At 29.2% G+C, this 72089-nt stretch overlaps 1 protein-coding gene across 2 annotated transcripts; it reads right to left on the bottom strand.

Annotated features, from left to right (window-relative positions):
* Positions 1–19037: 19037 nt before the first annotated feature.
* Positions 19038–41331, bottom strand: LOC119679246 (fatty acyl-CoA reductase wat-like). Of its 2 annotated transcripts, XM_038091488.1 has the most exons (10): positions 41268–41331; positions 38477–38649; positions 21195–21349; positions 21023–21138; positions 20566–20960; positions 20381–20490; positions 20118–20313; positions 19809–20060; positions 19495–19752; positions 19038–19434 (listed from the first exon to the last, which is right to left on the bottom strand). In XM_038091488.1, the coding sequence occupies exons 3-10, from the start codon at positions 21298–21300 to the stop codon at positions 19347–19349; spliced, it is 1521 nt and encodes a 506-aa protein (XP_037947416.1). In that variant the 5' UTR covers positions 21301–21349; positions 38477–38649; positions 41268–41331; the 3' UTR covers positions 19038–19346. The 2 variants fall into 2 exon arrangements, with proteins under 2 accessions (XP_037947416.1, XP_037947415.1); XM_038091487.1 differs by lacking the exon at positions 41268–41331 and having other exon boundaries at positions 38477–38714.
* Positions 41332–72089: the final 30758 nt, after the last annotated feature.

Below are 72089 nucleotides of genomic sequence, written 5' to 3'. Positions count from 1 at the left end.
GATAATTCTGTTTCTTAGTTAAGCATATATCAAAACTTCTACTCAGAGACAATCATTTCGAGCTATTATGCTTTCAAGTTGGCGTGGGATTGCAAGTTTTATTACAATTCCATTTGTTGTCCTTTTTACACACTTATCGAAAGTTCCACGCATACACATTTGTTTCAAACCCTGGTGTTTATGAGAATGCGAATTCGGATAACCGCTGTTTCTATTATTACTCCTTTCATTCTTCTAGAGTTTCGAAAAATAGTCCTTTGCTATCTATATCAGGCCAATGGGTCGAAGATCTTTTAGACAATTAATGGGTTCAAGATCTTCTAGACAATTAATTTATCTCAACAATATAAGGTGATCTTCGATATTTTTTCTAGACAATTAATTCAACACAGTTTTTCAAAATTATAAACCTGTATAAGTTTTTAAAACTTCTTCTCCTTCCATTTCGAAAGTAAATGACACTTCAACTAACATTCACTGTGATTGTTAAGCTTTAATTTTGATTTGAACAAAAATATTAAGGTGAAAAATCTTGTCCTCATATGATATTAACAATTTCCTAACTACAGTAATTTTGATGCTTATTCCAAAAAAAAGTATTTTTACAACGTTCTCCTAGACTGGGAACCGAAACCCTAACTGGGATATCTAACATATATTTACCATGGAGTTTGGATTCTAAATAGATTAGATAATCTATATTTTATATACATTTCATCTATCTAGAATTTGAAAAGGAATTAATAGAGTTCTGTAGTCTCAGAATATTTGCCATTATAGTAAATTTTTTCTGTTAAGAAGACCCCTAAAATATTCTATCTCTATTATTATCTATAATATATCTGTATGCTTTATAAACAAAGGTCTGTTATGATCGAGAATAGATTCTTTTTTCACAATCATCTTTTAAATTGAATTATCACACCTTAACCTACAAGTAGGTTTAAAAAGTAATTAAAGGAGATAATGATGTATGCATGTAAACTCAGTGACAACAAAAGAAAGTTTTGGAATATTTGGGCAGTTTCTATAGATATACAGCCTTTAGTTCATTGTTATGAATCAAATATTTAATCCGGATAGAGTTATTGATATATCTGCTGCGTTTGTATATTAAGCCGACTTTTAAAACTATCTAATTTTTGTAATTTATTCAACTCCTCTAAAACCCTTTATTGAATGCAATTACCTCAACAGTGCTTTTATGTATCTCGTATGATTTAATTTTATAAAATTAAATTAAATGAACCACATTTTTACCTCAAATCAAATAAGACTAATGATGCTTAAGGAAACTAAAGATGTTTTCCTTATCTTCCATTTCTTTAAGTGATTTCAATGGCTTTATTATTTGCTAATTGCAGTGAAATACCTCAAACGTCATTGCAATGCACATAACTTTTATTTCTGAGAATGGCGTTCCCTTTTCCCACTTTCGGTATGTCAATTATTAACATTTTTCAACCTAATGAATTGCGATTAATTCAGAAATTGACATTTTAATTGCACACTATACACTTCATAAGTGACAAACTCAAATCACCCAAGCCATGAATAAAACATGCCCTATATAGAAATTTATATAGAAATTCCTTTTTCTGAAACTTAAGACACACACGCACTTCTGCTAGATTTCCGCCATTCCCACCATTTAATTTTCTTCATTATTTCATCAGAGTGAGTTGTAATTATTGCACTTATATTTCCGGTGCGTAAAGTAACTTTTAAAATGGGTTTTCCTTGCTGCATGGCAGTGAAAGAATAGGCTGGATGAAGTTCCTTGAGAAACAAGTGTGTACACTTAAAAGTTAAATTGCATCCCAATTAGTGACGAGCTTATGTTTAAGTTTATTGATGTGGCAAGGAAAAAGGACAACATAGTGTGACTATAAGTAGTTGAAAAGTTGATATAATTATTTTAAAAGCTACGCCGGAAATTAAGTTGCATTAAAGAAGAGAAAATAAGATGAATGAAATGCATATCTGGATGTGTATGGAGGGTTTTTATATTATATGGACAAAAAATTTTAATTTGTAAAGAGAATTAAAACCATAGTAACTTAAAAGATAGTTATAGTTTAAAAATACAAAGGTGAGAAGAAATTACAGGAAGTATGAAAATTGCTACTTGATAAGAATAAGGAATCTGTATGGATACCAACCATATTTCGATTAAAAAAACTTTTTTTTTATCAAATTTCTGTGATTATCATATTCTTAACATCACTTTGCTATCACTTTGTTCATTATGTTAATTTTAAGAATGATTAAAGCTTTTACCTTTATAAAGAGTAAAACCTGCAGAATATTTTTGAATTTGTTAAATTTTAAATAATAATAGAGTACAATTTAATATAATGAAGTCAATTTTTTAAATTATTCAATTGATTTAGCTATAATATTGTTGAAAACTAATTTTTGGTATACGGTGGTCATGAAACTGTCTAAGTAGCCTAAAAGATTCTGGAGGACCAAATCTTTACAACTTCTTCAATCATTAGAAATTGTATATTACGAATAAAGTACTTCATGTCTGCTATCAGGGCGAAACTGGGCGTATCATTGGCTTGTCTATGCCCCAACTATTCCGGAAAAAATCCTATAGGTTCAATATTTCATATCATTTACCATACTTTGAGATTGCATATTACAAATAATGAACTTGTAGTAGGTTTAAACAGCAAATATTATTGTTTGGTCTAAATCCCAACTATTCTACAAAAGATACTAAAGGTCTGAAGATTCTCATAACCATTTTAATAGTATGATATTGTATATCACAAGTAATCACTTGAAGTAGCATTTCAAATCTGAACTGCTAACATTATTGGGTGATCCATGTCTCAACTATTTTAAGTCATATTACACAACCTTGGTGAACAAGCAGAGGGTCTTTTTCTAAAGATTAACAGATCATTACAAATTCAATTTTATCTTTTTGAGGATTTAAGTAGAGTTAATTATTTTGTTTTTTGTTAAATAATTTCATTGTAGTATTGATGAGAAGTGATATCATTCAAGTAAGCGCCGCGAATGCGTATTAGGAACAGAAAAGATTATGTGCTCACAACTTCTCGCAACTTTTTTAATCACTTAAGATTGTATAACAGGAATAATGCTCTTGAAGTAGGTATTCAATGCTAGCACCGATGACCGATTCAATGCTGGATAGTAGATCAACTGGTCTACGTTTCAACTATATAATGTATATCGGAAAATTGAGTATGTTTCTCAAGATTATATTGCCATTAAACTTTTTCTTCAGTAAGTTGATTATTATTCTAAATATATTAGGTTTGTGCCGTTCTGTTGTAACCAAGTAATGACTTTGTTGAACGGATTTATGAATCTAATTTTTTATTAATTTTGATAAGTAATGTTATCATTTATATTTATAAATATATATATACATTTTGTTGTATTATTATGTTGAAGCTATTTGAACTAGTGCACTTGAGCACTTTTACTCTCTATTAACTCGAGGTATTTTCAAAACCTTTCTTTACGCCTTGACAGGATTATTGTTTATCACTTCATCAGACTAAGCAATAATTGACCTCAGATCTGCATACCTCCCCGAAGAGCCTGTAACCATTCTGAGATATTTATATTATAAATTTATATAGTTATATATTTATATTTGGTTGTATTTACTCAATTTTGTTTACTGTGAAAGCTGATCAAAATTATGCTGTGAAAGCTTGGATCTATTTTCAATTGTTCAAGCGCTTATTCAGGTTGACAGGGCACAAACGATGATTATGTGTTTCTGCATAGTATCCTGCCAACAATAATGTCTGTAAATATGTTATCAGTTTTTCGATAAATGATATTTTTTTTTAATGTTGCCATATGAAAAATATTTACATCTTAAAAAAGTACACCTTATAAATTAATGTTTGTTTTTTTTCCAGTGTAAATAATTTGCGGAATTACTTTACTTTATATATTTCAGATTTTTCAGTTAAAATAATTTCTAAAATTATTTTTAATAAAAAGATACAAATTTTCCTGCAATTATTTGTATAAAATTTTTATTTTTTTTTTTATAAAATCCAGGATTTGTAAAGCCTTGAGTAACTTTTTAAAAATAATTTCAGTTGCGCACATATAAGCTGTCGAAATGCTTCATTTCCCTTTGGTATTCGGACAAGGTGAAAAATCATTGTATCTGCCATTTATGTATATCTTACTACATCCCAATGCCAGGAACTGTAGTGTGTTTGTTGTTGTTGTTGTTGTTTTGCGTGTTATAAAAGCTAACATATAACAACTTCACTTTGGCAGTCGAGGTAAGGTAAGGCATAGCGTATAATTTAACTTTTAACATTTTTCGCTCTAATATGACCCAGATGTGTTTTCTATTCCAATAAAAGGTGTATTTTCAAAATGCATTACGTATACGAATTCGTTATAGATTATACGTAATTTTGTATATTGAACATCTTATGCTACTCTTCCTGCTGTTCCTACAATTGCTGCTGTAGCTATGGAAGCTACTGAAGCTACTGTAGATACTGTATCTACTGTGGATGGTGTAGCTGCTGTAGCTACGGCTGCTGCTGCTTCTGCTCTATATATTCGTTATTTTGAAATTGTGCGAGCGCGTTAAAATCCTTTCAATATGGCCGCTTTTCGTAATGTCTTCTTATCTGTTTATATCCATTTTTTCATTCTGCATTCAAGCATAAACAGGCGGTACTACATTTTGATTTTCTTTTACTTAATTCTCTTACTCTTGTTCGTTTTTGGTGAATTTTAAAGGATATTTTTTTAGCTTAGCTTATACGGCGTATATATATGTACATTTAGTGGCAAATCTTTTTTATGGCCAATATCTTTCCTTGTGTTCAAATTTTTTTTTTCTTTGCTTTTATGGTTTTCTGTTAGGAATTTTTTCTCTAAAGATTTTTTTGGTTCTGCTCAAGGATCACTGCCAAGCATGTTGGTGCTGCTTCCTTTGCTGCTTTGGTTGGTGTTGGTGTCAGTACCGTTGCTGTTGCCGTTGCCGTTGCCGGTGTCGCTGACTGTATTCAAAAATAAACGAAGATTTATGAGAATCGAATGTGCTCAGTGTGGAAAATGTTTTTGTATCTGAGTTCTGCACAAAGGAATAAATGTATTTTTTTAGATTTTTCATAGAAATGCAATAAGGCTCACATTACCAATCCCAAGACGATCCTATACGCATTTTGCTCTCTGCTGCACAAACGTGTACATTTCCATATAATAAATGAATCAATAAATATTATTAAATGATATAAATTTAAATGGATGAATGTATATTGAAACAATGGAGACACAAAATGCATTCGACGTGATTCAATTCCTTCTCTACTTCATGCAAACTAAGAGCTTGAAATTTTTCTGAATTGTTGTTGGTCGGGGCATAATAATCACCTATTGTTGCTTCAAATTAGTATAAATTGATATTTTATTTGAATTGTTTGACTAAGTTTCAATTTTTTTTTATTTTACTTTAATTACTGCAATATATATGCGAATAGGATTTCATTATTGCGGTTGTATTGGCAATTAATTAAACATTAGTTTCGGACGTGTGTTGGCTTGTAATTTCTAATTGACATTCAGATACCTTCCAAAACAATAATGGCCGTAATTGTAGTTTTAGCTTTCAATTGATTTGAATAGTTCATATTCTGTTAACATTTTGTTCAAATAGCCAAAAACAATCAATTCCATTCAGTATTCTGCAGTAATTAAATTTTTAATTAACATTGCAGAAATGCATATTTTAATACACAAAATTTATTAAATTTTATTTATATTTTATATATTATTTAATAACATTTAAAAGTAAAAAATTTAACTATTTGCTGTATTATTAAATATTTCTCAGCTTGTATACATGCTCCTGCATATTCATGATTCAAGTACGTTTGTAAAGGAATTGGAACTGTAATTACAATCTTACTACTCCTTGCTTGCATTGCATATCCTTGCTTTCGCTGTCTATTGGACATACAAATGAAACTGTATACATTAATGTCAAGAAGATTAACTCTATCTGCAGTTCGTTTATTTATCTGTATTTCGTAATTGTGTTTCCAGCACTTAAATGACAGTTTCTTAATGTTCCCTTTGATAATTAATTAAATTTTAAGTAGCTTTAATTTCAGTAAATAGACAAATCCACTACACTTACTTAAATGAAATTGAAAAAAAATTATTTTTAAATGTTATTAGTGTATTATATATTGAAACACAAAAGCAACTTAATAATTATCTTTTTGAATAAGAAATGATTATATAAAAATTCATTGACATTTGCATAAAAGAAATTTTTGATCCCTAATAGTAAACAATGGAAATGTTTACTTAGTAAGTTACTTAAGTAACTTTAAGATTTTGTCGTTTCCATTGACATAAGTTACTTAAAGCATGTGAAAGAGCATTTAAATATCAAAAAGATCTTTGACAGTTTTACACTTGTATCGAAAAACTTGTATTGAAGTCTATCTAAACGGTAAAAAATTGGATGTTATGCGAGCTGAGATATATTTAAATCAACTAAATTGGTAAATTATTAACAATACACATTTTTTGTGGTTTCAAAAAAAATTATTTTATTACACCAATATTTCGACTATATTTTATAAGCTCCTTCAGGGTACTATTATATTAATAATGTATTAATTATAATATGAGATCTTATAATGTTCTTTTAATAAAAAAAATGTGGTTTTTTAATTACCCAATATAATAGCAATGTCATTTGAATGACAACCTTTTATTTTAGATCGTATATAATATGTTGAGTTCCAATGCGTTGGAAGATAAAGGAATTAAGAAGAAGAAGAAGAATATATGTTTCTTTTGAAATAATTTCTTTTGAAAAGTGGCAATGTAATTATAAATTTTTTTCTGAATTAAGAATTTTTCTGTATTATATATAAATAAATTAAGTTTTATAACTTAACAACATTCTAGTAATAACCCGTCATTAAACAATCAAAAATATTTAATTTAGAAGTTGTTTCTGAGAAAAGTGCTTTAAAAAGTCTTCAAAATGCTTCATAAAATCATATTTTTTTTCTGTTTTCTAAGTCCATATAAGGAGAGAGCATAATTACGAAGAAGCTTGCATTATATGTGCTCCTATTAGTTTTAATATAATATATTGCTTGATATAATTTGCAACGCCAAAACACCAGAAGTCGAGTTGCAATGGATAAACTAAGTGTAATAAGCTTTATGTAGTAAAATACTTCTGAACTCTGAAAGAAGACTGCTTTGGTGAGATGTGATGACGTATGAGATTTTCTGAATTTAAAGAAAGACAGTATATAATATATTTTTGTTTAGTAAGAGACTAACAGCTTTGAAACAAGAGACGAACTTAAAAAGCTTATCTTATCAATTGTATTTATAACTAGAATTTGCTTTCCACAAATATTTAGTTTGGTTTAGTGACTCAAATTATTTGTGGAACAAAACAGAAAACCTATATTTAGAGTTTAGATAAATTACGTAGGTATGACTGCTTCAAGCAGACAAAATTAAATTTTGTTAAGTAATATATTTTGAAAGATAATATTTGAAACTTATTATATATAAGTTGTATAAAATATTAAATGTGAATTAATCGTTTTATTAATCCAACTATTTCACACTTTTCAAGTTTTAAGATTTCTCTTCACCCACATACAAGATTGACAGATAATTGGAAATACCATTAAATTTATTTTAGAGATGACTTAACTCATTGGTACCATTGAGTTATAGGTATAGTCTCTTAATTGCTTAATAAGTTAATAATTAGTCTCTTGCATAGAAGACTAGTATTGTTATATCACGTAAGGTTCTGCAGAGTTAGGGCAGAAATTCTCTGTACTGTTGCACTGTCTTTATCAAATAGTTACAACTATGACTCCACCAGTTGTCTTTATCCATTTATGAAAGTATATCATAGTTGTATCGAAGTGACCAACATATTGTTGTGATTATTGTATGTAAGTAATCTTTGAAATAGTTTTTAAGAATGTTAGTTTGAAGATAAGTTTTGATATATAATTATTATTAGAAAAAATTGTGTTTTTGCGTTTGACAAAATTCAGAGCACTAAAAACGGTTATCTAAAACTTGAGTCGACTATTTAATTACTTATCGGGTTCCAGCGATCGCGAACGACCACGTCAACGTAGAAACGTATGCAACAATATAAACAAAACCATGAGTGACGATGTTAGTCATATGATTAACTATGCTCCGATGAGGTTCAAAAATTATTCCTTGAATGACATCAGCCGAGAAGTATGCAATAGAGTTTGATACAAAAGGATAGTGGATAGTGCTCTACTGGGAGAAAAGGATAATAGAGAAGACGTTCATAAAAATCTTCTAAGGTGTATAACTATTAAGCATAGTCAAAATAAAAATTGGACTAAAAACGTTTAGTCGACAAGGCTATGCAACGTTAAATTCAAAAATATTTGTTTACAAAAACGAACACAAACTCTTTGTTGTATATAGAATACCTCAACATATATACTCTAATACATACACACACGCATGGTTCCATAAGTACTATTATGTGAGTCCGGAAAATATTGTATTTCAAAAGTTTAACAATAACTTTTCATGTGTTAAAATTTAACTTGTTTTGCGAAATATGCGCCATTTTATGCCATTTCATGCCATTTTGTGTGCATACAAATGCAACACTGTATGTGTAGCTGTGTGTGTGAGAGAGAAAATGGAGATGTGTGTGTTTGTATAAATTATTTGAATTCTTTGTTTTCAATTTGAGTTAATGTTTTTGTTGTTTTAAAAATGTTTATATGCACATGCATTTTATTGCAAAAGTTTTTCCTCTTTTCTATAAAAATTTGCACACATATATCTTCCGCCATTTTGTACCAACTTTACGCCGATAAATGTTGCCATCTTTTTTTGTTTCGATATACTTATTTTTTTTTTTTGTTTTTTATTTTTTTTTTTATGAACTTATTTTGAACTTTTTTAGTTTAAATTTTTTGTGCCTTTATAGAATTCTGCACTATCATTTACACAAAGTTTGCACTATAATTTCAATAATTGGTTACCCTTTTGCATGCACACTTATCCGTGTATTTCCTCGTAAATATATTTATTTACTGTGTATTTCTTACCTTGTTTTTTATTTTCCTTTTTTTTTCATATTTGGTATTTTGTTGTTTTGGTTATTTGATTATTCAATGAATTTTAGGAATTATGTTTGCAATTCCAAAAAAGTATAACCACAAATTTCCAACAAATATTTCTGTTGTATTTGGCTTGACTTGGTAGTTTCAGGTTCAGTTTCAGTATGAGTTGTTGTTTTTGTTGTTTTTGGTTTATCGGTGGCAGTTGGCATAAATTCATTTTATATGCGAAAAGTTGGCAATTTACTCGTAGCAAAATTGGCAGCGATAATAATAATTGCTCTGCTTATTTGGTTAATAGCCGAAACTGCGAAACAAGTACAAAATAATCTGAAAGATATTCGCGAATAAACGAATTTCGCTGCCGTTTTGGGAAGAATAAAACTTTATAGAATTGTTACACTTTAGTTAAGCTCTTTTCTGTTTTTTCTGATTTTTCCGTTTATTTTGTTATTTTTTATTATTATGATTTTTACACTATTTTACTATCAGAATTGTCCGCAATTTGGCTGCGGATAATTGTGCTATTGACGCATACAATATATATATATGTATTTTTTCGAAATCAATTATTACTTAATATTCAATAAAATTGCATTAAAAGTGCAATGACTATCATACGATATTTTTGTAAATTAATAAATAAGAAAAAAAAAGATATACATACAAATTCATATGAATAACATATATACATACAAATGGCTGCATATTAAATGTACATATTTTTTATAATATTTTATTTACCATTCATTAAAAAAATTGCATCAATATAATAATTTAACAATGAATATATTTCATTGATATATATAGGGAGAAAAAAATTCTTCGTAAAATCTATGATCTTCTACGATTTAAAGACGACTACCGCATAAGAATGAACCACGAGCTGTACGAGCTTTAACACGATCATTGATATAATTCATCGAATTAATATCCAGTAGTTTCGCTAGCTTAGTCATGTTGTGAGAATGGATAACGAGGCTTCAACGAAAAAGTTGTTTGGATCGAAAAAAGGTATTTGATAGTTATAGAAAGAAGACGTATAGGTAGACTGTGTCTTCCGTGTAGTGATCAAATTAAGAAAACATAAACCGCACTTGATGTATGTGTATGAGAAGATATGCACGCAGCATAGGCACCTGATAAGACATGCTGCGTCTTAGAAAAATCTATTAACGAGTTATTATGGCCATTTAAGTAAAAAAGTAGTAAAAATTCTCTTACTAAAATGTAAGGTGAAATTATAAACAATTTTTAAAATCATTATTTATTATTTTAAGTCTCTTTGATCGCTTTTGAGGCACTTGCAGATGCATGATACTTCTTATTGAAATCTATTAACGGTTGTTATGGCCATTTAAATAAGTATGTAGTAAAAATTCTATTATTAAAATGTAATGTGAAATTAGAAACAACTTTTAAAGTCAATATTTAATATTTGAAGTCTGTTTGATCGCTTTCAAGGAACTTTGTCCTGTTCGGACACTCAGAAAGCATTGTTTAGATATATCAGCCTTACACTTACACGTAAAATATTACAATCCACAAGTAATTAAAATAGCGGAGAGAAGAAAGAGTAATGACTTAAGTGTAATATACGTAGAATTATCTAAACTCCGAAATGCATCGGAAGGTTGGCTTTAAGACATTATTATGGTTTTAGTCCATGCTAAATGATATGTACGCTTTAAAGAGATAAAATATTTTATAAAGGGGTGATGTTTTATAAAGGTAATAACATTCGATCGAATTATATTTTAAAATTTAAAATTAAAATTTACAATTAAAACAATATTTTCAATTAAAATTAAATTTTGAAAAAAATTAAAAATTTTAATATATTAAAAAAAAATTATATCTATATTTCTATATTATACTTTTGAATATATTAAATTTGTTTTTTATACATTTAGGCAACTGATTTGTGATGCAAATGAAAATACCTTAAATATTTCGCAGTAATTTCAGTTGATGAACAAATTAATGGTATTCTGAACTAAGCAGTTCTATTGCATACATAGTCAGTAATTAAATTGTTATAAACAAATGTATTAAAATACTTTCAATTAATTCGAATTTTAAGCATCTTTTTGAATGAAATCTAAAATTAATTGCAAAATAAGTTTACCTATTAAAAATTAGGCAAATCTGTTCGGAAAGCTAATGCATTTTCTGTTTCATTGCTTAACTTATGTTGGGCTTCTGGAAGAATTTCAGATTTACGAAATAGAATATTCTAAAAAATAAAGCAATTCGCTTTAAAATAAAAATGTGCTAATTTCACTAGTTATTACCAATATCAAGAAATAGTAAATTTGATGAAAGTAAAATTATTTTGGTATTTGTTTGCTAATCAATGAGAAAAAAGTAAGATCAGTTCCACTTCGAACTATTAAAGAAATGACTAGCAGCAGTTTAAGATTTATAAACAAATAAAAACCACGTGTTGATATTATTGATTACTAAAGTCCATCACTAAAATAATTGTGGTATATTTGGTCATATGAACTATAGGAAACAACTAAATATATATCCTAATATAATTCCTTATAGTGTGATGAAGGTTAGATTGGAAGAAGAAGTCGCACGCTGATACAACTGTCTTAACTTATATTGGAGATATCTGATGTCCATTGTGATGACTTCAGAGTTGCCTGGGAGAAATAAGTTATACCCTGTTTTCTCGATGTACCATATTATTCACCTTAAGCCTTTAAACATTTTTGACAAGCTTTAAGGAATTTGAAGGTATACTTTTCTTATCTTTGCCAGTGAAAAAATGGATAAATCCTTTAAGTCGTTACGTCTGTAGTCCCAGACAAATACATATGATTTTTTATATTCGTTGTATAAGATTTTTTTATAATATAATTTATTCGTTACCGTTGCAACTTCTGCTCAATTCACCTGTCGGAATACTCCACCGTTGAAAGGCCGTTGCAGTGACACAGTTTCCGTTAGTACACGAACTGCAGTCTTAATAAAATTCAAAATGCTTTTTCAGTTTAATCTGATCCATGATGTCCTAGTGAGATCACAGTCGCGATTAACGATTAGTTAGCGATTGGCTCACAAGTCATATAACACTACGATGGTGAATTTTTCTATGCTTCCCATTACAGTTCCCGCTGAGGTATCTGTCTCAATTATCTGTTTTTCAGAATATTTCCTGACCATACTGTTTGCTACCTAAATATCGTCTGAATTTTTCTGTGTCTCCAAACAGTTTATATATCATTTTTCTTACTGAGGCGTCTGTCTGAATTATCTGCATTTCAGAACCTGTCCTGGTCATACCGTCTGTTACCTGAATACCGTCTGAGTTTTTCTGTGCTTCAAACAGTTTATATATCATGGTTCCAATTCAGAGACTTTTTTGGTCATATCATCTGCCATCTTAACACCGTCTGAATGTTTCTATGCTTCCTTTTCGGGTCATATCGCTTGTATATAGTCGTGAGCTACTCTCTGTTTCTGTAGCGTACGAAGTAATGACGTAAAATGAAATTTTTTTTCCAAATTCTAAATAATTATATAGTGGCATTATTTTACAATAATAAACAACCGACACTGCCCACAGACAAAGAAAACACATCGCACGATTGATGGCGTAATCACAACATCAAAATTTCAGATACATTAATGAGTAGCATTATTTTCGGATGAATTCCATGTATCACTGCACTTCGATAACAGAAAGAACTTCACAAGAAACTTTAATTTTATTTGAAAGCAATAAACTAAAGTCATTTAAACTCTTTGTTTCTTTTTGAAATTTATTTAAATAATTTGCCAGTGTTTTCCTTTGTGTGCAGTGCAGCATGTTGCGCAGTTGAAATCATGTTTGCAACAAAGTTGCCATCTGGAAGCAAATTTAATGCTCGGAACTCATATTTGAAGGCATAGTTAAAGTAGTTGATTTGTTTATAATTAAGTTCGTTCTACCACCCGTCGCTGTCAGTGCAGAACTTTTGAACTCCTCGCGCTGGAAGTACTGCAGTTGCTGTTGTGTTGAATGTTGCCTCAAACTGAGTTAACAATTTCATAAATATTTTTGAAATTGGTCGTTCCCGCTGATTAATTCTCATTTATTTACTTTAAACGAAAAATTCCATTTGCTGTTATTTGATAAATAAATAATTATGCATTATCTATTGTTCTGTTAGTTTATTATGCAAACAACAATAATTAAGTTTTAGTTATTTTTTTCTTGTCTATTACAAACAGTAGTGAGTACTCCTCTCATATGCTTTTGATTTAAATGAAATAATTTTTGAAAGGTCTGTGAAGGCTCTTCTATTCTAATTTTCTATGGTACTAAAATTGCAAAAATTCATTAAAATTTCTGAAATCCGTAAATAATTGCAGTTAATTTTATGATTTGAATTATATTTGGTAATTATTTGAGCTCTTAACAAATAAAAGTACAATTCACCGAATAAACAAAATATTTTGTATGTTCAAATATTGATTAAAAGCTAAACAGATTTAATATTGCAATTTAATTAATATTTTGTGGTAATTTGGACTAAACTATTTTAGTCATACCATAAAAATGTTATGCTGGATATTAATGCTTCTACAAAATTGAACTTATGTTAATTATATAGCAAACCCCTTCATTGCACTAACACAAGCAAGCAATACATAAAATAGGTCTCATATTTTCATTAAAATATATAAGCCAAAGTGCCAGCTAATAACACTTAAAGGTTAAGAATAAAATAAAATTGTATAAGATTACTTACTTACTTACATAGTCATTGTCATAACTATGGTTACCGAGTTTCGGCGTTAAGTAACATGTTTCTTCAGGCACCTCAAGTGTAATTAGTGCTCCCTTAACTTGATCACTGCACAATAAGGTTAACCTCTACAGTTTCTTAATCCAAGTACCATTTCAATTATTTTTTTCACTGGAGTATCATAATCCATATTCAAGACATGAGTAAGCTAGCGAAGCTACTGGATGGTAATTCGCTAAATTATATCAGTGTCGTGATAGAGGTCGTACAGCTCGCGGTTCATTTGGATGCGGCAGTCTTAGTCAAAATTTTTATTTATTTTTAATAAGATGAATTTTCATAGGCTGGCATGTTTCCGACACTGCTAAATATTTTGCATCAGTAGGCTTTGGAAGTATTTATTGGCTTAATTGTCCATATACAGGGTTAGGCGATTGAATTGTTACTGATTCAAGTGACCTTATCTCATGTGTGTGAAATTACTTTTTATTGATTCAAACTACAAAAATTTGTGAAAGTAATCAAAATTTCAGAATCTTTTCACTCTAACTCGATATGGCCACCTTTTGTCTTGACTATGGTATTGAAACGGTTAAAAAATGGGTTGCTTCATGAATGTGATCTTCCGTCATTTTGGCGCATTCATTCACTCTTTTTCATTATTCTTAAAGCAAACCTTTCATTTAAGCTCTCCTATTAAATCCTTGTTTTATGTTTTTTTATTTCTGATTTCTATTTTCTGATATGACATTTGATATATTCTCATTATTGCACTAATAAATTTACTTTTCATTTAAAGTAGATTGCGCTTTCAATGAAGGCTTTAAAATTATGCATAATATCCGCTTATTACCACAGAATCATAAACCAAAGACCAACATCTGCGCCCCTGTTTCGCAACACATAAGCGTACACTATATCTTCGCTTAATATAAGTCAACATGTTTATGGCTATTGTAGCGATGCGTAATCCAAAACTCATACTCATTTCGTAGTATTCTTAAATTGCTTCTGCTGAAAACTGACATGTTGAACCGTTTTGTACCGCGTGTGTGTACTAAATCAGTGCATCATAATTTTTGCAACTGAATACGGTAGGCTACGATATACAATACTAAAGCAAAGGAACAACGGAATCAAGAACGACAGCCCTTTTCATACGGACGAACTCAACTCACAGCGGGCGACGTTGATACTTTATACAGAGCTGCTTCCATGGTAATGACAGGATGTGTCGCATGTCGGCCGAAAATAGTCTTAAAAATATAGTTACATTATCGCGAATGCGTATGTATTTCTAAGCAGCGATTGTAACAAAATGAATTGTTATTGTTATCAACAACACAACAGCAGTGCAACATGAATTTTGTTGTAGGTGGAAATTATGTTGCAAGTATACACCAACAACAGTCGGCAACAGAATTGTTTATGGCAAATGAGTTGGTCTTAACAAAGGCACCTAACGTTAAGGGCAGGTGATAACCATTTTAGTTGGAGTTATTGTTACATATTTTTAAATGAAATGATTATGGCTAAGATAATGTTTAAGCATATGAATGGCTAATATTTAAATAATATACATTAAATTAAATAAAATTAAAAAAAAAGTATAGTACAGTGTTAAATATGACAATTATATTAAATTATTTGAAAACTAGTGTTCAAGTGTTCTAGAAAACCGCAGCGGATCCGCCAGTGACTTAACGGCATCACTATTATTAAATATTATTCTAAGTGGCTCAAAATTTGATTCTTTCTCTGCATATTTTAAAATGGGGTTTTTTCACTATACAGTCGGAGAGTTTTGGCCACTATTTTCTATCAAGTCAGGTCTAGGTTAGCTATGTATTGTTGTGTAGCTTGCAGTCTGAATAGGAGTAGTCTGACTTTTGGTTAGTCTATGAATAAGCAAGATTTGATTTTTATCACTGGTTTGGAGAGAATGGTATACACAAAAGCAGCTATGCAGAGACAATATATAAGGGATCCAGAATCCAATTTGCTTATAAGAACTTACAGTCTAAAAAGATTTGAGGATTTTTGTAATTAAAAAAACACCTTAATAATTTGACAAGGTAGTATAGGCTTAATCATCATCTCACATGAGGGAAAACTTAGGTTAGGTTAAAGGAAACCTAGGGTAACTTGATCAACTATATGTTATATTATATACTTAACTAATAGTTATGTTGTATGCGATTTCTTCAAAAAATTTTTAATTTATATAGTATTGTATATCATTACTGATATCTTAATTGATTTGACAGTTTGATAGTGAATTTATTGCGGTAATTATAATTAAAGTTTCTAGCTATTTGATTATCTCTGGTGGTTTCAATATATTCAGTGTTAAAATCAAATAAAATTCGTGTATGTAAAATGGCTTATGTCAAAATATTAAAAAATAAATTCATGAGAATAAGGACATATTATTAAATTATTAAAAATATATTAAATAAAAATGTATTAAATGTGGTTATTTACTTTTTTGTTATTTAAAGTTCACCACAGAGGTTTTATTACACTATATTGCTATAGGATATTAACAATTTCTTTTTTTTTTATTAAACTACATATATAAAAATTAATGAAATTTTTTATATATTTTTAGTATTTTTTCATATTAATATAAAATATAATACATTAAGCTGATTTATGTTTAAACCTACATATTGAAAAAGAAAAGAGTTCTTTGCTTTTTGTGAAATTGACAAAATGCCTTATTATATGAAAGTATTAATGTAAGTAAATTAAATAATTTATATATTTGTTCTGTTTCTATTTGAAAATCACTTAATTCTGATCGGGTCATAGCAGTTTAATATGACTTTTGAACTTTCACTTCATTATTTGCGATGGCAGAATAATTTGATAATGACAATGTAACGCAAATGCCAATCAAAGTTTATAGCGAAATATCCGCAAATTTTGCGGCATATTTGTAATTAAATAGTATAATTAACTTCTGCATTAACCATAAAATAAAAAGTTATATTATATTTAAACATCATGTAAATAATAAAAATCAAATTAAAATTTTAAGAGAGGATAAAAAATTATCGCAGTATGTCAAAGTTGAATGCGGTTTTCACGATAGTTATTAATTAATAACCTGAAGTAATTTATCCACCAAAAATGATTTAATATTATTTGATTGGCAATGAAAAAAACATACATATATATATATATATATATATATGCTCCATATGAGAAAAATTGTGCATGTATTTAATTCAGTTTAATACATTTCTAATTGATTGAAGGGGACTACCACCTCACTTACCAATTAAAAATATTAGAAGCAAATTAGCTTGGTATTGCTCATAACTAAGAAAGATGCTATGCACAACAAGAAATATTAACTAAAAAGGATTTTAAAATTTTATTGAAAAACCAAGTTTACTGATTCTACGTTCCAACTTAGTATGGAGCGGAACTAACTTTTGTGAAAAAACCTTTAATATGTACTTTCAGATTTACATTGACAGTTAAAACAGTTATCAAGATTAATAACATATAGTTGTTAAACCTCAGATTATACTTCAAATTATAAAAATTAAATCTCTTAAATAGTTTTAAATGCTAAACTAGATTAAAAAAATAAAAAGTGAGTGACAAAAATTTTGAAACTTAAGCATTGAAAGTTTATGCAGCCTTGGCTACTTGTGGAAAAACATGATTAGTCATCGCTTCTAATTTGACAGTCATAAGCTCTAAGCCTGGTACTTGCTGTTTAAACAAATTATATACGGACTATAAACTAATTAAAAATAATTGACAATACTCAAAACAGCGTTGTATAGTCAGTCAAGTTTCAATAAATTAACTAAATTTTTGTTGTTGTCTTTTCATTTCTATTCGAACGCTTTAAAATTCTTTTTCTTTATTAATTCCAACTTTTAAATTGTTGAATTTAAATTATAAAATATTAAATTTACCTTTTCTTTTTGGTATTTGCTTGAAACTACTCATTTATACGTAATGGCAATAATATATTGTTAATATGTTTGTTGCTTTGGTTACCGGAGATGGCCCGGATACTGAGTCCACTGAGGCTCTACTTATTAGAAACTAAACACAAAAAATTTTCAAGTAATTGTATATTTATTTTATACATATTATTTTATATATATTTATATATATATATATTTATATATATATATATGTATCTAAGTACTTGTACAATTCATTATACATTATACCAGGTATGCATAAGGTATACTAAAATAATCCTGCGGTTTACTAGGCTTAAACTTTCTGGTCTATACGAAAAACAAAATGATTATAGTGGTCCTTGGTCAAAAAAAGTTTGGGAACCACTGCTTTCATTAGTAAACATATGCACAAAGCCAGGCTCTGAGAAGACTTTTCAAAGTACTATGATACATTAGGACGAATGACATCCTCAGGGACCTCAAGATTGATTCCATCAAAAAATACATAAAGGAAATTATTTGCGAAAACTGACAGGCTTACCAACACCGCGTTATCAAATCTCAGAATGCTTAGTCTGATGAAGTGATAAACAATAATCCAGTCAAGGCGTAAAGAGGGGTTTTAAAACTACCTCGAGTTAAGAAAGAGTAAAAGTGCTCAAGTGCACTGGGTCAAATAGCTTCAATATAATATGTACTGATATATAAAAATTTGAACAATATAAATTTTTATTGGACGCGGAGTTCAGTATATGCATTAAATTTTTATTGTTCCAATATTGAATTATAACTCTAGAAAATTGTTTGATTTATATTAAATTATACATTGAAAATAATGTAAATTAAATACAAAAAAAAATCGAAAACAAAAAATTAAAAAAATAATTGGAAATGAATAAATTTTCATTGAATAGCTTTCTATAATATGTTTGAAACGATAAAAATATTATTTACCATGGAGGAGTATTATTAAGTATTGATTAATTAGATTTGATTAGGTGAGACTGATATATAAACGACTATAATTTTTCTATTTGTTTTCAAAAAAAGTTTTAATTTTGTTGTTGTGTATGGCTTGATTTATTTTATTAAAAACATTAATTAAAAATTATAAAAATTATTATATTTAACATAATTGGAATAAAAACTTTAATTGTAATATATATTAAAAATATATAAAATTTAAACTATGTACAAAAATATAAATTTTTGGTTTTCCGTATATACAAAGTATTATATAGTATATAAAAGTTTTCGTATAATTATCCAGATAAAATTAACCATATTTACCTTCTCCAGAGTGGTTCGCTTTCATAAACTAATACTTAAAAATAAATAATTATATAAATAAAAGAATTCGAAATAATGTTACGGATAGATAAAATTGTCCATTACAATGCAATCGCAAAGGATTTAAAAAACTTAAGATTTTGACACAATTTTTTTGTTTTAATGATTGATTTCTATACTTAAACTATTCTGTCTGTTAACATAAAAACCTTATAATATAAAGTAATTGTCATTTAAAAAACCTTGGAGAATATTAACCAAGTAATGTGCGCCAACAAAGCAAGTACAGCAAATTTCAAACATTGATGCAACCAATAGAGTCTAAGAGATACATATATATATATTATAAGGATTATTAAAAAATAGTTTCAAGCCACTTACCTATTCCATCGTACAAGTGCCTGCGGTATAGTATCGAGTGGATCTTGTAGCAAATACTGTCTAATGCCACGGAAGTATTGCTGCAAGAAAAGATCCCAGTCAAGTTGTGTCATATCGAAGAAGAATATTTCCTTATCTCGATCGCATAGGCTTTCCCACAGACTCCGCACATTCTCTATTTGAAAGTCCCACTGACGTAGTGAGAAATACTCAATGACACTCATAAATTTGTGAATTTTCTTGTACGTATTTAATAAACTGTAATGGAATGGTATAGATTACTTTTAAAATAATCATTTTATTGTAATTGTTACCGCGGTTTCTTTCCAAGGCACATACAAACGGCATCGAATATTGTGGCAGGCACATAATGCAGAAAGAATATCGATAGCATATGCATAATTTTGTTGGGTCTGTTAGCGTAGCAAAGATACCAAAGTGCTTTCAATGTGGGGTACATGAGTCCATATTTTGTGGTTTTCGTAGTAAAATCACCCCAAGTCAATTGATTCTCCTTCGAAGTACAGAAATTATATACCGGTATTTCGTTTGCTAGCTTTATGGTACTGTAGGAAGAAATAAAAGAACTTAAATAGTACATTCATCTAAAGTTACCGACTCACTTGTGTTTTCTCGATACATCCCAAGAGGCCGTAATTATGCTGTTCACGCATAAATCAACCGGTACCATATTAGCTACGGCTCTAGGATCACAACGCAGTGAACGTATCACACCCGTACCAGCACCGGCTATAGCACCGGTAGGTCCGTACAAGTTGTCAATCCAACCGCAAACAGGATCGCGATAAGTCGAAATAACTGCAATATTTAGGTTATTATTTTTATTATTACGGTTAGAAACAGTTTTGTAAATAATTGTGTATACCGATTCCAGGACGGAACATGCCTACAGGAAGATTTTTTCCATAGGTTTTGACAACGTCTTCAGCTACTGCTTTAGTGAAAGTATATGTGTTCGGCCATTTACCAAGCAAACTAATGATAAAATATATGTTAAATTATTACACAGGTATATATGCATATATATATCGAAATAAGTTCTTCACTTACACTGGTGTCATATCTTCCAATAATTTGTCTGGCGTGCATTCTGTTAACAATAATAAGTTTTCTGTGTCATTCGGTGGTGGATAAAACTTTTCATCAATTTTTCGTAATGGACATTGTGTATAAGCTGTGGAAATATGTAAGGCACTTTTCAGATTGGTCATTTCATTACAAAGCACCATCACGTCCTTGGCTGCTTTTACATTAATTTGCATGGCCACTTTTAATTTTTCATCAAAACGCACTGTTGCTGCCATGTGGAAGACAATATTGACACGTTCTATCAGTGTTTTTCGATCTTCTGCTGAAATACCCAAATTTGGGAGTAGGCAATCACCCGAAATGCCTTGTACGTGATGATAAAACTTCGGTGAAACTTTTTTCATGGCATTAAATATCTAAAATAAAAAAATTTATTATTGTTCATATATATATATTCTTTTATTAATAACAAACTTACCGGATCGTTGAAGATTTCCTCAACTCTTTCATGTACATTCTTGTTCTTTTTGTTTCTGATAAGTACGTAGACTGTCTCAATGCCAGGACAAGATGTAAATAGTTTATTGAGTAGTACTGTGAAAATTCAGTTTAATTATTATGTTATTTTGACTAAGATGGTATTAACTTACTTTTGCCAAGAAATCCGGTACCACCAGTAACGAATATATTTGTGCCATGGTAGAAATTTTGTATTGTCGTTAAGTTCTCCTCCATTAGAAGATCTTTTATGTACATTTTATTGCAATAATAATGCAAAGTAAAGTTTTTTTATTTGAATTGAGCTCTATAGAAATATAAGAAATATTGTAAAAACAATCAATTAATTGTATTTGACGCTTACTAATGCACTTAAGATTATATTTGTTACTATAGGGGTTATCCAGATTGTAGCTCGATAAGCGCTAAAGTGATAAAATTATAAATATCTGAATGCACCTCTTTCTTTCATTCTCAGAAAAGTTGTGAAATTAAAAACTATTTCCTAGTAAACCTTCATTTGTCTTCAATAATAGAAATCACTACATGATTCATCGATTTCCGGAAATATTTTCAAACCTGGTGTCAAAATTCGATAAACTTTTAATTTCATTAAACAAATTTAAATAAAATTTTATTACTTTATCATGTTTTTAAGCGTTTCTGAATATTCCCTTTACGTAACATTATAAAATATATTCACATAATCAGTTCAATAAAATATTTATTATTATTTGTAAAGTAGAAGCTTGTTTGAGTTTAAACAGATAGATAGATGAGCCAGGATCTACGAATAAACGAAAATATAGTTTATGCCCAATAAATGAATTTTTTTTCAGATCATATTCTGAGGATATTATAATCTAAGTTTCAAATATTCTTAAGAAAGTTAGATACTCTTGTTATGAAAGTTTTAATGAAAAATCTTGTTTCATTACTCTACAGATGTGTGTCATGAAATCATATTTTTTATATTAAAACTTATCAGTTTACGTTTGGGATTAAAGTAGATCATCACAAAGGTTATGGTGTGTAGGGTTAGGGTTTTTTATTTGTGGCCTATCTCTGGTAATTAGCCTTAACAGTGTCCGGGTATTTTTATTAGGTAATATGTCATGGGTATGGGTCCATAACCATGAAAATGGATGTGAAGCAATAACAGTGACGAAATTCCAGTTAGTAGATAACTAGAGATTTCGACACATGAATAATGTAATCTAATTTATTTTGTATTTCAAGTACTTTGTTTATAGTAAACTTTAAACATCATAATCTCTTCGGAGAGACTATGAATATTGTATCAGAGCATAGTAAGGTTCTAATGATTATAGTAAACTTTAAACATCATAGTCTCTTTCTAAAGAAACCTATTAAACTGCATATTTAATGGGTTGCTTGGATACTTTTTTGAAGTCTTTACATGTAATACATGTTTCAAATTTTGACAGAAAATCCACTACGCTGGAGAACAGGAGACTTAAAAAACTGGCTTGCTATAAAACTATGTATAATCTCCTATGGTTGTGAGCCTTTTCTTTGGTATGTCCAACTAATTTCTTTTAAAACTCTATTGACACCAAAATAGCAAAAAGTTTCCTTAACAATCAAATTTTCTATCCTTTGGATCGTAAGCATTACGTTGAGAAGTATTGATATAGATTATATATGGACAGTCAAGCTGCTTTAAGGTCCTTGATTTCAGTCCAATTTACATCTAAAACGGTTTTTAACTGCTACACGTCTCTGAACGAAATGTTTGACGCAGCTCAATATTTCTCTAATCTGGGTTTCCGGCCATAGGGATATTTTCGGAAATTGCAAAGTAGATTACACTCGGAACACCTAGACTATCTGGGCATATCGCTAACATCATGTAAATTGTTATTGAGTTCTTTTGTGTAGTAATATTTTTAATAAAAGATGGGAAGACGCAATGCAATCAAGACACTTTCCGATAAAAGGAAATCGAAAACTCTAATTGAGATGTCCCGCAGAGACATTAGTCGACTGACTACAGGACACAGTAAACTAGGGAACCATGCTAGAAGATTAGGTCTTCTTTTAAATCAAATCTGTCGTAGCTGTGAGGAAGACGATGAGAGCGTTTCTCGTCTTTTGTATTTTTGCCCTGCTCATGAATGGCGGCGACCTAATACTTTAGGAGCTCCCTTCCTTGAGGACTTGGACCAGCTACAGGACCTGACTTTAAATAGCATTTTATGTTTTGCAAAAGGTTCTAGGTGGTTTTAAACCCTGAGTTTTCACCCTGTATATACGGTAGCACAATGGGCCAATATGCCTAAGTGAATCCACTAGGGATCGCCGGTATAACGTAACCTAACCTATATATGGACTGTGTTCTAGTGTCGAAATCACAAATATTGAAAGATAAAAGCAATCAGTTAATTAAGATTAATTTTTAGTTATATATTTAAAAGTTAAAATTTAATTATGTATGTATACAAAATTACTTTAAATTAGTTTTTATTAAAAACTTTTTATAGTGCTTTATATTACTTTGAAATAAAGATAAATTTCTATTCAGTACTACTTTATTATATTTTTGCAATTAAAAATAAAAATTTCTTGATAAAACTATATAAAATAATTTCCAAAAATTTTGATGTAATACTGTAAAATTGTATAATTAAAATTAATTAACAGAAAAAAAAATAATTTTTGTTATGCAAATTTTTAACCTTCATCGTTAATCGATTTTAATTGTCAATATAAAAGAACCGATAAATATTTTTTAATGTGTATTTTATCTTAAAATTATCATTTCCTTGTAAAAATATTTTTTTTTGTGTGTAAAATATTTAAAGCATAAAATGTTCAAATAAAAATTTAACTCGCATCAATGAAATTTACAAAATGCAATATTTGTGTATCTCTGCTGACCTTCATATTTTCCCGCCATTTAAGCTCAACTTAAAAAAAATTCCGAAATTAATTTTTCGTACCTCTACGAATGTGAAATCGAGTTTGCATTTCATTGACGCAATCTTTTCACATTGTAAAGATATTTATGTACAAATGAGTAATATCTAAAATATTGTCAAGATTAAATAAGAAGATGCGTATCTTCATGACAATATGACAATAAAAGCCACACATCTCGTATTGTTTTGCATAAGACATCCTCGTAAACAACTCGGTCATTGCTCTAATATGTACTTGGCTGAAAACCTTTAGTGACTTACACGAATTCCTAAAAATTTCATTGAATCGAATCTGTATTGCAAAATTAAACTCATAAATATCTTAAAGAGTTACAATAACAAAGCGCAGTTAAAATTGTATCTTGAGCATTTAACGATAAGAGAAAGATACATAAAAAAATCTCAGTCTCAATAAATATTTACCACAAATTTAAACGTAAATTTGTTTACATATGTTATTGATATGTGCATACATACACAAATATATATATACATATATATATACATATATATAGCTATACATGGGTTATTGCATAATTTGAATATGAGAGTTGATATAAATATTTCACGCTTATACGAAATTACGGTTTTTATAATTTTTCAATCATTTTATTGCTACTCAATATCTATGAGAATCTCTTATGAGACCCTCTCAGCACTTTCACTTTAATTTCCTTAAGAGAAAATTTGATCTGTAAAATTATAAACTGGTAAACTGGCGGTATAGTCGAAGAGATTGGTTCAGTTCAGCATAGAAATAAATACTTATTATAAATTTTTAAATAATATAATATAATAATATATATATTATATTTATTCAGTTATTCTCTAAAAAAATATTTAATTGTTCTTATTAATTCAGATTAGTTCTGAAGTTCATAACTGAAGTAAATACAACCGACAAGATTGACAGTTTATATTTAACTAAATTTTGTTTACATTTCATTATTTAAGATTGCTTAAACTAATGCAAAACATACTAGATTATAACACTTTCTCTGCCCTTAATTTTTGACAAGGCTTAAGTTTTCCTGAAATCGTCGGATTCAAATCGAATTACATCCTTCCGAATACGACCACTTTTTCGAAGTTGAACTACTTCGGTAGAACGTTCTTCACTAGGCATTAATGTTGATTGGCTAGATGAAGGCGGTGTGGCATTGATGAAATTTGGAGCGAATTCAAAAATTGGTTGTGAAGAGAGGTCAGAGCTACTTCTATTTTTAAGCTGATTAACGTGACGTTTGATGTAACCAAAAGATGTGTTCACTCGGTAAACCATTCTACCAAGTTGTTTCACAATAACTCCTTTTATCCATTTTTCCCCTCTTGCGTAGTTTCGAGCGAAGACGGGTTGCTTTAGACTAAATTTCATTTTCCGTTTCGAAGCTTCAAGGTGCTTTCTAGGCGATTCAAACAGTTGACTCAACAAGGTACGAACAGGCCTTCCATGTAAAAGTTCTGCAGGTGATTTACCCTCAGCATTCGGCATTGCACGATATGTTGCAAGATATTTTGATACAGCGAATTTGAGAGACAATCCATCGTCAATGTTTTTCTGAACAGCAGTTTTAAAAGATCTGACGAATCGTTCGGCTAACCCGTTTGAGGCTGGATGAAACGGCGCTGTTGTTATATGTTTGATGCCAAGTTTTGAGCAAAAATGTGTGAATGCTTCAGCTGTAAATTGCGGACCATTGTCACTTACGATGGTTTCTGGTATACCTTCCAGAGAAAATATAGAAGACAATGCTGATACGGTGTCAACCGTTGTTGTTGTAGATAGTTGTATAACGAACGGAAATTGCGAGAAAGCGTCGACACAAATTAGCCACATTGAATTACAAAATGGACCAGCAAAGTCGATATGTACTCTCTCCCAAGGTCGATCAGCTTCAGGCCAGCTTAAGTATTCACGTGCGTGAACAGGATTTGCAATTTTGCACACATCACAATTTTCAGTTAATTCTGCGATGTCTTTGTCAATATTAGTCCACCAGACATGTTGTCGAGCTAGCTGTTTCATTCTCGATACTCCCCAATGACCATCATGAAGAAGTTTAAGAATTTTCTGCTTAAGGGAGGCTGGAATGACAACCCGGTTGTACTCCGTCTGGAGGCAAAGCAAATTGTTGTTTAGTATTAAAGCAAAGCGATGATTGAAAAATGATCGAAGATCAGCATCTTGAGGCATTAGCTTTTCAGGCCAACCGTTTGTAACGAGAAAATAAACTCGGCGAAGAATTGGGTCATTTTTGGCATGCTGACGAATTATTTCAGCGTCGATAGGTGTGTTAAGTTCATTGATGTTGAAACAGGATTCTTCATGATCAAAAGTTTTATCTTCACCAACAGGTAAACGAGATAAAGCATCAGCATTAAGAGCTGGTTCAAAAATATTACCATATTTCTTACACAGCTCGCTAATTCTGTGTGATTCACTAACTGATTCACAGTTACAAATTTGTTGAATCTCAAACCCGAATTCTTTAAATAAATCGAAACCGAATAAATTGTTACAGTTTTCGACATCCACGACAACGATTACCACTTCCCTTTCTTTTCCGCCACATTTGATATCTACGCAAAGTTCACCAAGCACTGGAATTTCATTTTTGCCAAAACCAAATAAGGTTTTTGTACAATTTCGCAACTTTGGGCAATTTAGAATTTTGAATGTTCGCTTATTTATTAGAGAAACTGTTGCACCAGAATCCATTTGGAAAGACACAATTTTATTACAAATTTCCAAGTCAATGTAATTCTTATTGCTTTCAGTTTTTACAATACCTGTTAAACTGTTAATTGTTTCAACAGTACCAATGTTGTGACTTTTATGACGGTAATCTTTCTTCTTGTTTTCATCACCTGAATTACGTTTGTTGTTCTTGTTTTGTTTTGACATGCACACTGGCGCAATATGTCCAATTTTGCTACATCTATTGCATACAGCATTTCTAAATTTACAGTTTTCTCTTGCATGAGAGTTTCCACAGCCAGAACATGATTTGAATTTTACTTTATTATTGTTATTGTTGAAAACACCCGGTTTTTTTATAATTGTACTAACTGAATTAACAGGCATTGAATTTTCAATCGTTTGTTCTTTAATTGTTGCCACCGTTTTAGTGGTTGTTTCGTACAATTCTGCAATCTGCAAAACATCAGCAAGTGTTGGCTGGGGCTTTTGGAACGCAGCCGTGCGCACTGCATCGTGCGGTGTACGTATAATAATTTGGTCACGAATCATATCATCCACGAAATTGTGCAAACAATTCTGGGCTGAGCACGAAAAGTTACACTCTCTTGCCAATCCGCGGAGATCGGCTACCCACTCTCTGTATGATTGATGTGGCTTCATTTCCCTTTTGAAAAAATCGTAACGTGCAGCGACCACATGTCGTTTCGACTGGAAATGATCCGTTAGTTTTTCCGTTAAATTTTCGAAAGATTGTTCTTGTACTTTCGTGTTACCGAAAAGATTTTTTAGCAGCTCAAAATTTTCTGTGCCAATCCAAGACAAGAAAAATGATTTTTGTTTTTCACTGCACTGAACTGAATATGCTAAAAAATGTTGGTTAAGTTGTTCTAAGTACGATTCCCAGGTTTGCTGTTCTTTCGAAAATTTGTGAAATACTGGAACAATGTTGTTATTTCTTTCAGATACACCAGCAGTACCTTGTTTTTGGAACATTGAGTCCATCCACTCACGTTGTTGTTTCAGTAAATTTTTTGAGAACTCTTGTTGTTCTTTAAGCAATTGCTTATAAATTTCACTTTCGCCCGGCATGATTGTATGTAAAATTGAACGGTACGAAATAAGCGTGAAAGCGATTGAATAATTGCAGATTTTTATCCTCGTCGCCAACTGAAGTAAATACAACCGACAAGATTGACAGTTTATATTTAACTGAATTTTGTTTACATTTCATTATTTAAGATTGTTTAAACTAATGCAAAACATACTAGATTATAACAATAACTATATTTTATACATGACAAAATACTAAGTTAAGGTCATATATAAGGCTGTCCACAACAAGGTCTTGACATTGCATTACTGTTTCAGTAACAAATGTTAAAAGGAAATATTATCCAATTCATGATAATTTTTCGGTACTTATTTTCTTTAGTGATTAGACTCGTTTTTCTCTTGGCTGATATGTTAACAAACAAATTATATCTATGACAGTGAAAATCCACAACTAACTGTCGAAGTATCGTTTCATCTATAAAAAGTAACTGCACGTTGTGCTATTTGGTTTGAAGGTTAAGTAGATCCATAGTTAGTTAGTTGAAGTGGGGAGAGATACGAATTCTCCTCAGTTAGCTAACAAAACCGTTTTAAATACATAAATCCTCGTAATAATGGATAGAAGAAGGTCAAGCTAGTACTAGCTAGAAGCATTTATAAAAATCAGAGTCTGACCAATTCTAATAAGGGATACATCGCTGAGTGTATTTAAGAAGGGGGCCCCCAAAAACTTAAACCTAGTTCCAATCAAGCCTGGAAATAGAGACAACTGGTATTCTGGCGTTCTTTATTCGAGAGCTTGTAGACACGAGTTGGAGGAGATATCACAGGGTAGGCCGAGCCTAGCTCCAAGTCGTTCTATGGGTCACTGTAAAGACAGATACTAACCCAGAAACCACAGATTTACTTCTGTGTATCAAGTTAGATGTTCTGCAGTTGGAGTCAGGCCCTTGACCTGACTGCTGAGGCAGCGTGGGCTCACTCACCATGTATCTGTCGCAAAAAATTGTCATAAATCAATCTCCGACAGTAGCTAGCAGTGGGAGGGTTTGAAATAAGGTTATCCGTACAAGAGGCACCCAGTCTACGAAGTTCCTCTACGGGCTTATTTTCAATTATAATAGAAAATAGATCCATACTTTTCTAAAAATCATGAGGGTGAGAACGAAATTTTCAATTCTAACCACTATAATTACATGATTAACAATGATTGATTGACATGATTGTTATCGTTAACTTAACGGTACCACAAGCCATGCAACAGATCCTGGATTATTATTTATTATTAAGCTGTTGGTTCTATCTATGCTAGATCTGTGCTTTGAAAATAAGTTTAAAGTAAAAAAATAATAATAATGTCTAATGTAAAAGATGTTGCATATTTGTAAATGAATAGTAAAAATTTTTAAGTATCAAGAGGTCTCATTTCTGGTAGGACCGCTTGTGTGTATATAGAGAAGTATAAGACGTAACTTGTATTTTATATATTTAAATAATAGGTCAAATTTATTTAAATTCCAACATTTAGAAACAATTATATAAAATTATTTAAGCAAATAAAAATGTTATTAATAAATGAATATCATGTAATTAAATATATTACTTAGGCGATATACTGTGTGTTATTTAAATCAGAAAAATAATCGAAAGGAGATGTAATATATCATATTTCAGAAATGAAAATAAGTATGACTTTCAAAGAAACGTCTTAATTTAGAAGTGCTCTATTATAATATTAATATGCTTTTCATGTATCACTTTTAAATTACGTCTTCTATATATATATATATCTATATGAAAGGAAAATTCACAAGTGTATAAGAAGTTTGTTAGTTAATAATTACTATTTTTTATAAACCATTTGCGATTTCTGTTTGCGATTTTATATTTAAGTTCATTAATTAAACATATTTCTTACGAAACGAGAAGTTGATGGGAAGTCAAAACGGGTTCTATCTCGAAAAGTGGTTATTATTTTCATTTAGTCCCATTAAAATATTTTTAAATTTGGTACAGTTTTTGTTACTTGAAATCACAATATTACTTTGTAAATATTACTTGCAAAATAGGTTGCCTTATATTACGCACATTTTTCCTATATTAGATTTCTATATGGGTTGCTTACAGCTTTTTGAACAAAAATTTAATAATTAATTAAATCGTATGAGTAAATTCACTAAGTAGTTGGTAATCCACTTCAAAGGCCTATCTAAGTTTTAAAACTTAGTGGTTTTATTTTTTTGTTAATATAGCCTTTATACAAATAGGTTTCAGAGGAAAAAAAGAAACTACCTGTTAAAATATCAATGGTTAGTAATTTACTTGAGAAATAGTTTACGATATCGTGTCATCCAGTTCAATAAAAATTATTGATGGAATGACATCGGAATATCAGAATTCGACAGACATTTCGTTGAAAGAAGTTGGTGGTTGAAGAAAATATGTATAAGTTTTATACAATCTAATAAAATTTTTATTGTTGTTTTAAGTTAATGGTCTTATTTGTTAGATAATTTTTGCTTTTGCATTTGTACTTTTTCTTTTTTTACCCGAGTTAAAATTTCTGATAATAAGTTCAAAAACTAGGGTTTCAAAAGATTACAAAATTGCATCTGGTGTTCAATATTACAAACATCACATAACCTAAACATTTTTCCATAATGTTTCTTTGTCCTTAGTTCAAAAAAAGAAGATTTCAAATATCGCTTTAAATTATACTGTAGGAAAATACGATTTTTAGGATATCCGTGAATTCGTGTACCCAGATAGCTCATATAAAATATGGGCAATAAGAAACATCAGATAAAATGTTAACCTAACTTTGTGAAAAACATGCATTTTATTTTGTTTAAAATGAAAACATTTTTATTATCTATTAATATTTAATATTTATTTTAATATTTTTTAATTCATTATTGCCAGAGCTTCAGATTACTAGCAGAGAGACAGGCGCAGATATGAGCTTCAAATTAATCTTAATCCGTTGAATAATTAAGAAAATCGTAAATATATTTAACCTGTTTCGAACAGTGCCTTCGTATTTTTTCTAATCTAATTTTAATTATTAAAACCAAATTTTTTAAAATTAAAAGAATCTCTTAAATAGTTGATCTCTTCTTATTATTACTCTACTATTATACTAATTAAATATAGTTTTAATATTTTATTTAATATCAATACATAATTTCGATATTTACGTAATATCGATACTACAACATAAAACAAAGTGATATAGTAGTTCTGAAACACATATGACCGACACTATTTGTAGGGCATTTTTAAAATCAACCGTAAATTACGTTTCTCTTTATTAAAGATTGCTCTTTAATTTCTTTTTTAAAAGTTACTCTTAAATTTCATAAAGCAATACCATGAGTGAGATCACTTTCACTTTAGGATAGAGTTGCCAATATATATGATTTTTATATGAAGAACAAGTGTTTAAAGCAAATCAGTTGTATCTATCAGATGCTTTTTTGGGAGCAGCGGGATTGAATAAGATTTCATAGAATTCCTTTGCAACTAGTGGAAGGTAACACAATACATTTTCCATTTAAAGTATTTATTTGTCTTCTATTCACATTACATATTGCATTGTATCTGTCAGATACATGTATATTCATCGTATATATGTGTATTTCATATGTTATAAATAAAAGATTGTTATTGATAGTTTGTCACTTATAATTGTAAATAGTTAAGATTTTGAATTTTTTCAAGCTGAGCTTTGTTTTGTGCAATTTTCTTTCTCATATGAATTACACAAATTTATTGTGTAAACAAAACCCAAATACGAAACTGTGTCATACAAGTTTAAAAGTATCTTGCGGAGAACCAAAAATCTCGTTTTCATCTGTGAGAGACGAAACTTGAATTTATGTAATCTTTTCTTCGAAAGCAATCAAAACAAAACGAAAACAAAAAAAAACCATAAAAAAAGAAATTTAAAATTGTAATGCCAACAGAAAAAGAAAATAGGAAATGTTATTAAGAAAAAGAAAAAAAACAACAGATAATATATCTGAATAAGTATCTGAATAAGTAAGCAAGTTTCAGTTTCATTTTCAAGATTCATAATTGAATATTTGAACTGCGCTTGATCAACTTAATGTCATATAAAGTCTTTTGTATCTGCGGTTTTTTTTTTGTAAATATTTAATTCTGTATTCAAAATATCGAAAATTGATGAAAAGCGTTAAAAAAGTTACGGTTGAAGAAAACCAGCTGTGGGAGACTTTACCGTGTGACTCGGCGATACTTCCATTTGCCAAGCTGCTGCACTTGCGCGCTTTGGGTTAGCTTTGCTTTCTGCCTGCTAATGAGCTGCGGCGATGTGAGCTCCTCTACCCGAACGTTAGACAAAAATGTAATTGCTCGTGATTTGCATTGTTAACACATTCATTCATATTTAGAAACGTAACGTATTCATGACTTGGTCTGGTACCAAAACCTTGTAGTTTGACATACATTTAATGTATTTTCGTAACTTATTAAAAAACCATTACTCAAATGGTAACTGTAAATCACAAGCGAACATGACCCATTTTAATCACTTTTGTTTCTAATTGATTTAGTTGCAATTAATTAGTACACATACAGGGTGCTTTCATGGTAAAAATGTGATTTATCGACCTTTAGCTGTAGTTGCATAGCTAACTAGTAGTAATTTACGTTACTGATTGAGGAATGAATTGATATTCATAGAGGATAGTTCTCAACCTATTATAAGCTTCGGAGTCAAAATAAAATGATATGAAAATATATCACGATTGAAAGCAGGCACGTAGTTAGAGGGAAGTGGGAGACTTGAGGATGCGAAGCCCTTCAAAATAAATCGAACGAAGTATTGTATTTATAAGCATGTATGTATAGTCATTATTAATGCAAATGCACTCTTAAATAAGTTAAAAAACTTTTTAAAATAACTGAAATGTCTAAACGTTAACCCTCCACAGCTCTTATATAGCCATAAATTTTGCTGTGTAGATATATCAAATGGACAGTTTAAGGTAATCTACTGTTAGCTTATTTATGTTGATAAAGACTTTTGAAAACAATTCAATAAAATATTTGAATAAAAATAACATTGCTCGACGATGTTTCAAAGAATGATTTGATTACTTCTTCCTTAAGGAACGAAGCAGATATAACCCAAAATCTTAAGGAACTGTCAGAAGAAGAAGTTTATTTCTACTTCAAGAAGCTTAAAAATAACAGGTCTGGAGGTCATGACTACAACAAAGCTGAATTACTAACATGAATAGAGATGAAGAACAAGCAACCAGTCTTATAAACTTATAAATGATGTTTGGTGTTATTAAAAAGAGTTCAAAACAATGGAACCGTATTCCTGTTATAACTCTATGTAAAAGAGGTAGTAAGTCGGACACGATCATTTACAGAATCACTATATTGCTACCTTTAGCATATATGGTACTCGCGTCAACTCTTAAAGTGTCTTTACAAAAGTTTCGATAGCAAATATAAAGCACGATTAATGTTGAACAAGTTGATAATTGAAAAAATTCTATCTAGCAAATTATAAAGAAATCAAGTTATATTCAAGATTCTCAAAATAACTCTTTAATATAATAAAGTGGCGGCCCGTCTCACAAGAAGATGTAACAAATTTACTCTAAGTATCCGTATTGTGATACTATAACTCTTGGGATATGTTAACTATTCCAATAAACCTGTATCAATTCTTTGAGTCATATTGTTTACGAGAATATGACGTTAGTTCCTATATTTGCTATGTTGTACAGAGGCTTTGGGAAGGGAAACCCTAGGGTAAAAATATAAGTCTTCTACCGTGTGCTAGGTAATATGGCTTTTCAAGTGACAGCTTTGAGAAGAGTTATTAAAAATAACTCTTAATCCATCGACATGCTCGCCTATAGGAATCTGCTTCTACCCACAGTATGATGATTGTCTGGAAGAGGAATGAAAGTCAGAGTAGTTGCGATTACAACCCATTACACATATGTAGCTTAATAGATTTATTTTGATATCCGCATTTTTCCGTTACTATTATGGGTGATATAAATGTGATGTCCACAACCATTCAAACTAATGGTATGATGTTGATGTGTATGACTTTTGGAAAGTTTATTGTTACCAAATTTCTCTTTGATTGTCTAACAAAAAATTATAATTCTACAAAATAACTTGTAAAGAAAGAAATATTTCAAGATCTAATATAATGCACCAAGCTTGAACAAATTGATAAGGAAATTATAAAAATCAGAATTCTATAAACATCTTTTATCCCCCTTATTAACGTGTGGTGCAGAGACTTTGTTTATAATGAACTGAACCATGGGGGCTGGTTTTCTTATCGCGGTTCCGGAAGAACCCGAAGAAAACAAAAGAAAAGGTAAACGAATCTTTTTCTTTACCTTAAGTTGCTGAATGTGAAAAACAACGAAACAATTATGTCTCCGTTTTAATTTGAGAAACTGGAGAGCAATAGGGAACCTAAGATCAATAAGATTGTATCGCATAACTAATTGTGGTAAAAGAAAGAATTTATTTAATTTTCTTATTAAGCATATTATGTCGTGTAACGAGAAATGAAAACTTGAATAAAGAAATAGATGATAGTAAGAAACTTTTAAATCCAAAAAAAGGAATATTTTTATATAAGATTAAATCCAGTCAATCTTATCATGTTTATAAAGAGTATACTCATTATAACACCGGCATTTTGCAATTCTCATAAAATTATCTAAATTGGAAGATGTGGCTCTGTGTTTAGAATTGCAAATATATTCTTCTATTCTTCTATTAATTTAGATTTCTCACATTTTATTTTTTATCGTTTTGTTTCATTTATTCATTAATATTTTGTCAACAATTTGTAGTTGAATATTTATTATCATTATTGACAGATGTACATATGACGAATTTTTTTCCAAACATTTTTAGAGCTAATAATATTTGAAGCATAAAGTATTTGATATGACGTGAGTCGTAAAGTGACTTTTATGTATCGTAAATGATTTACGATCATTTTTGCGTCAAAATTTTGTTTATGGGAAAGCACCGACAATATCATTTGTCTGTCGTCAATCCACTATGTTTACCAGCAACTTCCTTTTGTTTTTAATTGCTTGACTCAAGTCATATATATATACATTTTTGTTTTTAATAATGGTTTAATGAGATTTTAATATCATTTTCTTTAATAATAGTAATTATGTAATAAAATATTTATGATAAAAATGTATAACTAAAATCTTTGTTGTATATTTATAAATTTAAAAATTTAATAGTATTTAATTATAATTATTAATGAATACATGTTAAAAACGCTTATAGGTAATTTTAATTTAAAAATTCAAAGATTATTGGGAAATCTAAGGAAGTGCAAAATGTTCACCGATCATACTATATCCATTACCACACATAAATTATTTGATAGCTTCTTTTAACAATTTTAAAATAAATCACACGGATAAATACCAGATGCAATATATTAATTTAATGTAATTAAGTTACTAATTCATTTTTCTTTCTAAACTGTCCACTTAAGTTTTGTGTATATAATTTTTAAGTCTCTGTATTTTAATAATTTTTGATGGAACTAACTACTAGATTATGAATATACATATATAATTATATATTTTATATTATATTAACACAAGTGAAATGCTCTATGAAGATTCTCGAAATCATTGGTTTGAGTAAGAACTATGGATATTAAAACTGATTTTATAACAATTTAATAAGCAACAGCCATGCTGCCAGCTAACTGTAAGCAATCATACGAAGAGTAGCTAATTAAAATATCAGCATCATTCACTGAACTAATTCTGTCATACTTTCAATACGTCCCATTGGATATGAGTTACTGTACTGTATTAAATTAATAGCTATTACCACATAAACCTTTTCACTTCACTCCAGCAAACTTTCAATTTCACCCATGAAAATAAGAACAATTTCATAAAGACAGTACCAATATTATATTTTCCAAAACAATAGAACCAATACATAATTATTTTACATATATTAAAGTGCTAGCTAAGTGCACTAAAAGCATGGAATAAAAGTCTGAAGTATTTTTTCGAGTGTACGCGGTTATTTCAAAAAATGTTAATTCATATGAAATATAATAGCACTAAGAGTAATGAAAAAGACAAATATTAGAATGTAGTTATGTTATAGTTTTTATAAATATAATTTGTATACAGTAATGTTTATCTCTAAAACAGATAATGGACTACAATTAGAGTTCACTGAATAAAAATGTAAACGAAAAAATATGATAAGCTATAAAAAGTTTAAACTAACATGGTCAGGTTACAATAATGTCAGTTTATCAAAGAACAGAAGTCCTACTAGGACTTGGCACTACTCAACTTCGAAGTAGTTATATTCGTGGCAATGCTGGTATATCATAGGCACTGGATACCCATGCCGAAAATTTGTTTATCCCCTTTAAACAGACATGGAAAAAAACAAAAAGAAAGCAATAGAACATCTTCTTTGCAAATATTTCGGATAGGCAAGATTCACCATTTAACTATGGAAGGTTCATTATTTGTGCTCAAATGAAATTTCGTTTAAAAAGACACCTAAACTATTACTGAATGCACACGAGAGTTCTGTTGTTGTAGCTGTTGTGCTTCGAAATTTAAAAAAGAAGAAAATTTTAAGAGTATAAAGTTTTAGGATCTCAAATAACAAAAGCCAGTCGGGATCAAGGAACAACATGATATATACTAATGTCAAAAACCACTCCAGTTCTCTTAAGTTGACTATAGATGATGACGATTATAGACTATCAGATTATGATATTTTAGGAGTACAGGTAATGAAAGGCGGTCACGATTAAAAAATCACATGAGAGTATATCATTTCAAAGAACACGCTAGTTCTCTTAAGATGGCTATATAATAATAATGTATTATTATTATAATACTAAAATAAATTAATATATATATTTTAAGAGTAATTTAGTAAGTTTTATTACTTCAGCAATTGGCCAATAAGTCTGTTCAAAAATATATATAAAAACGTAATTAATATGCATGTAGTTATTGTGTATATTATATATTAGATATATTTTTATATCCTGTTCAGTTCAGTAACAGGTCACTCAATAGAAATTGTATAGGACTTAAGAATCTCTTTTATTTTTTGTTATGTAAATTGTTGAATAAATATAACAATTTATTATATATATATAATAAATATAATTTAATGTTTTTGAATATATTTGAATTTATAAAAATACGATCCTAGTAATATGTTTAAATCCGAAGAGATAGATTGTCGACTCTGCTTTGAAGCAGACGAGGAATGCAGTCACATTCTTTGTGACTGCTCATCTTTGATCTGGGTCAGAAGGAGGTCACTGGGTCGAAGACTACTCTCCCCTTCTGACATTAAGAGGTTCTTAAGGGCTAAATTCTAGCTTTTATTCGGAAGGCGGAATGTTTTCTGTTCGGTTAGGGTCTGTTGTAGCACAAAAGATCAAATATGCTCGCATTGCTCTGTTCCGTTGGGTGCTAATACCCTGTTTATTTCTATTCTATTCTATTCTAATATGTTTAAGTTAAATATAATCGATTATTTATCGTTTTATTTAAGTTTAATGTATAAAATATGAAGGCCATTATCAATAATATATGGTAGTTTGATTTTAATTTTTGTTTTTAAAAAACATACTCTTCAGTATAATTCCTTAGCTTGCATTTAATATATGTGTATAATTGTATACTAACATCTATAAGTGTAACTATCTATTGGTGGTTTGCCTACAGCTAGACTATGAGCTAGTGCTCATAGTTTTATTTAAGTTCAGGATTGCTATTTTAATTTTTGTAGTTTATTTGTACAGATAAAATCTACAATACATAACCAGATTAACAATGAGTATTAACATGATATTGTAACTGAAATCTTCCATTAATTATTAATTATAAATGGTTATGTTTTTTCTGAACTTACAAATTACTTATATGCACTGCTTTGAATAATAATATTTTATGACTAATTGAAAAAAGTTCCTCACGTATGACTACGCTTAAGATAAGCTTATTATTACTACACATATATTACTAATCATCCTGTAAGATATTACTAAACAACCATGTAAATTTGAGTTACTTGAAATGGTGCAATTTGCATTCAATTGCCATTACGAAATAATTAATTGTGTTACTAGCGCAATAAATTTAATTTGTAATATTGCTCAGTACTACCCAATGCTGCCCAACAGTATTGCCCAGTATTGCCCAGTATTGCCTAGTATTGCCTAGTATTGCATAGTATTGCTCGGTATTGCTTACATACTTGTAATGCTAATAAAAATGTAGATTAAGCAATACTAGATGTCACTTGATAAGTCTAACTTCATTAAAAATGTACTCGTATCGCAATGAATTCTTGAACTACTAATCGCTCCATCTGTGATTGTCCGAATCGTCTGTTTCGTCTGATTCGTTTGTTTCGTCTGATTCGTCTGATTTGTCTGATTTGCCTGACTCGTTTGATTTGTTTGATTTGTCAGATGTGTCTGAGACGCTTTTGGGAAGATGTGAAGGAAATTATTAATATTTATTTGCGTTTATTGGCGTTTATTTGCGTCGCAAATGTTATTACTTTGCATAAAATTTTTAATTCCTTCACTTTTAATCGCTAAATAAGCGATTTGGCATAGCAAGTAACGAGTGGCGAGTGACGAGAAACGAGTGTCCAAACACACTATGTGCGCATGTGTATGACTTACCAATTAGTATTGTAGTGCACAATTCAACATCCGCTACACGTTTAAGTGATGGTTGATTTAATTTTGTGAGTTGCGTACTCGTCGTTATGTCCGACTGCGTACAATGGTTGTGGCGGCGCGTATCTATGGATGTGCAGGCTTATATGTAATTATGTTGTTCTGCTATTATTACACTTTATTAAATATGAAACACAATATATATATATGCATTACATATGCACGCGAAATACGTTTTATATAGTTAGGAAAAGAAAATAAAAAAAAAAAAATAATTTTGCTTAGATATTATTTCAAATATATTTAACACTTATTTATGTGCGATTGCTGGTATATCTCCTTGCTTATAGTATCTTTATCTTTATGTGTACAAAAGTATCTGACCATTTGAAGTTATAAGTTATGTTATGTGTACGCGAACGTCTATGTTCATATTTTGTGTGATTATGATATGTTATGTTATCGTATGGTTTGGTATGGTCTGGTCTGGTATGGTGTGGTGTGGTGTGGTGTGGTGTGGTGCGGTATGATGTTATAGTAAATCTAAAGTAAAATGTTAAGTAATCCAAATAGCTGTGATGATGAGGGCTAAGTTTTTTCTTTCTCGCTATTTTCTGTTTGGCCAAATCGAGGCATATTTCTTGCGTTAAATAGCATTTAATTGTTTCAACAAATAAATTTCGTTTTGTTCAATGACCTGCTGCTGTCAGGGACATTATGTGTGAAATATTTATCAAATAGTTTTATTAATGAAATTAGTCAAGCGATTTTTGTAGCTTAATTTTGTTTTGATAACAAATTAATAATGTTCAATAATTTGCTTGTAACAATTTTTGCTTTGCTGGTTAATATTAATTTGATATATTTTGTGAATTTTATATGAATTTCGGATATTTGTGAACGATTAGTGCCTTAGGTAAAAATATGTTATGATATTCAGTATTAAAAGTATTAAAAGTATTCATTGATATGGCACGAGGCTAACAAACATTGAAATATAAGTGACACAATATGTTTTTTTTTTGGGATTTATGTGCTTTTTATTAAATAATAAATTTTTAATTGAAAATTTGATAATTTTTTAATTATGCATAACAAATTTACGAATAAAATGTTTAATTAAATAATAAAAAAGGGACGCATGCGCTCATAGAAATGCACTCTACTCAATGATTAATTTAATTTCATTTGTTAATTACGAATAGTTAATTTTTGGCATTGAATATTTTGAAAAAAAAAGTATCCGGAGGAGACACTCGTCTATATTAATTAATTTAAAATTTAAAATGATTTTTGTCTATATTTTAGTAAAAAAAAAACACAAAAAAAATGATTAGTAGTCGTCTACTCCATGAATGCTTTGATTGTATTTATCAATTCGTAGTGGACAATTTTTTTTGAAATTTTTTTTTAAATTGAAAACTTTTAAAGAAAATAACTCGGATAGTTTCTTGGTAAAATTTGCTACTGTTAGACAATTTCATTAATTCTTTAAATTTAAGAAATAAGGATATTAAGAATATTTAACTTTTTTAATTATTAGACAACTTAAGAAAAAAATGAATCCGAATCTATTGAATACTTCAGTTAATAGAATGTTTATAAAGTCAAACTATTTCACTTCTTCTCGGCTATAACATGTTAATAAGGCAAAATGCTACAACATAAGTTCTTGAGAAAAGAATAAGATATTGATTATAGAATACAGCATATGGTATCTTAACAGTATTTCACTTCTTCTCGGATATAACACATTAATAAGGCAAATTGCTACAACATAAGTTCTTGAGAAAAGTTGACTATAGAATAAGATGTTGATTATAGATTACAGAATGTGGTATCTTAAGAGTACAGGTAATAATTGACGGTCACGATTGAAAAACCGCATAAGAATATATCTTTCAAAGAACAAGCTAGTTATCTTAAGTTGGCTTTAGACTATAGTCACTGTGAGAAAAAAAATAAATCAGAATTCATTTAAAACCTCAGTGAATAGAACGTTAATCCAGCCAAACTGTTTCAATTTTTTCCTGAGGCAAATTACTTTAACTCTACATGTAGTATCTTAACAGAAATTTTTTAAGTTTTTTGATTTAAAAATTTTTTAAAACTATCTAGTGTTTAAATATGCTTCAGCCCTTTTGTTTGTGACCATTGAGTTTACACGTAAAATTTCAAAACTCTGATATATTTGACAAATAAACGCAAGTTTTGACTTTAAATTTTTTTTAATTTTTGTTTTGATATATGAACACGTATGGAAATGTACTTTTAAGGTACATATTCGATTTTTGACGATTTCACTTTTTTAAAACTAAAAAAAATTTTTTTTTTTTTATGAAGTCTTTGTTTACTTTAATGTGGCAATAAACCAAATTAAGTTTTAAATTAACTTCTTTCTTAAAATTAATTTCAAGACTCTTTAGAAAAATAATTTTAAAATTTTTAAGTCATAAAAATTAATAAATTTTGTTTTAGTAAATTTTTTATATTGCATATAAAAAAAAATTTATATTATTTGTGTCATTTTATTTGTTATTAAAAATATTATTCACTACTCTGTTTTCAATAATAAAACTATTGAATTTCTTATTAAAATCACTTTATTTAACAAAATCTTCTTTCTCTTTAATAGGTCATTTCTCTTAACAATGCACTTTTATATAAAATTTTACTACTACTGCTTAATTATTTACTTTTTATATTTCTTAATTTCTTAATTTTTTAATTTTTTAAATTAAATGAAATAAAAACGTCCGTTTCAAATTGCGGAAATCAAAATCTTTTGACAGACCAGCACAAAACGTTCAATGCGCCCCGACGTACGTACAAAATATATCTACGATAAGCGTTGGCCAGCAAGTCCAACCGAACTCTAATGATTTGGGAACAAGTTGTAAGTAAAATTGTAAATGGCTGCGCCAGCGCATATTTAATGAAATTGAAATTCATTTTTTCATTCCCCAATATACCAACCAAATAAACGGCGTATATAAATGAAAAATACAAAAAAAAAAAATTAAAGTAGTAATAATAAATAAATAAATATTAAAAAGTGAAAAACTACAGCCGGTCGTTTTGATATAATGTGTTGCATACACTCTTTTACTTCAGGAGAGTTTTTAAGATCAGTCACTAATGCTTCTTTACAGGCCCACGGTTGCTTAGGGCAATGTATCACTTAATGACAGTAGTAAAAACCTTTCCTTACCGACCATATAGTCACATAAATAAAGTCACAATTATTATTTGTGAATTAATTACTAATTATATTAATTTATATATATAGAAATTGTCATTAAGAAATACATATCAAACATACATACTCTAAAGGTTAGAAGTTGAATTGTATATATTAGCATTATTAAATTCATACATTTATCATTTATTTATTATTTGCTTACATAATAATTAATTATAATTTAATTTCTTAATTCATATAATTTTATTAATATATACAGAAATTACCATATATAAATAAATACCATTGATATATGCACTATAGACAGTCTCTGTATTTATTACCATTATTAAATTTATATTTTAATAACTGTTTTTTTTATGTTTTATTTAATTTAATGTTTCTCTTATTTATTAATTAATTTAGTTTTAATTTATATATGCAGATTTTTTCATTAATAAATAAATGTCACTCAAATAGTATACATACTCTAAAGTTGAGACGTTTAATTGTATATATTTGTATTAATAAATTCATAGATATATTATTACTTACATATAATCATTGTCAACTACTATATAATTACAATAATTATTGTCAACTTTATTTATATATACAGCAATTATCGTATACAAATAAATACCATAGTTAAATGCACTTCAGATGTCATTTGTATATATTTGCATTATTAAATTCATACATTTATCATTTATTTATTTTCCTTTCACTTATTAAATAATCTAATTTCTACTTATATATACGGAAATTGTCATAAATAAATAAATGTCATTCATATATTACATGAATTCTACATGTGCAGTTTTAATAATATGTATTAATTTATAAATAAGAAGTTATAAATTATTAAGATTTCCATTTTTAGATCTAAGATTATATAAACTATACAAATACATATATGTTTATATATAGATAAACTATACATATGTATATATCTTAAACTTAAATTAGAATATATATAACTTAAACTTGAGATAAGATATTTTAAAATATTTAACCATACATTAATTATGTTTTAACATTGTTTTTATTTTGTTTTTATTTCTTTGTTTTTCTCCTTCTTGATTTATATATTAATAAATGCGGAAATTTTATGGACTTATAAATTTAATTATTAATTACCTTGTCATAGGCATTGTTAAATTTATTTCATGTATTATAAATTATATTGTAGATCTATTAATTAAATTATATTTCATATAGGGCTTACGCATTTTATTAAATACGTACCTTATTCATATATACAAGCAGTTAATAACAACTAATTATTTTTATTAATCATATTTCTATATATATATAATTAATTGCTAGCATATTATATATGTGGAATTTAAAAATCAGAATTTAAAAAAAAAATTTAAACAATTATATGTAAATAAATTAAGCACATAAAAATAAATTTATAAAAATTTTAATAAATAAAATAATTTAAATATATAATTAAGTAAATACACGAATAATTAGTAAATAAATATGTCCTAATATGATAAAATAAACAAACAAAAAAAAATTAGCACATAAATAAATAAATAAACTATTACATGAATAAATAATTTGTGTAAAAAAATAATAGTGCTTAAATAAATAACTAAAAAATAAACAATAAAATAAATAAGTAAATAATTAACTGAAAAAAAAAATATGTTAAGAAATAATAGCATTTATAATAAATATCTCAGTAAAAGATTAAATAAATAAGTACTACATACAAATAAATAAATATGCATACATATAAATTAATAGCAATAAAATAATGATCACTAAAGAAAATAAATAAATATAAAATAAATAAATATAAAATAAATAAATAAAAAAATAATACATAAATAAATATGTAAATAAAAATTTCAATGAAAAAATAGACAATAAAATTAAAATATGGTTAAATAAAATAAGTACGATGTAAATGAATGCATAAAAAATGTTATAACTAAGTAAAAAAATAAATACATAAGAATATATATCAGTAAATAAATAAAACAATTAATAAAAAAATAAATAAACAAATAAATGAAAAATAAATAAATAAATAAAAATGTTAATAGAAATAATTAATTTAATATATAAATATAAAATAAATAAATATAAATAAATGTAATGTATGTGCATAAATGTAATATATAAATGTATATAAATAAACAAGTAACTAAATGAATAAATAAAGAAATAAATAGAAGAATAAATAAATAAAAAAAAATAAATAAATAAATATATACATAAATAAATATGAAAATGAATGAATAAATAAATAAAAAATAGGAAATAAATAATATAATAAAAAATTAATATAAATGAATAAATTAAACAAATAAATGAGTAATAACAGATGACAAAATAATACTTAATTAATAAATTATTGACTAGACAAAGAAACTAAAAAATTTATTTATTAATAAACAAATAATGAATTAAAACCTAGTTATAAAAATTAACAAACTGAAATAAAGTAAAATAAATTGCCTTAGAAATGAGTAAATAGAGATATATAAGATATAGATGTATAGAGATATACAGATCAATAAAAAAATCAACAAAACTTGGTTGAATATATAAGTATTTGTAAATATATACTTATATTACTAAAAGCAATTTTTATATAAATATGTATAAATTATAAATAATATATAAGTTCTATATATACAGAATATGCACATGTATATAATACACAATAGACATATAATTTATATGTATAAAATATGAATAAAAATATTTAATTTAATAATTAAATTTAATAATATAATTAATTTTTATAACAATTATTCAAATAGTTACATTCCTAAATATATAGGCATACAAATAAGTAAAATATTAATATAATTATTTAAATTTATAACTATGTTAATAAAAAAATAAATTTTTGAAGTAACAACTGAATAAATTATAGAAATTAAAGTATTTTATAAAAAAATTTATGTATATTTATCGAATAATATATCTTATTTAAGTTTTATTTTTTTTGTTTGTTTTACTTATTTTATTAGTGGTTTATTTTATATATACTGCAATTTTTATACATTCATTTTATTTGATTATTTAATAGATTTTTGTTATGTTTGATGGCATCCTTTGTTAAACCCATTCGATATTTACTTATTGCATTCATATAATTGTTCTTTTGTTGATATATATGTTTATATGTTCATTTAAATTAATATTCATTAAAATATTACTTTTAGTATTTGGGCTATTTTTATTTTTATTATAAATCATAATAAATAATAAATCATTGACTAATTAGCTACAAGCTTCAAATAATACCTAATCATAGCAAATGATCACTTAAAGTCCTAAGTCTATTTTTAACTTAGTTATATTTAGTTACTACTGCAAGTAATTAAGTATTATTAAAAACAATATATAATTTTCAAATGTATTAAGATTAGGTAAAATGTATTATTAGATTTTAGTGAGAACAATGCTTTACGTATGGACTGATGGTCGAGTTGGGAAAAACGTAGAATCACAAATTTGGGTGAGGAACGGTGAGCCACTATTTATATTTATAAAAAAATTTCATTTTATTTGGTTTTCAAATACATATGTGCCTCTTAATTACCAGCTTATATTATATATATATTAAATAAATATATATATAGCAATACATAAATTTATTACTAATATATTATATATATATTTACAATTTAATATAACGTTATAATCATATTGAGGGTTATACTGTGTACATGTAAGGTACGCCTTTTTCACATTAAAAAAATTATATTTTTATATAATATATTAATATTATTTATATAAAAATCTTAATTTTTAAAGTAATTTAAATAAATTATTTTTAAACCAGTACAAAAGAATGCGTTTTAAGTTCTTTTGTAAAGTTTATCTAAGAACTATTTTGAGAAGATTTTGGATTAGCGGAAAAGGGCTTATAGGTGAAAAGGAGTGAAAATAGCATTATATACAAATAACATCACCTGAATTCGATTAGATATTAAACAAAAAACAAACGATGGTCCAATTTGTAAAGACTAAGCATATACGTTTATACGGACATCTATCAAATCTGTAGACTATCAATAGTTTTATAGATGAGTATTGGATTGTTTGGGCACTGATTCTAAAAGAGGTTTTTTTTCATTTAAGACTGTGGTGCTAAGTTGGTGATCGTTCTTCAAATATATATATGTTTTTCTAAGAATTATCTATTGTATTCGCATACAAATATTTAAATCATTTTGCTAAACAAATAAATTAAAATTTTTTTTATATATATTTATTTAACACTTTATAAATATTAAGTGACAAAACTTTTAAGACAATGCTTATATTTAGTAAAATGTTTCAGTTTGTTTTGCACTACATATATGACAATATGTTTTATATACATAGCAGTATATATAAATAGGTATCAAATAAAAAAAAACTTGATGATAATGCATTTAGTAAGTAGAATCTTTAATATAAAGTTTTTAAATAATATCTTAAAATCTCCAATGGCACTTGGGAAATCTTATTTTACCCTCCGATTTAAATATTTGTTCATAAGTACAAATATTTACTCTTTTCCATATTGAAAGGTAATAGTAAGAAGAAGTTATATACAAGGTTATTGTACAATTAAATAAATCACTAAGAGATTGTATATATTAATATTATAGTATATATTTTTGAAGTAAAATTATTCTTAAAACAGACAAAATTATTTTCACACATTTCACTGTGAATTTTTGGGTACGAGTATGTTTTATAGTTGATTGTACTCCTACGCTTATATAGCACATTTGATGTATATATATATTTTTGTAATATATACATATGTTGATGTATTTATTCAATATAACAAAGGAATTTTTTTTTTGAATTTAGTACAACAGAAAAAAAATTTACTTTACAAACATTAATAGTACAAGATATACCCCTCTTGCCTATGATTCCTCAATAATTAAGCCAGTGTGAGTTTTATAATTTCAAGATAAGAATTGTAAAAAAAATTATTTTAAACCTTTTAACATAATATTCCAATTCTAAATTATTGCAGTTTAAAGAAATGATTTTATAATTTGTTTTATGTAATAAATTAGAATCAGGTTTATCAGGTATAATATTCAGATTTCCGGAGTATAATAAGTTCCTCTATATAAAAATATTTCTATTCTTTAGCTCTTTACAAATGAATAGCTAAATATTTAGTTATCTCTGTCTCAAGAAGTACAAGGATATGATATTATATGGAATAGAACAAAATTTGCAATTCTGTTAGCTTCCAGTGAGTCGGAGTGTTGCGATCATGTATGGGTTGCGGTCTTTTGTATGGGTTGTGTGTAGTAATAGACGCTAAACGAATAATGATATTCTGCATTTGGCTTAGTTGGTCGTAAAACACTACAATTAAGAATACCTGTAAACATAAAAACATTTTCATAATAATATAATCATAATATTTTCATAATTATTCATAACGAATTAATTATGAATATTGGATTAGTTAAATATTTCCTAGATCGGTTTAATATCACCTTTTATCACACATAAGAAACTTCTGTTTTATCAATAGGGAGTTCAAATTAATAATATGCAGTAATTATACTACATTTATTTAATGGATTTTTTTATAGTCGCTTTATATAGATATGTTAAATAGAAATATAATTATATTATGTTGGCATTATGTGTAGCACTTACCATAGCATAATCACTTTTATATTCACGGTCACTCATATGTTCGACACGGCTCATATATCGCACGTTTTCCTTATATGACTACTTCCTATTGTCATTGAATATACTTACCCATACTCATCTATCTACTCCATTAGAACTGGTCTACCGTTCATAGCATGGATTATTATATAATAATAGGTGATAATTGTTGCTTTTCTGTTACTTAACTTTTACTCAAATTTATGCTACTAAATTTCGTAACAACTTTTATTTATTTGCATGTGAAAAAGTTTAAAAAAATAATTTGGTAGTCAAATAATACAGACTAGAATAATCACTCGCTGCTTTGCAATTCAATTCGTTCGTTGGAAGTTCTCCAAAAATCAGCTTAGATTTTCGCAGATCAGCGCTAATGAATGATTTGTGCTTCCCTGTTCAATTTAGACTTGTATATTAATTAATTAATTGATGAGGTTTTTTTATTAACTTTATTACTTATTAAATCGTGAAACTACATATTTTAAATGAATGGAACTGAATTGCAGTATAGCATTTATTAACAATAATTACGCTACAACTTCTATTTTACCGGAATTATGCCCGATTTGGACATTTTTGTTTATTTATTATAATGAGGATAAAAATAAATTATTTTAAAGTATTCTTAACAAAAAAAGAATTCTAATTGTTAATGGAATTTATTCCTTTCAATATATATTATGCATTAATATTTAATAAGCCTCATTAGTAAAAATAATAATTTCAAAGTTCATATAGAGATAAAATGAAATTCAAAGTAATTTTTATTTATTTAATATTTATTAACAATTATAGGGTTATCCATTTCCTAGATTCGAAAATAAATGTATATAAAATCAATTTTTGGTTAAAAATGTTCTCCATATTTTATATTTGTTTATGTTTATAAGCATACAGCCTTGGCTGACAGTTTTTTTGGTATGTCATTCTCCATCTGGGAAAAAGGTTCGAATATTCCCATGATAAATCATGTCTGTTATAAGATGCAACGAAAATTCACGCTATAATGTCTGCAGTATAAATGGTAGTAAGTGAGTTTTATTTGGGACACCCGACAGCAGGTCTAAGCTTAGTATCATTGAGGTTAGACTCTATAGTTTCGGGGAAGAATTATCGTGGTAGCTGCGGTTAAAATCTATGGTTATGTTGGAAAAATTATTATATTTATTAATTACTTGCATTCGATATGGAATTGGATTTTCTAATTTAATGCTGTGATCCAAATAGAATCTGCTAAGGTTTTAAATGGATTTGACTGTAAATGTAGTCGTTACAATGTGGCGCTTTATCGCTGTATTAGACTATATTGAATAATTACTTGCATTCGATATGGAATTGCATTTTCTAATTTAATGCTGTGATCCAAATAGAAGCAGTTAAGGTTTAATGAATCTCACTCCATACGTAGGCGTGACAATGTGGCGCTTTATCGCCGCATTATACAGATACGTGTGTATAGTATCACTGTGGTAGTAGCTTTAACCTTAACGGCAGGTAAGCACGTTGAAAAACTCAGGACATTGTCACTGAATATTATTCCTATGGGAAAGAGCTTATAATATTTTCGACCATGCCTGGATCTGTCTCTCTCTCTCTCTCTCTTTGAACAGAGTGGAATAGTCTATAAAATTACACAGATGAAAGCAAAAATTTAAGATAATTCAAGAAAACAGACTTAAAAAAATCGCTTGAGAAAGTTATGAGAAGAAGATCGCTGTCATCGTTTATATTAGTATCCGAAATAATCATCTAAATGCATCCATCTTGAGAGAGACGGGAAAAAACGGCCGATATAATCAGAGTTATAGTTATGAACGGCCGATATAAACGGCCGATATAATCAGAGTTATAGTTATGAAATTGAAGATAAATGTTGATTCAGAATAAAGAAAAAAGCCGACATATTGTAATAAGAAAGGAAAAGATTGAAAAGAGTATAAGTAAGAGGATGTACATGGATGAAATATATTAAGGAATGTTAAGTTAATCCATCGACGAAGGATAGAGAAAGTAATAGGTTTATAGGATAACATGAGTTAATATAAATATAGACAATATATAATATAATGAAATCAAATTGATGGCATATATTGGTATTATTTTTTATATAGAAAGTAAACATCAAAACTAGCTAATTGATTCAATAATTTACTGTCGCACTATAGTCAAGTAAAAGTTAATATGTGATAATATATTTTATATACATTTTATAATAATTGAGTTCAACTAAGCGGAACAAATTTTTTCACTTAGAAACAAATGCAATAGACAATATACTCTTCTGTATTTTATAGGTTTTTGGAGTGAGACTTGTGAATATGTGCACTTTAAAATATAACTTAAAATATTCATATATCTATGCGTTAATTAAAAAATGCAATAAGATATTGTTCACAAGTTAGATATTGTATATTTAAGTATATTATTAGCATTTAAAAAAAATACATAAAACTATTTTATAGTAATATCATAACACTTGCATGTAAACTTATATGTATACATAATATTTCAAATCGTAATCTAAGCCATACACAAACCGAAGTTGCATTTATTTGTAATATCTATTAAATTTGTGTAAATTCTCAGTAAACTACGAAATATTTTAAATCGCGAATTAACTTGTTATAAATTAATTATTTACAATTTTTATAATTTTTGCAATTACAAAATTTTATTGCATTTTTAATTTCTACTTATTTCTCTAAATAATTGGTATAGATTATAGGTCGTACCTTATTATAATTTAAGTTGTGCGGTTATTACAGTATCCATTATTTTTCATTTTGTTTTATATATATTAACAATACTTCTTTTTTTGCTGCTTCTGATAACTCCTACAATTATATATATATAATACAAAAATGTATTCAAAATTCAGTTGAAATGCATCTCAGAATACCAGGCTTAGCCTTAACCTTCTGTAAGTCAAGTCATGACTTTTCATTATTTGATTTTCCAAATTTAGTCATCGTACTTAGTTTCTCCCAACCCAAAAAATTTATTATTGCTTTCGCAAATATTTGCTCTGTTGTTACTATTGCAGTTTTGTTAGGTAGGTCTTGTCAGGGTACTATGACAATCCTTTATTTGCTAAACCATTTAATACGGGACTTCCACAGTTTTTCAATTCTAGAACCAGTTCGAGATAAAATAATAGTCGCAAAATAATAGGGAAATTCTTAAGCCGCATTTTTTAAAAATTTATTGAAATTAATATTATTCATGCTATGAACGTTCATGGATAATCTTTGCATAGATGGAGCGTCATAACAAAATATAAGTTCCTTTTGAATCTATTAATATACAGCAATCAACTTCTACGTGATTAAAGTTTTTTTAACGGGCAATAGATAATGCTTATTAGATTATTTTCATTTTGCGCTTTATCAAACCACCTTATTGGCATTGCAGTGTGGTGCGGGTCTTGAAAAATATCTTCCATTCTTGACGGTTCAGCGTTACACTTTTTATTTCAACTTTCGTGTTCTCTGTTGTTCTTGTAGTAGCTGAAACTGTGTCCTCAATTGTTGTGGACAAAAATGTCTTTTTGTCTACAGAATAACAGGTGTTATTCTTTCAGGTCTAATAAGAAAACTTAAAAACATAATGCAACTCTAACGCTCAGCTGAAAAATATTAATTTGCAATCTAAAATACGTCCCTTGGTTTTAATAGTAAAGTAACGCTTAAAGTTTTGATGCGCAAGTAGTATACCCTAGGGAGTTTATACTACATAGAATTTTATTACAGGTCTTATGCATCAAATGTGCATTTTGTTCAATTTAATTATTACAATTAATTCATTGCTTTTAAGATGCAATTGATAATTTTCGATTTATGACTCTATTCAATATTTTAAATTTCTTTTTTCTAGTCACCTTCCATCGGTATGCGGAAAGCATCGAAAGCTATAGTGTAAAACCCACTAAAATCACCTCTTAGAAACGATTTGAGAAGATGTCCGTCATCAGATTGTGAAAGACTGCCAGCTAATATCAACGAAAGCTGCAGTGTGTAACTTGAACTCTTTAAAACTACCTCGCATGAAAAAGTTGAGAAGATCTTTGTGATCAGACTATGAAAAACTTTCGGTTGTGGTAGAAAGTGACTCCTGTCTACTCTGTCATGAGGAGAAGGAAACATCAGAACATGTTCTATGCAACTGCCCAGCGGTGGCAAGACGTAGACTCGGTTACCCTGGAAGCGGGATCTTAGTCCCAAATCAAATAGGTAAAATTAAGCCCACAGCAATTACAAGATTTATAAATAGTCTAACATTGTAATGCCTTTAGGCACACAATAGATCTTTTAGGTCGGGGTGCTTTACTAGCTTATTACTTAAATAATAAAATATCGCAAGTAACAGCGATGTACTTAAACCCACTAAAAGTTTCTCTCTTAAACAAGTTGAGAAGGTTAGAATCATCAGACTGTAGAAAACTTCCGGCTGAAATCGCATTCTAACTAGAAGGTGAAATATAAGGGGCTTAGTAGTTCAATTTTTTTAAGTAAGCTACTTACAGAATGGCAAATATGCATTAGGAATATAAGTTATCTGCTATCTGACAATATTTGGATTGGTATATATACTCTATATTCTATTAAATTGTATAACGTATTTAAGACAGTATTTATAATTCAAGGAAAAACTTGAAAAAAACCATATAACATGGTTAAGTTTGTGATCATAAATGCTGGCTGATATCGCTATATTATCTACTGCACTTATGAGTGTGAGAACAAAAGATGCAGCCAATTTGGAGTGTAGTGGATTCATGTCAATAAAAAGTGAAAAAAGCACCTTAAATGCTGTTACCCGTTAAACGGTTAAACGGTAAACGCTCAAGTGTAGTTAAGCATACAACATAACGATGTTTCCAATATGTATGGTACACCATGTATGATACGATCCACTTCATTATAATTGTTGTGGCTGTGATGTGATGTGACACGATAGTAGCCGTAGTAGCCGTAGTACCCCAAAGCGGCCACATATATTGGAGCTGTTTTCCGTGAATGAATGTCCAAAAGAAATGATGGTTTACTTCTGCATGTGGTACGCTACATACGCTACATACCAGTATGTATGTTTGTATGAATGACGGACGTCCATACGACGTAGTCAAAATCAGCTTAGTAACGAACTAAAGTGTGGCCACATGTAAATATGTTTATATTCGAGTATATATGAATAAAAATAAAAAGTAATAAAAAAATCAAAAAAGCGAAAAATATTAAAAAAAAAAAAGATATGAAAAGAAAATATTTATGAATGTTACGATTGCGCATTGAATCAAAAGCAAAAAAACAATAACAAAAACACATCAACGCGAATGACATGCAGACTGGTATACGGACGCAGTATGCTTCATTCGATATGTATGTATGTATGTATGTTACGGTATGTATGCTGGTAAACTAGTGGCACATAATAAGCAATATATACCAGTTGACTTGCTAGCGCTTTCAAGCGCTATGTGTTATGTATATAGGTAGTTTAAATTTATAACCGCTATCGTTGGCTCAATTTTAGACATATGTCTGGACTACAGATATTTGATGCGCATATTTGGTTCACTGTGAGCTGAAGGTGTTGATGATGGTGCACTTGTAACAAAGTCCCGATCGGCTGTTGCGGTTAGCTTGCACGAAAACCACACAAATTTGGCAGTAATCATGTGAGTTTGCTCAGTCAATTTGTTATGTTAAAAATAGTGCGTTGTTGGAATAAGAAATTTATCTCAAGCAATTGGTATACTCTTATTTCGACTAACAATGTAGCTAGCAGTCATAATCGAGTTCAATGCCAATGAACGTGAATATTTTAACATGAGAATGAAATAAATTAGCTACTGTATTTACAAATGCTAATTTGAACAAATTAAATTTTTGCAATTTTGTTTTTGCTTTGGCTAAGTACAACAAATTGAAATTTTGCTCTATAATTTTAAACTTACATCGATGGTAATTTATTTGTACTCGTATTTGCATTAAGTAGGGCATTACAATATGTCTACAAGAGCAAATAGGCTACAGATCTGCGAAAAGCGGAAGACAAAACCAGCTGTGCGAACTCAATTTCATCTGGTCCGACCAGACCAAATCAATTTTTGCCTAACAAATTGTAGTAAAGTAATTACTGAAAAAAAAATTTGCCACTTTTCAAGACATGCAGGCATAGACCATACATTTACTCACTCTTAAAATACAAATTTTTGCATAAATAATGATTTTCTTTCATTTCAAATATATTATATGGGGTCATACATTAGCTGTCATTACATCATATGCCGTTTAATACTTTTTCTTATTTTAAATAATTTTTTACAAGCTTTTAAAGATATTTTAGCGCTTTTTAACTTCTCTTTTAACCGCTTTTTGCACATTTGCTTAACGTTATGATTACACAGCAATATTGTGAAATATCACACATATATATTCGATGGAACTCACTTCTGTGAGTGTGATGTAATAATCGTTTGAGGAGCACAACCCCTCTAAAATTTTCCTCACGCAACATACATCAATATCGAAGTTTTAATAACTCTTAATAATAGACATTAAAGAATATTTAATGAACAATATAGTAGTGATATAAAAACACCTTAAAGTACATGCATGAAAATCTTTAAACCTAACTTTGTCTACTTTAATAGACAATCTTACAGGGTGCTTACCATGCTCTTCACGCATTGACCCAAAGTGGTCAGTTTATTGCTTTCTAATTGTATGTCGTTTTGTACGTGCAAAGCGTACACGCGCAAAATTTTTATAGTTGCTTAATTATCTTAACCATTGCATGTAGTATATAAAAAGAGAATCCAGTTCCCTCGCTTCTGCGAAGAAAAGTTAACAAAAGCATGTCTTAAGCATAAAGTTCAAGAAGAGATTATGTATCCAAGAGGTACCACGATTTTTCTCTTAAAAATTCAAGCTCTAACAAGTGCTGCTCTGCAGCATAAGACGTCAGACAGTAGAGCTAAACTACGATAGTAAGTCGGCCACACTGCATGAGTACAGACCCGAACGGTTTTCATGCGCATGCCTAACTTTACCTTCTACAATGTAGGTATACAACAGCTAAAGCGCAGAGTGGTCTGTTGACCAAATAACCAAATGACCAATTAAAATTCAACACAGTTTTGATTGACGTTTGATACTTGAATTTTTTATGTATTTTTTACGTGCCAAAAATTGGTGTGACTTTAGAAGGACAAGAAGAGTACGAAATACTGCCAAAAATGTTGAAAATACACATGACGTATTTCACGGATTCTTTTTCAGACTCAAACACTTGAGTGTGAAATTGTTGTTCAGTATTTATAAATGTATGTTTATTGTACACTACATACCTTAAATTATATTAAATGCGGTAATATAACACATGGATGAGTTCCTGAGTTCTTGGGCATAAAAACATTGAAGGGAATTAGAAAGCAGAAAGTTTGGTACGCCTCGATGCTTCCCTTAATGTTTTCCTAGGGCTACCAAAGTCTGTTCCCCTATAGGCAGTTAAGGTAAGTACTTACCTTTATTTTCTTTAGCTTGCCTGAAGTGTTAAAAACATTGAAGGGAATTAGAAAGCAGAAGGTTTGGCACGTTTTGGTGCTGCCCTAGATGTTTCCATAGAGCTAACAGAGTCTGATCCACTATAGACAGTTAAGGTAAGTACTTACCTTTACTTTCTTCAGCTCGCCTAAAGTGTTTAAATGGGAGACACATAACCTAAGTGATGTGTAACTTCCGGTTAACATAGCCTGCATACCATAAGACTAGACCTTGGATACTCCTCAAAAGAGAACATAAGAAGGAGTAAGGCTTACTGCGGTTCTCTCTGGTCACTGGTGTAAAGCAATCCACGCAGTGAAACTGCACATTTTTTTTAATACTCAATACAAAAGTGGTGGAAACCTACAGAAAAGAGAAACTATTAAACATTTTCTTAGTGAATGCCTTATGTTAGAGGTTTTAAGGGAAATACTTTTTTGATAGCTTATCAGACTGTTCATCGGTTAGAATATAAAACATATTAAATAATCTAAATTTGATGGTATGAATTTAGTCTGTATCTTACTATCTTAAGGTTTCTTTCGAAAAATGTGGTGAAATGACTTTAAAGTGATAAAAGAGGTCATTCGAAAGTTAACTGCTGATCTGCCACTGCAATCAATCAATCAACCAACCAACGAATATAACACATTAAAATAATTTATATTCATTATTTTTTTTTGGAAAAACTAATTGCAGATTGTGATCATTATGATTAATTTCTATAACTATCATCAAATTCGAATAAAGCATAATGTATAATGTATGTACAATGTAAATACCTTTTCACACGCCAAAAATGAATCTCGATTTTGAGATCTACATAAAATCTACATTCATACAATATTTTTGTTAATTTATTCGCTAAGTAGTATTTATTGAACCTTGCGAATATCGAAAGATATAATTTCATGAAAACTTAGTAGTATTAAAGATGTTTTTTAATCGAATCAGATCCCTTTCTAAAATTAACCTCCTTAAATTGGTTTGGAAAGTAAAAATATAAGTACAACAGCAAGAATAGAATTTAAATAACCGCCAAGGGAATTTTAGATCATGTGGTATGAATAGTTAAAAACCTTAATTGGCTTTTTAAATTTTTGTAATAAAAAATATAAAAATATATTATTATAACCCGACAAACGTTGTTTTGCCTTATAAATTATTTCTAGTTTCTAGATAAATTCTAGTGTAGACAAAAAGTAACTTACTTATTATAAGTGTGTAAGTCTGTGGTATATGCATGAAATAGGCATGGAGCGCTATGAACGAAAAGGAAAATAAAAATAACAAACGCCAAACAATATTATTTTTAAGTTATTATAGTTTATTTATTAAATTATTAATTTAAAATCAATAGATTTGTATGATACCAAGTTCCCTGGCAACAACTGTTGTATCTTCAAATTTAAATTGTCTTGGATTGACTGTAAATAATAATAATGATAATGGGCCAGTAACATTAACCAACAACAGTCGAAGATAAAAGCACTCAGTGTGTCTTGGATTAACTGTAAATAAGCGTTCGATTTAAATAAATTGAGACATGCATCAACTGGTGAAACTTGCTTGCGGGGCATCCATTTTTTTGTTTGAGCCCATGTGAAATAGCGTGGTACTTGTGAATAGAGTAATGTTCTTGCAAAGGCACCAAAATCATCCGTACTATTACACAATTCAAAAAATGCAGTGAGTGTAGATTTAGGTGGATTTGTACCACGATCAATCACTGTCTCGTTCGTGAAAAATACACGCTGACCGTTTTCAAGATGGACGGCTAACTGAACAGCTGCTGGATCCCGTTCATGAATTAGAAAACCGAAGATACGCCAAGCAGCTTCATTGGAGCTGATGTACCGACCAATTTGGTAGAGCGTAATTTCACCGTTTTTGTTCATTGGAGGAGCATTTACATTAGTATTTTCTACTCTAAACACAGCCATATCACTGCCTTTATGGACATACTTATATATTTGATGCTCTTCACAGAACTGCAAAACTCAACATTTATATGAGCATTGTATGTCTTGCTTAGCAGAGGCGAATACGGCACCACCCGCCATTGTCCCCCATTATCGGGATTTCTTCGACGATATATTGGATATCCGTCGGTATTTGTTATAGTATCATTAGTGAAATCTTTAGAAAAATTTTTAGTACATTTTCCATCTGCCATGCAAGGCGAAGACGAAGAAACGAAGTGAATGTAAATGTTCGATGAAATATTTTTGCTGGGTAGGGACTCCCTAATCACTTTAGCGGTATGAAAAATAGATAGTAGCCGATTCTCAGCCACTGAATACGCATATAAAATTTGGTAAAAATCGGTAAAGCCGTTTCGGAGGAGTACGGTAACTAACATTGTGACATGGAAATTTTATATATAAGACCGCAAACAGACATCGTTTGGCCTTATGACTTATTGATGGTCTTTGTAAATGCCAATCTAATAGAAAATTCTGTGAGAATCATTGGAATTCGTGGCAATAAAACTTTTTTGTTTCGGAACTTGCCATTCAAAATGGTGGCTTCGATAATGTTTTTCATCAATTTTTTAATTACCAATCGCGTACTATTGCATAGCAGTGGTGGGTTCAAATTCCGAAGTAAAATAATCGGTGATCCAACTTTCAGTCGTAAAATGTGTGGTGGCATGCCTGGCAAATCCAGTGCGTTTAAAAACTCTGCTGGATAGTTTACAACTTCGTTGGTATCACAAACTGTATCGATCGATTTGTTTGATATTAAGTCGCCTGGCAATATCTGTTTTATCTTGAAGTTTAATTCATCAACGTCCACATTTTTTTGCTGCTAATGGCTCTTTCTGCCAGCCACCATGATTTATGTATAGTATGTGTACATCTGGAAATACGCGGTCAATGAGAGCATTAATGCATTATTAACGATAATGCAGATTTTAGGGGGCATTTTTATGAATTCAGTATTTTCATAGACAACAACTTTTCATATCATAGCAAGTTTTCTTTTTCAAAAATATAAAAAAATTTATGTCAAAAATATAAAAAAATTTTTGTTAAAGCAATAAAGATATTTTTGCTGGATAGGGACACCCTAATCACTTTAGCGGTATGAAAAATAGATAGTAGCCGATTCCCAGACCTACTGAATACGCATATAAAATTTGGTAAAAAACGGTAAAGCCGTTTCGGAGGAGTACGGTAACTAACATTTTGACAATGTTAATTTTATATATAAGATTATTATATATAAAATATATTATTAAGTTTTCGTTAAGTAGGAATTCAGTATCTCTCCAGTAAATGCACCAATAATGATTTAAGGATTAAAAGCTATATATATATATTGTTTAAATCCTAATAATATACACCAGTTTGTAGAGTTTAGTTGGTACAAGTAAGGTATTTTAAAAAGATGTGAGAATATTCAGAGAAATATCCGCCAACTAAGCACTTTTAACAAAAGGGTTACTGGAGGTTTTTTTTTTTTTAGCTTTCTAATCAAAAAGATTAGAAGATTGTGCTGAAGAAATCATTAATATTATGTACTAATACTTATAATTCTCTTTAAAAAATTTTTACTATAATATGATATTAATTTTTAATGATATATAAAATTTTAATACTGTAAAACAGTCATATCCCGGTAGTTCGAATTTGCAAGGCGAATAGAAACTTTTTTTTTCTACAAATTAGAGGGGTTTTCGAATTATGGTGGTGTAGACTTAACGAGTTCAAAAAAGAAACAATACGAATTAACGGTGTTAACCGTATTAGAACTAAATAATCCAATTTACATATGTATTTATATCCTATGTACAATTAATTTAATAAGAAAATAAAAACAAGAGTTGTTTCCTAGAAACATTTGTTGATTCTTCATAAGCATTGAGAGTTTCAGTTCTAATAGAACTACCATGGATACTTTTATGCATAGGTTTAAAATGTTTTTAAATAACTACACACAGTAGAAGTTTACTACCATTTGATATTTGCGAGTTAGGCCTAATTAGACAGCGTAAGTTTAAGTTATAGGTGTTTGTCTCTATAAAATTATAAAAAACACAGTAAGCTTTGGGACCATACGTTCTCTTTTAAGTCAAAGCTTAACAAAGCTTAAATATATTTTTTTTTTGCCTGTTTTTGGGAGACTTTTTTATTTCAAGATTGACTTGTGGCCGCTCTCAAGAGTAAAATTTTAGGCTGCCTGTTGTGTTGGAGATCACATATATTAAAACAAACTTGCTTGTTTTGAATATAATTAGAACAGAATAGGAAGCATTACTAATAATACAAAATTTATTTTAATTCAATTTTACCAATAAATTATTAGAATACAATAATTTACGTATTAATATGCTTCTTGAATACATAATTGTTATCTGTGGATGCAGAAAATTTTTTTGATACCTTATATGGATTGCCTTATAAACAATGTGTTGGAAATTATTTCAGATGTTCATTTTATTTGATGTTGAAGTTGCAGAGATACTAAAAAGTGTAAAAACCAGTGTCTGATTTGTGATTGTAAAGACTAATAATAAAATTCTAATCATGTTTTTAGATGACATTTTAGGGTTATTAGAATATATTTCTATCGATGACTTGTATTTACATTTACAAAAGTTAATTTATCAAGCGGAACAGTATTGTAAGTATTCTATTTTTTTTTATAGCTCAATTGTAGTTAGAGAATGAAATTTAAAAATAGTTCAATTAATTGCATGATTTATTGCTTAGTGTATTTAATAATATATTTATTGATTCATTTAAATGAATTGTTGTGAAATACATAATACTTACTTACTTATTTGGCCATAACAATCCGTTACCGAGTTTCGGCCTGACGCAGCATATCTCCCCAGTTGCCTTTTCTGCGTGCGCGCCTTCCCAGTTTCGTACATCAAGTCCAGTTAGTGCTTCCTCAACTTGATCACTCCACCGGAGACACGGTGTACCTCTAGGTCTTATACCGTGAACTATTGCTTCAATGGATGGATGGGTGAAACCCATAATAGCCTTCACAATAGTATTATTATTATTTTTTTGGAGATATTTGCATTGCAATCTAGTGATCTATTTTACTGACTTCATGCGCTTAGAGTATTTTATATTGGTAAAAGGAAGGGATATTTAATTTGGTTGCATGAATCTTTCAACTATAGCTATGAAAAGAATAAATTAATACTGTTTAAAAATAAAAATGATGCATTACCACAATTTTTTTTAGAGAAGTTTTTCTAATAGTATTAAATTGCAACAACAAAATTTTATAATTAAATGAATATTCGGCTAAGCATATAGCTGTTTCGAGTATTGCCAAATACCCATCCTCAGTTGTCTTTTGAAATTATTTCTTATATTTAATTATTCATAAACAATTTTTTTGAGACTGCAAATACCCTGCCAAATTTGAAGCTCAGAGTAAGTGTTTAAAGCCGACTCAAGACCGTACTTGACTAAATTATCTAATTTTTTTTCAGAAATTAGTCTAATCAAATTAAAAATAATATAATATATGTGCTGTTAATTCAATTTAAATTTGGAGCAAAGTACCATGGTACATTAGGACGAATAACATCCTCAGGGAGCTCAATATTGATCCCATCAAAAAATATATAAAAGATAGAGCCCTGAAATTATTTGCGAAAACTGATAGACTTATCAACACCGCGTTATCAAATCTCAGAATGGTTACAGGCTTCTCGGGAAGGTATGCAGATCTGAGGTCAATTATTGCTTAGCCTGATGAAGTGATAAACAATAATCCAGTCAAGGCGTAAAGAGGGATTTTGAAGATACCTCGAGTTAAGAAAGAGTAAAAGTACTCAAGTGCACTGGCTCAAATAGCTTCTACATAATAATAAAAGCTTGATTAACTTTTATTCTAAAATTAATTACAAATTTTAATTTTTAAACTAAGTTTAAGAAGTTTCTAATACAGCAAGTTCTGTGAATTCAAGTCAACTACAATTAATTAATTCAGTGATTTAATGTTAAATTGTAAACCAAATGTGTCTCAAAACGAAGTGGCATCGTCGTTCATGTTTAATCCTTGTTTTTATTTTAATTTAAAATGTAAATTTAGAAATCCTTAAGCTGCATAACCGCAGCAACAATAACAACCGAATAAGCTAACCCAATGTAAATACAACAAACATAACTAAACAACAAAAATAATATTAATATTGTGTATTGTGTATTGTGGATTGTCTGTGCACATTTATAAAAACAAACAATATTGACAACCCGCTAATATGTTCAGACAACAATATGGCGCTCAATATCCGCCAATTATAAGTTGTATCCGGTTTTGGTGTTCCGCGCTGCTGCTGTGCTTATGCCCTGCCATAATTAAATCTATTTTTCCTTTTAGCTGAAAAATTAAATTTTACGCACACACCTAAAGCAGTGCCAATAGCACAAACATACACATACACGCAATAGAAGTTCCTTTTATGGCTTTTAGAGTCAAGCATACACTCATGCCCACTCCATTATGCCACAACGCCAACTCATGTTCAAAGGACAAACAAGCAAAACACAAACGTAAACAACTGCCACCGCTAAAAGCGACCGGAAATTTTCAACACCATTCGCCCTTGTCCTATCGTTCCATCCTCCCCCCGTCCTGTCATCCTGTGTATTATTGTTATTATTATTTAGCGGCCATTTCGAAATGTCATTTTATAAATAAATTGACGAAAACCGCAACGTTAACCCAATTTTTTGTTCGCCAAAAAACAGCATTTTGACGTCGTTCGCCTGGCGTAATTAAATATTTGAGTCAGTATCAAGGTAGGATCAAAGGAGCACACGTTCAACTCTGTATTGTAATAATTAACTTTTGCGCAGGATACCGAAAGGATAATGCACTGAAAAATGTCTAGCTTTTATTAAATTAAATGAGGTGAAATTTAAAGCAAATTAAAATTGCTAGAAATTGATGAAGCAATCGCATTTAGCTGGCATGTAAATTAATCAAAACTGGAACAAGTTTTTTTCATGCAGAACAAAAATATTTAATAGAATTAACAAAATTGAATTAAGTTTAACAACACAGCAAGTAAGCAGAAAATAAATTATTTTGGAACAAATATAAACTGACAGGAGGTAGTTGAGTTAATGCAACGAAATGTGGCAAGTCTAAACAACTATACACGGTTACTTGATTGCAGTGGCAGGTCCACTGATATTTTTTGCCTATTCCTAATTAGAGGTTTTTTACCTTTTTACTACCAAAAGATCTAATTTAGAACTAGATCTATCTCGTTATATTTAGGTAGTCTAACAGATTTTTCGTTCTTACCGATGAATAGTCCGATAAGCTATCAAGAAACGCCTCTTCTATAAAGCTCAGGACGGAAGAGCTAAGTAGTTACAAAGATAATGATTGAAACGCCTTTTCTATTAACTTCAGGATGGAAGAGCTGGGTAGTTACAAAGGTAATGATTGATTGTTTCATTTTGCTATTAGTTTCCACAACCTGTACAATAACAATTAAAACAAATGAGTAGCTTCACTTGATGTCTTCCCATACACTAATAACCAGAAAGAATTACAAAATGACTCATCGAACATATTGTTTGAATACCTTGCAGTTTTCCCACGAGCCCATTTAATGAGTTCTCAGGTTTTGGTTTTGTTATATGAGGACCATCAAGTTAGCTAGCAGAATAAAGAGATCTCCTGTGACCATTTCAAGGGATATATAAATTTATATCCACAGGGATACATTCACAGCAGCACTAACGGCAGATAGATGGATCAACTCATCTGCTCTATAATTCTCTTTAATGTTCCTATGTCCGAAAACCCAGATGAGAGTGATGTCAACTTATCGGTTTAGTTCGCCAATTTCTGCTCTGCTTTCTTTATGCCTTACCAAATTATATAGAACGTTGAGTAGTACGAACCAAATCGCGACAATGATATAGTTAAGCATACAGAAAATCTGCACCGTCTCTAGTTTGATAATGTCGTGGGAGTAGAACTAAATACTTCGGCCAAAAAGTTATTTGATTCGGCGCCAGCAGGTAGATAATGTGGTAGAGAGCGTTCATATCTTCGGTAAATGGAACAGGTGATAAACGATATAAAGGCACTCTATTGTACCAACTGACGATAGCAAGTTATCGATCGGGTTGGCTAGCTGAGGCTACTGGACGTGACCAAGGACAGTTCACATCTGTGATAGTTTTATTGTGTAGTGTTTCAGGATTTTAAGTGTCGCATGGTTCTCAATAAGCCCCCTAATCGTGTCATTCCAAACCAAAGTGTCCTTTATTATTTATTGCATTCACTTTTTAAATCTAAAACTTAAACTAGAAACTTAAACTGAAATAAAAATAAAACTAATTAATTAATTTGAAACAATTACAATTGGTAATTAAAGAGATACAAATACTGATTACATTTAACTAAGACCATAAGAACATTTAACCTAAAGTGAAAGCATTTGCATTAATCTAATTTGTAAGGAAACAAAGAAACCACTCAGTTGCAATCGAAAACCAATTTCATTGTTTGGATATGTGTACGTTTCCGTCTTAGTAGGTGTCGATAATGTTTAAGTCTGAATACTGAAGAGATAAATTAAACTGAAGGAATATATCAAAGGATGTAATCATGCATAAAATTGATTATGAATATCGAAGAAAATTGACACATTCAAAACCACAATTGAATCCAAATGGTATTCATTAAAGTGCTTATGAATAAAAGAACAATGCGCTTAGTAAGCGTTCCTCCAAGGCAATTTGGAAGAAAAGTGTATACGTGTGGGTTGATTGACTTCCAGTTAAGAAGCTTATATCTTCATCGGATATATTTCTATTACTTGTTAATTCAAATATTTAAGGTGTTAATATCGCATCATTTCGTTTATCTTAATGAACATAATTCATTTAGTTCTCAATATATTAATTATATTTTACATGAAGCTATTTAATTGCAGCTGAACTTATATCACTTGATACTCTATTTAGAGTTTAATTATAATCATATCAAATATTTTATTTAATTAGTCGTTGTAATGCAGTAATGTTTTAAATATCCAAGCTCGAAATCATTAACCCCACAGTCTTATGCATTATTCATGCGCTTCTTGAGCGCATAGGTGTGCAGTAATTGCTGCATGGGATTTAATTACTCTTTGGTTCGAATGCAATTACGATATGCACAAGTGTGTAGCCATTAATGGCAAATAAAGTTGATAAGAATTGCTAATAGCGTTGAAAGGTGATGATAATTATATTGATGTGGCATTAAATTGATTATAAATTATGGTTAAATATTGCACATCATAAAGCATACCATATAATATCGTACCAGATAGGCACTGAAAGTAATATAGGCGAATAGGTTCACGTATTAACGATTGCAGTTGTTTATTTAATTAAATTTTTATTTAAACAAGTAGGAGAATGAAAAAACCTTATAAATAAATTAATAAGTAGAGGTGTTGAAATGTATTTTTTTTTAATCTTAGCAAGACATATTTAATAATGATTAGTAGTAGTGGCTTACCTGGAATTGTGTTAAGAGGGGTTTTTTATTTTTTTGGGGAACGTCTTTTCATTATGTATCATATTATCATAGACAACATCTCTATCTATTAAAACGCCATTAATAATATGAATGAACTTTGCATAAATTCTGTGTAAGGTGTAACTTACTAAGTAAGTTTCATTAACCAAACAAAGAGTGTTCTTCCTTTTTAACTAACTTAAAAATAAAGTCAGGAAAATTAGATTAAAAATGTCATATGCAACTCTTAAAAATAAATTTCCCATAATGTTAATGGAAACATTATACTTATCTTATATAATTAGTAATCTTATTTTGATTAACAAAAGTTAATTTAGCTGCAGTGGAAACATGGTGTAATAGCATGCATGGTGTTGTGCCATGTTTCCACTGCTAACTTAGTAAGTTACTTGAGTAACTTTAAAATTTTGTCAAAGGCTCTTTGTATGGTTAATGGAAATATATTATCAAACAAATAAGCTCAGAAAAAACATTCACGAGAATTAAGTATGAAAAGTGTAAGATCTTTCTGTAATCAGTTTTATACGTTCTGCCATTTATAATCATTACTATGTTGAAGCTATTTGAGCCAGTGCACTTGAGCACTTTTACTCTCTATTAACTGCGAGGTATCTTCAAAACCCCTCTTTATGCCTTGACTGAATATCTATCTCAAAAATTAAGAAAATTTTCTTATGCATATATATAAATGTTATGTATATATATGTATGTATGTATATATATAAATATTTATATTTGTTGAAATTTTGTTATTTAATACAATTCAGATAACATTACTTAAAAACCAAACTCCCTATCTATTCTTCTTAACAGTTTTTGTATTGATACCAAGTGAAAGGAGAACAAAAGTAGATAATAAATTTAAGCAATTGAAAGCTAAGTTATATCTTTAAACTTTTCATTGTTGTTCTTCACTTTTGAAACTACTGCATTGGAGCACTTGAGATTTTGAACTTCAGGTTTTGAATTTTCGGCACATAAACAATAACAAAATGTTCTTTTAAATCGACAATATCGAGAATTTATTCGGGTTTCCATTACAATTTCTAATCCCTATTCACCTTCAGGTAACGTTATACCAAGTTCGTTTACTCCATTTTCCCGTCTGTACTTTTGTTGATAGTCTTGAAAGTTTTGTATGGTGTATAGTTTCTTAAGAATGTTTGTTGTTTTGAGTGAAGTTTTTGTTTTTGTTGTTAGTTTGACTGCAACTTCATCTACAACGTTCAAGAGTTTTTGCTCGTATTTTTGGATATTTACAATGAGTTTCTTTTTTATTCTAAGTTTGAAATTGTTTTAGTATTGTTTATTATTTCTTTCTAAATGTAGTTCAAATTGCTGTATTCGTAGTGTTCAATAAAGTCAAATTTTGTCGTTTGAGCTGATAGCTTTCGTCATGGCTTAGTTGTACAATTTAGGATAAATGTTAAAGAATATATTTGTTATTTCAGTGTTAAAAGTGAAAGCTTCTCATATTCACATTTATTGAGTTGAGAATTAGCGGTATCATATAATATATCTGTTATGTTTATATACTTTCCGCAATAATTTAATATCATATTAAGCTTATTAGTTAAGCTATATTAGTTATGCGATTCATGAAAAGTATCAGTGGTGTATTCAGGAGTAGGAGATATGTGTTGATGATACATCAACTTAATATACAGATAATACACTGTAAAAATACTTACAAAAAAAATCTATCTAGCATAAACCACTCTCTCTTCTTAATATAGTTCGAGACACAACGCTGGTAAGTATCTGTTGGTTACTATCCAACAGATTTGTTTCATTTGGATGAGCTGGTTGTTTCTATAGTCACTAACTATAGGATTTGGTTTATTTTGACAACGCTATATAGGATTATCATTGCCAAGAAATGCTTCTAAGTTATCAGTAGGCAAAAACAGTGTTAATCTGAAGACCAAAGAAAGGAATATCATTGTCAAAAAATGTTTCTAAGCTATCAGTAGGCACTTGTATACTTCTCTCTCGGCCGATCATATTAACTAGATAGTTAGTGCGGTCGGTCGAAATATATGTACGTGACGTATTCTATTTTCACTTCTATATGGTGAAAAACCATGGTTGCTATCATAGAAAAATGAAATCGCTTATGGTGAATTCAACAGAAAACTATTTCATATAGTCTTTTGTCTGAATGAAACACAGCTGTTCGAGCTTTAACATGTCATTAATATCAGTTAGCGAATGGATACTCAGTAGCGTATATGAAGCGTATGTGAACGGAAAGCATATATGAAATTGTAGAACCAATATGTAGGTCTATACGAGCAGACGTCGAAATTAATCGCTAAGCTACTTATTTACACAAGTTTCGTTACAAGTTTCGATCGTTGGTATTATACTATTTTGTTAACAAAAAGGTAAAAAAAAAGAAAGAGGCTCAAGGATCTCTGATCTGAATGAAACACGACTGAAACGCCAGTTTCTCCTACAAAACGTAGGAGAAGACCATGTCTCCAGTGAAATTATCAAGTTCAAGAAATTCTAACCTGTGAGATAAATTTGAATTGATCTGATAAATTGTTGTTAGTTTTTAATATAAACTAAAAAATTACACTCCGAAAACGTATCAATCTAGTCATGTTCGACTATAAATCTTCCTATTTGTCTATTCATTGACAATGTATTCTCTCAGTTATTCAGTAATTCAATTATTAGTTATTCACCTCGATTAGCTAGTATTATTACTAATCCAGAATATTACTAATTATTATTACTTTGATAATATTATTATTATTTTGATAATATTATTATTACTCTGATATATTATTACATTGCACAGGAAATTTTTTGCAGAAATCAGTTGAAAGCTACCATACAGAGTAACGGCCAATTAATCAGGGTTTTTCAAATATATGTGGTATAGATATTTTAACAAAAAACGTTTTGAGGGTCTATTCAAAAGTTTATAACTTCTACTTATAACACAATTAATGTGTATGTTGTATTATGTTCACACTAAGGTATGTCGAATATTTATAAAATATTTTTTGAATGGAATTTGTATGGATTTGGTATGAGAAATGGCCCATATTGTTGTTTTTCTGTGAGGTTAAGTATTATTGTTTCAACCTAGCATTGGATATATGTATAAAGGCTTTCAGTTATTTTAAATTATCTTAAAATCTCAATTTATAATTAATTAACTTTGTTTAATCGCTTGGTTCAATGAATAATATTATTAGTATAAAATTATTTTTAATTGTAATTTAACTTCAGTTATGATGCTAGTGCCTATATTTACTTAAATATTTATTTTATTTGTTATTTTATTTTATAATTTTATTTAGATAGAAAATATTGTTTTTGTATTATTGTATTATATAAATAAAATATAATAAAAAAAAATATAATATAATAAAATATAATAAAATAAAATAAAATATATTATATAGTGATATAAAAATAATCATAGTTATAAAAAAATATATTGTTTAGTGTTCTAAAAATAATCATAATTGTTATAAAATATATGATATAATGATATAAAAACAGTCATTACCAAGCTTATTTTATTAAAATATATTGTAAATGTTATTATGTGAGTATAACATATATATGGTACATATTGTATAAAACTTTCTCCACTGCATTGTACAATTAATTAAAAATTGTTTGTCAATCAGTTTTCAATACTCAAAAAAAAAAGTATTTATCGTATTTATGAACAACAATCGAAATTCATTAAGTTCGATAATAAATCCACCCAATTAATATCGAACAATTATGATTGCTGGCACTTAAATGTCAATTGAAGATATCAACGGAACATTTCACAAATAATTTGTAGCATACACATAGGCGACCATTAAATTGAGCCTAATTTATAAGCCAAACATTTATCAATGACAATAAATTTAAATGCCAACAAACTGGTGCGTCGGGATATGTACAGTTGGGCTGTTGAGCTGTTGTACCATTGGACGCTTGTATGGCTTTTGTAGTTTCGACTGCTGGCAATTAAACATTTTTGTTTGTTGTCCGACAACAGCGAAGCAAACAACATCAGCAACGACAAGGCCATGAACCCGTTAAATGATGGCAAAGTAATTAATAATTAATCAACACGGTTGAAAAGACGGAGAGATGGAAGTATGGACGGACGAACGGACGGACGGACGAATAGACATTCTGTGCTAAATTATTGAAATTGAGGGAAAAAAGTGCTTTTATATTTGACGCCGGAAAGTTGTTCTTGTAACTGATGCCAATGAGAAATGACAATTGAACCGTTGGCATTTGAACGGAGATGCCAATTCAATGCTTGTCAACTGCAACCACTCCGAATGGCAAATAATAGACTACAGCCGGCTATGGGCAGGTCTATTAAATTGAATTGAGCGGAAGCAGTAGTTGAAAAGTGAAAATGCCTTATTGGCCAAATTGAGTAGGTAATGAAAGCAATGGAAATTAATTGCTTAGCTACTCAATAACAATAGTTTCACTACATTTCCTGCTGCAATGCTATTTTGATGTTAACAAGCCAAAAGTCGCAGAGGATTGCCATTTTCCAAATCATATTTCATTTAAAATATAAACAATAAGAATATTTGAAAAAAGAAGAAATTAATAATTTCGGCTTTTGTCAGCTTAATTAATTTTGCGGAAACCAGTTAGGTTCTAAGTTTCAGGCACCTTGGATTATGTACGTTACCTGCTTTCCCCAGTCTACACATACGGACCATAAATTAATTTTCCCGTTTGTATTGTTTACGTTTAAATGTCGCGTAAATGCTTCGATTTTGCTGGTTTACTCAAGACCCATTTAAGTTTATTTATAAATTTGCGGGAAATCTTTCAGGTGGCAGTTGAAATTTATCACTGATGCCTAACCACAGCAGCGTTATTTAAACCAAAAAATACAACAAACCAGAAAAAAAAATAGAGTATGAGTAGCAAATCTATCCAAAAAGTATCTGTTAGCAATATTTGAAGTCGGTTTCAGTGGAGATAAAACGTATCTTTAACTACGTGGAATTCAAATTGGCAATGCATTTGAACTATGAAAACCGCACGGATACTCAATTTACCATGAAGACGCATTCTATCGTAGCTCAAAGATTTTAGTTCTACATCAGTTATGGCCATATACTATGTCGTTATGTTGTAAATACAGCGCACAGTGGTAAGAAGACCTAGAAATACTTGTTAAAATTTTATTTTCAATTTTTCGTCATCAATCATTTTAACATTTATTTATTTATTTATTTTTTTTTTTCAAAATAATAAAATTTTGAAATAACAGATTTTGAGTAAGAAAAAATATTAGTGAAGACCCTTTGCAGTTATCTCTAAACCCAAGATTTTTAACCATATTCTGTTCGACGATTAATACTTTAAACTTTTGTCTAAAAATGAATTCAATATTTATAAAAGAAGTTGGATAAAGATAAGTAATAAAACATCCGAAAACAGCGATAGCTCCGTCAAGCGTAATCTTAACCATAGTGAAATTGGTTAGGTTTTCAAGAAGAAATGACTTGGAAAATATAAACGCATTTGGATTGAATGTCAAGCTGCACTCAAAACTTTTGTAGAACACGTTCTTCAGAGATGGGCATAGTAAGCGTCATGAAATTAAATAGCATTGTGGAATGAAATAGACAATTCACTATATAAGTTTAGATTACAGCGGGATTGTAGAGAAGGAACTGACTGATCGTTTAGTCAATACAAACTATACTAGGACACTATAATTTTCGGAACCAAGCAATCGTGCTCAAACAGAGTTCATACAGAGCACGATTGCTTCAGTAGGTCACTCTGATTTTGTAGGTTTTACCAATAAAAGAAACTGGGCTTTTCAAATGTTAAAGTTAAACTTGTAATATGACAAATGTTAATACGTTATGTTTCATTGACGGCTAAAAAAGCGCCTTACAAACAACCATTTTCGGAAAAAGAAACCAGTTTCAAGGGTATTGGCGTTGCCTATTTAAAGAAGATTGGCATATTCAAAACGAATTTCAGCATTCTGGCAATCCCTTTTTCCATACTTGTAGATTGAATCCCTCTTTTAATCACTCTTGTCACATATATGGAGAGGATATTAAAATTCCCTCACATTAGCTTTGTTACTGTTCGGCGTATGCTTGGGGCTTACTTTTTTAAAGATCTTGGCCAGCTCTAAGATTCACATCTACGAAGCACTTTAGATACAAGATTTGAAAGTTTCAGAGGATTTTTTAAACCTTTATTTATTATGCGGTAACGCAATAAGCCAATACATATTCTGAAATTACATAGTGTAGTACCTTAGCTTTTTGTCAGTAATCATATATTATATAGATTGTTAATGTTATATACATATATATTTATTGTATTGAAGCTATTTGCACTGGACTTGAGCACTTTTACTCTTTATTAACTCGATGTTTCTTTAAAATCCTTCTTTATGCCTTGACTGGGTTATTGTTTATCACTTCATCCGACTAAGCAATAATTGACCTCAGATCTGCATACCTCCCCGAGGAGCCTGTAACCATTCTGAGATTCGTTAAAGCGGTGGGAAACATCGCTCCATTAAACTAATCCCTTGGTTGCGGCCATGATTAAGTTCCATCATGTCATTTAACTAAAAACTCTGCTGAAATAAACAATGAAGCAGAAATAAATGATGGTTAAGAAGTTTTGAAGAAAAGTAAAAATAATTGAGTCCACTAGATTTTTATAGGCAGACAGACCTATTTAGGTCTTGTTAGATTCTTATCAAATTCTAATAATTATAAAATAATACTCTAAGGTTTTAAATTTGAATCAATCGAAGTGTAAATTTCCCACTGTTCAGATGAAATTTGAAAATTCCTGCTCGTAAAGCAAAACACTACAAAATCGAATGATTAAACACACAATTTGTTTGCGGTGCAAAATGGTTCGAAGGGATCTCCTATTTTCCCCTCGTATTTACATTAGTTACGTGGTACTCCTATTCCACTTATTATCGTAGGTGTCTTGCTTCGCTTTGCCATACATTTGCGTATTTATTTATTTGTTTATTCTTCGATATTGTTTAAAGGTTGCGGGGCGAGGGGAGAATAAAAAGATTCTCGCAGTAAAAAAATAAATAAATTTATTTGCAGTTTTTTTTTTGCCATTGGGAATTGTTCTGCGGAATAGGTGCTCATATGTGCCCAGCTTGAGCGGAGCTGAACTGTACTAAACCATTGGAGGTATTAGGGCTATGCTTGGAAATAAATCGGTTTTTGAGCCTTCCACCTTTTAGCCGTTGCGACTTCGTTTTTGCTCTTATTTGCATTGAGGTAATCACGGTTAGTGTGAGGCTAATGTATTAAAACGTAAATTTATTAATACGGATGCAAGGCAGCCATTGTGTGGGGGAATAAAATATTAAAAAAATATGTAATACAAATAGGAAAGATACAAAAAACAAATTATTTATATTGATAAGTTTAAGTGGCAAAACAATCTGGTTGTGTAATTGATTTGGACGGATGTAGAAAATGAATAAATTTAATAAAAAGGTATGCTTTATGAAATCCTTAGGTAATATCATATAAATATGAATAAAGATTTATTATAGTTAAAGTAAAAATAATGAAAATTAAAAAAATTAATTAAAAATTATTCATTTAGTTTTTGTTTAATTGCTTTTTTAAAATTACATTTTAAGGTTTATTAACTTCAATTTACACAACTCGAG

This window comes from Teleopsis dalmanni, chromosome 2 (assembly GCF_002237135.1).
Source record: "Teleopsis dalmanni isolate 2A chromosome 2, ASM223713v2, whole genome shotgun sequence".
Classification (NCBI taxonomy): domain Eukaryota; kingdom Metazoa; phylum Arthropoda; class Insecta; order Diptera; family Diopsidae; genus Teleopsis; species Teleopsis dalmanni.
Note: the sequence above shows the minus strand (reverse complement) of the source record. Positions and strands in the feature narration are given on the sequence as shown.

Bases quoted from the DNA above. Each gene is read 5' to 3' on its own strand.
- LOC119679246 (XM_038091488.1), bottom strand. From the start codon at position 21,300: ATGTACATAAAAGATCTTCTAATGGAGGAGAACTTAACGACAATACAA. The intron at 20,314-20,380 runs GTATACACAATT...TAAATATTGCAG, and splicing joins CATGTTCCGTCCTGGAATCG to TTATTTCGACTTATCGCGAT. The intron at 19,435-19,494 runs GTAAGTGGCTTG...TGTATCTCTTAG, and splicing joins GCACTTGTACGATGGAATAG to ACTCTATTGGTTGCATCAAT.